At 32.5% G+C, this 72,089-nt stretch overlaps 3 protein-coding genes across 5 annotated transcripts; all 3 read right to left on the minus strand.

Moving 5' to 3' along the window:
• Positions 1-3,514: 3,514 nt before the first annotated feature.
• LOC109806059 (vacuolar protein sorting-associated protein 26A) lies at positions 3,515-9,139 on the minus strand. Of its 2 annotated transcripts, none has more exons than XM_020368405.2 (12): positions 8,913-9,139; positions 8,640-8,693; positions 8,440-8,514; positions 8,104-8,178; positions 7,903-7,975; positions 7,027-7,071; positions 6,797-6,908; positions 6,578-6,644; positions 6,275-6,319; positions 5,937-5,992; positions 4,816-4,991; positions 3,515-4,099 (listed from the first exon to the last, which is right to left on the minus strand). In XM_020368405.2, the coding sequence occupies exons 2-12, from the start codon at positions 8,640-8,642 to the stop codon at positions 3,918-3,920; spliced, it is 909 nt and encodes a 302-aa protein (XP_020223994.1). In that variant the 5' UTR covers positions 8,643-8,693; positions 8,913-9,139; the 3' UTR covers positions 3,515-3,917. The 2 variants fall into 2 exon arrangements, with proteins under 2 accessions (XP_020223994.1, XP_020223995.1); XM_020368406.3 differs by having other exon boundaries at positions 8,640-8,708.
• Positions 9,140-14,706: 5,567 nt separating this feature from the next.
• Positions 14,707-41,686, minus strand: LOC109806309 (proline-rich receptor-like protein kinase PERK8). Its single transcript, XM_029272974.2, has 5 exons — positions 41,184-41,686; positions 40,775-40,923; positions 40,225-40,440; positions 39,675-39,824; positions 14,707-15,104 (listed from the first exon to the last, which is right to left on the minus strand). Exons 1-5 carry the CDS (start codon positions 41,608-41,610, stop codon positions 14,964-14,966), a joined length of 1,083 nt encoding a protein of 360 aa, XP_029128807.2. The 5' UTR covers positions 41,611-41,686; the 3' UTR covers positions 14,707-14,963.
• A 10,525-nt stretch (positions 41,687-52,211) lies between these two features.
• On the minus strand, positions 52,212-61,139 carry LOC109806310 (uncharacterized). Of its 2 annotated transcripts, none has more exons than XM_029273017.2 (9): positions 60,177-61,139; positions 59,873-60,021; positions 59,383-59,477; positions 57,595-57,791; positions 56,284-56,889; positions 56,064-56,212; positions 55,515-55,730; positions 53,915-54,061; positions 52,212-52,963 (listed from the first exon to the last, which is right to left on the minus strand). In XM_029273017.2, exons 1-9 carry the CDS (start codon positions 60,358-60,360, stop codon positions 52,595-52,597), a joined length of 2,112 nt encoding a protein of 703 aa, XP_029128850.1. In that variant the 5' UTR covers positions 60,361-61,139; the 3' UTR covers positions 52,212-52,594. The 2 variants fall into 2 exon arrangements, with proteins under 2 accessions (XP_029128850.1, XP_029128851.1); XM_029273018.2 differs by having other exon boundaries at positions 52,213-52,963; positions 60,207-61,138.
• Positions 61,140-72,089: the final 10,950 nt, after the last annotated feature.

Genomic DNA, 72,089 nt, shown 5'->3' on the forward strand with positions numbered 1-72,089 from the left:
TAGGCTACATGTAGTACCCACACAACTTTGTGAGATTTCCCAATAAAACAACCATTGTTGTTCAAGTTACTACATTAGTAACCTACTGATACAAATTTTTCACTACAAAACCACCTACTATTAGTGATTTCCACTCATCAACTAACTAAGATTTCTCCCTCAACAACTTGTTGAGATTCCCAACCTCACAACCACCTACCTTCTGTGAGATATTACAATAACTTAGTTGATTTCTTTCCTTTTTTCTTACACCTTTTTGACTTAGATCTAGGTAGGAAAGACTTTTACGAAGAATGGGTTTATGTATCCTAGCACTCTGTTATGGTTAGAACATATTCTCCTAATCGGAGCTTCCACTAAGGAAGATTCACACATGATTTCTCTATTGCAAGATTGATACAAATGTAGAAGTCGAGTTCTCTGAAAAATAGAGTATGAAGCAAGGGTTACATCTTTGATAGCTTGTGTTTTGATTCCTCTCTTTGATCTTTCTTGCTTTTGAAATGTAGCCTTTGTCTTCTCTTTATAGCATTCAAAAATAAGTTTGTTATGGTTAGCTTAGTTTTTAAGTTGTGTTGACATAAATTGTACTTTCCTTTTCTAATGTTGTCAACTTTTCCTTCAAAAATTAATACCTTATGAGCAACCTTTTCTACAAACCTTTTGAGCAGAGCCTTCGGTACCAATCTTCTAAGAAGCTAATTTTTAACTAAAACTTTTTGATGAATGGTTCAAAGAACTAGACTTTGGAGCTAAGTCTTCAAGGCATTTTCCCTAAGAGAAAATGTTCATTCTAAACTCATTTGATCAGTAGTCATTGTGTGCTTATCAAAATGGCTAAGACCATGGTGCTACATAACAACTCAAATAATATCTGTTGAAGCTTTTGAGTCGTAACACTTGTTAAGCTTATGAGTACTGAACAAAATAAATCTAAAACACTTGAACAAATTTTTTTAGTATTTCACAGGAGAACTCTTTATTATTAAAACTATGAAACTAAGAGTTTATCATTATTAAAACATAAATTAAGGTAAGATTCAACAATCTTACAACTGCAAAACTTGTTGTACACCACTCTTGACAAAGAGCAAGCTAAGATGTATCTTGCCTTTGTGTTGAGCTACAAGATATTGTAGTCTTCTTGCATGTACTCATTTTCTGACTTGGTTATAAGAACATCACCACCTATGATGATCTTTTAGAGATGGTATTGGGTGAACTTGATGAACATCTCTATCATGTCTTTTTAATATAGGTAGTCTTCTCCATTAAAGGTTGGTGGTCTTGTAAGAAAAACTCCTTCAAACAGGTATTGACCTTCACTATTTCCCATCTTAGGATCTCTTCCTTTAGCACAATTAGATACTTAACTCCATCAAGGGTTGAGCTCTAATGCCAAACTATAGGGAAAAGAAAGGCATTAGAAAAAGGATTGAATAATGTCAATAAAAGACTAAACACTATTTCAAAATAATGAAGTAATATCAAAATCCTTAAAAGTGTAGACATAGAGTCAATAGTAAAGAATACACATTATTTTTATACGGGTTCATTTTAACCATTGAGACTACATTCAATTTTTTATCAACCTGATCAAGTTTCACTATCTTTCACCAAGATACAAGTATTATTTCACAAGTCACTTCTAGCTTAACTCAAGTATTTTTTGACCTGTCTCTTCAAGCTTCAACAAAAAAGTATTCTTTACAAAAAAAAAAAGTCTCTTTATGCTTTAAGCAATAACATAAAGCTAAAATCGGAAAATCACTAGTTGTTTCGTCTTACTTTCAAGACGTAATACAACCAAATTAGGTATAAAGCTTTTTACTAAAAAAATAAATATGCTTTTACAATGAGAGTTCTCTTCTTCTTTCTATATTTTCAAACTACTTTATATAGGTGTTTCATGAAAATGACTATTGTAAATCCTTGAGCATTTCTCACAAACTTGCTTCGTTTATCTTCGTCTTCCTTCCTTGTAAAGAGAAATGTTCGTTGATGCATTAAATATGAGCATAAATGCATTTCACTAAATTGTCACTTTTTATCTGATTAAGGAGACTACTTATCACTTTTAAGGTACCAAATAGAAAGAATTGTTGCATGTACCAAACAAAAATGACTTTTTTAGGCTTCGCATGCTTCAAGAGACTTACTTGTCCTTTTTTCTGACGAAAAGCATGTTTCTATTCCTTTTGGAAGTGCAAGTATTGAAAAAACTTTTTATTTCTTTTGATCTGTTAGAGAATAACATGACAAGTATGATTTTGTTATCAAATATCATAAATAATATATATTAAATGCATTCGTCTTATAGATGAAGTGGTTCGTTTGAGAGACTATATGCCATTATAACCAATCGTCTATTCTAATTTCTTATAGTATGGTTTGGAAAAGAAATATTCTCTAAAAAATGTCTAAGTTTGTTAACATTAAACCTAATATCTTAAAGGATCCAAGATTGTCTTTTGATTTAATATCAACAATATTTATTAAACTTTTTCCATTTAACTTGTTCAAAAATTAACATGTGGGAGTCAAATTTAACTAGAATGAAGATATATTTTCCACACAAAATAATACTTAGAAAAATTTAACTTATTTTATCTTTTTTATTTTTTTATTTTTCTCTTATAAGTGTCTTTAGAAGGAAAAAAAAATAGAGGACCTCAATCTTTTTTACATTAGGACATCATATCGTTTAGAAAATTATTCTCACGTTTATCTTTACATCATTATTTATGAATTATCATCCAATTAACTATATGCCGGAACTGAAATTAATAATTATAAAATATAACTTGTTTACTTTTAGATAATAATGATTCAATGATTCAGAATTATAAAGCTCTCATTATGGCCAGAGTTCAGGAAAAGGTTATACCCATTATAGGCCGTTGTACGTAGTCTAATCTGCATTTGCAAGTGACAAGCTCCACAACTTGAAGGTGTAACCTTGTCACACAATAATGGCGATTCTAGTCATTGTGCAAAGGTTTCACTTCTCAATTATTGCTCCTGTGCACATTTCATAAAGTTTTGGTCCACTACCGATTAACAAGAATGAGGGAGAATTTTGGTCCAGTTAGAACAGATTTTTCTATAAACACTTATTAGAAAAATAAATAAATAAATAAATTATTCTTATAAAGTATAAGAAACTTATATACTTACTTTCTTGTGTCTTAATCTAAACTTTTTTATTAAAAAAAAAAAAAACAATTTTATAAAGACTCTCATCTAACATATCCAACACTATAGACAAGGTAATTTTAGTTTATAAAAAGAAACTCAATGCATTATATCATATTAAACCTATATATGCTTAAGCCATCGTCCCTACTTTAGCCTTCATCTCCCGGCCGGATCATCAAAATTTCCAGTTACTTTGAAAAAATAAAAAATAAAAAGTTTACATGTGGCATTTAATGCAATGTTATGGTTACTAATATGACTGTAACATGAGATAGATGTCAATGCTTAGACAAACAAATGAAAGTACTGCATCAAATTTAGTCTGTTCAAAAGAATTGAAAAGGGATATCATTATGTTCATGGGGTAAAACAAAGCAAACGTTGATAACAAAAAGCCAAAGTACTACAGATATCACACTCAAGTATACATTCAGTTACCCACTTTCTCGTGGATATCAACAATCCAACACATTTCTCAAAATGTTTCCTTCAATGGTATGTCTAAAAGTTACAGAACTATGCCATGACATGAATGAGGGATTGGTCAATATACATGATTGAAAGTGATGAATTTCAAGCATGCTAGAATACCAAAAGCTATTTTAACCCTAAGAGAACAGGATTCACGTGACTATTTCCTGATTTACGAGGTCTTCACCGTCCATCACAATCTTTTATTTGTAACCAAACATGATACTCATTCTCCATACGATAGGTATTCATGAAGTTTCTTCTTGCAGCCTATACATTGTGATTTCCTGCTGCTTGAAATATCGCCTGTCCTCTTCATCAACCAATACAAGATTTAAAAAGTACTTCACACTGAACTTATTATTAATGTTTCGATGAGTTGGTGTCAGCTCATACGGACTGAGGAACAGTCTGATTGGAATGGATTCACCTGTAAAAACAATCACTCATAAGTCAAAGTATTTTAACGAGTACATTGTCTACAAACAATAGATGTTAAGTGTTGCTATCTTGATATTTATTCATTAATTAAATGAAAGACTATGTTTAGATAAATTTCTCCATAAACACTCTTGTAAAAGAAAAAAAAAAAAGTTTCTCCTATAAGTTAAAAATTAGTCTATGCACAAGATAATTTTAACTAAAGGAAGAAGGTTATTTTGTTTTTTTATTTTTTATTTTCTTCTCCTATAGTACTTATGAAGAAGTTTACCCAAATAAGACCAAAGTGTATTTCATGTATAGGTGAAAAAATCAACATCCTCTGTAGAAAGCTACTAGAAGTCTAGAATGTAGGCAAAACATAATATGCATTTTTTTTTACTGTCTTTATTGTTATTATGTTATCTCATATTTAGTTGAAGAGGAGTATTTGCAACACACTCTTAACACTCTTATTGGTTAAAATTCATTGAAAACAACAAAATCATGAGATATTCATTAAATAGTGTGAACTCACTAAATTTTGTAATTTTAATAAATTTCAATCAATTAGAGGGAGTGTGTTGAAGAAAATGTGTCAGAAAGGATGTCCCCCTGAAAGGATATCAAAACATAGATAATAAATCTAAACTATTTTTATGCTACCAAAATTAATATGTAAATAGAAACTACAAAAGGTATCATCCAATTTCAAAGTTAATTTACCTCTAACAGGAGCACCATCCATCAACTCAAATTTAGCCAATGTTTCTGTCTCAACATGGGTGTTAGTCCCTGATCCTGTGGATTCTCGACGCCTAATCTCAAGATCCATGTTTTTTATCTTGATTCTGACAAGTAAGAAGTATATCTTACCAATGATGACATCTTTAAGATGATACCTGAAAAGTTGTAAATCCTAGTAAGTATTTACAAGTTACAACTCTTTTGCCCCAAAAAAATATAAATTAGATGAGAAAAATATTCACTTCAAACAAATGCACAAAAGCTCTATACAATACACAGTACTAAGAAGCACAGATATTTCTGAATAGTAGCCATGTCATGTCATAGTAATGTCAAACATGTATCCATGTAGAATGCAGCACAAACATTTCAAATACTTTTAGTTTCATTTTAATAAATATTATATTATAGGTATGATGTGTCCTATATTTTGTATGTATCCTTGTCCATGTTGTATTCGTGCTTCCTAGCTATGAAGCACGACTTTGACACATAATTCTAATAAAATGAAACATGAGTAACATAACAAAAGATCTAAGTTGATCCTTTTTAAACCAACCTATGTTTTTCTAAGATAACAAGCCTAAAAAATACAAGAGAAATCATTTTTTAATATTTTATATTATATTTTAAGTTGACTTATCTAAGTTTACAAATGAATTTTTTTTAATAATATTAGTGTGTCCATCTATATGAAGGTGTTGGCTTAAGTGTCCAAGTCAACCAAAAATAATTTTCTAATTGGGCACCTAATTAGAAGTGTTGGACAAGTGCTGGAGAGTGTCGGTGTCGAAAACATGTCCAAAACCTTCTTAAAATATCTTCCTAGACATACTTCTATTTTTGGAAAGAAAAAATATCTTTGGTGCAAATAACTGCTTAATTAACTAAGAATTTTTTTTAAAATAAATAGGCGGTACATGAGATGAAAAAATAAATTCATGGGTTGATACGACTAAACAAGATAAAGCTATAAATATTTCACTCCAAGCTATAAACCGAAACTCCATGGGAGACAGTTTGGTACATAATTAAGATAAACAACTTGATAAAAGTAGAAATAATTCCTGTCAAATGGTCAATCAAAATATCCAGCTTACTTGCTTTTGTTGTATTCAAATTCAATGTGCAGACAATCTTCAATTCCAACTTCCATCTGTACAAGGTAAAATATTATGCAATATAATTAAGAAATAAAAGTAGCCAATAACAGTTGTGAGGTAAAGCACAAGGCAATAAGCCAATAACCATTTAAAAATGGGTAATTAAAAGGAAATGATTGAGGTTGATGAAATAACTTCAATTTATTATTGCTTGAGTCATTGTTACTTTCAATTAACAGAAAGTTGTGGACGTGAATTACTACCACAGTTTGTACAATGGCAATGAATATGTGCTAGACAGCATTAAAATTCAATTACCATGACACTCTGCTCACCTTGATGCTATTGTTAATTTGTGGAGGTGGAGAATAGTTGCGAACCTGATAGATAAAGATAAAAAGAAAAAAGAAAAAAACATACAAGTTAATGAAAAAGGATCACAAAAACTTCTATATATATTTTTTTGAGGTGGTGATTGGGGAAAAAGAGGGGGGGGGGGGTACTGATGTGTAAAGTATATACTTCACAACTGTATCCAAACAATATTATCCATAAAATGCAGTGATTCAATAAAATAACATTAAATTCGATATCTCAGACCAGAAATTACAAATTATATTTACTGATAGAGAACATACCACAAAATCCTGGTATTCTACTATGCTTCCTGCATAGCCACGGTTAATGGTCACTTTCAATACATACCTGGAAATTGAAAATGCATAAAAACAACGCAATGTATCACATTCAAGCACCCTGTCCACTTATTAGCAAAGCAAATACTCTAGAGAGATAATAAACAAAAAGCGTATGTATAAAAGTTTTAACAGACAAATCGATGGATCAAGATATCTTACCTAAGCCTCACATTCACCCCATTATATGTCTCATATGGCATTTCAACAGTAGAAAATTCAAATGCATATGTTTTCCTCTCATAGATTTCTCCAGGAACATCTAGTTCTCTTACTGCAAAAGACAATAAATTGAAAATATATTATTTTGCAATAGTATAACTTTTGCATGGATCACCACACAGGTAGAATATTTCAAATTTGAGAATGAAAGTAATAGAACACTCAATTACCAAGGGAAGTAAAGTCATAAAAATTTCCTCTGTCAAAATACATCTCTGCACAATGAAACAAAATTCAAAATGAACATTCTCAGTAATAAAGTAAAAAAAAGGATGTCAGTCATTAACAAATAATTATTCCCAAAGCAATAATGAAATAACAAATGCATATCTTTACAGCAAGTGATGAATGGAAAATTTATTTCATTACTGGTCATTACCAGAGAAAACTTTAAAAGTTACCATGTTACATCATTGTATAAAAAATATTGATGTGCCCAAATTCGGAATTTGAAATAAGATCATCAGTGGCAGGAAGATCATATCAGTTTCAGGAGCAGATGCTCAAGGGAAAATAAATAATCCACCTGACAATCATGGATATAACTAGATAAAAATTAAAATAGAGAATCAAGTTGGAATATTTAGCCTAAATGACAATTTAAAAGAAAATAATGAATAAAAATTCCAGAGTAGCATACATCCTCAATGCTGGATAAAATTTTTAAATGATTCCAGTCCCCTTAAAGGTATGAAGTTCCATTATAGTATTATACACACATCTATTTACAAGTAATGCAAATGTGACATGCCTACGAGTTCTAAACTTTATCTAACAAAAGTAATACATGTGATTCAAAAGACAAAAAATATTATAGATAATGAAATAATTGACAACGTAAATTCCTTTTAGCAAGTGCACGAAAATGCTACAAATTGCAGTGAATTTTTGCCAATATGATCAGCTTCATCACATAGTATACTGATAAACAAAAGGTTCTAAACAATAACTCATTTTTTTTCCATCCTTCTGTTTACCTCCATTAAGTATTTTGACTTTTGAGGCACAACACATTTAAGAGTTAGAAAAATTAGTCAAGTACAAACCTATCTGCCCAAGGAGCTCAACTTTTACACCATTGTGATCAATTTTCTTCCCTTGCATTGGTTCTATTGTAATCTAAAATGGCAGCAGATATTTAAAATTCAACTAGTAAGATTGACAATATATCAGAAGTCATTAAAAAACATCATGTGCTTAACTTAAACTCAACAGTACAATATTATGAACATTAAAAAATAAAATACCTTCCCAGCAATGTTTTCTTGACTTTGGAAAAGTGGGACTGTAACCATTTGACCATTTTCTTTTTTAAACGGAACCTAAAAATCCACAAAAAATAAAAGGATATCAACCAAACATCCACATATAACAATACAAGTTACTATGATGCAACGAAAATCTGATCTATTGAAAAATCACTAATTACAATTCCCCTTCTCCTACTCTCCTGACCTTTCACTATCATCAACATTTGCCTTTTGCAGCAATGTTACAGAATGCAATTGCCACAATGTGATGAATAACATTACTTCCCATAATAGAAATTACAAAAAAAAAAAAAAGTAAAAGTGGTTGCTTACCTGCTTACGGTTCTTCCCATCATTAAACGTGATCAAGACATTACACGCAGGCTTGAAAGCTCCAAGAAGGTAATTCTATTTTTTTTTTTAAAAAATTAGTTAGAGTCACAAAACCATCACCAAATCAAGTGAATGAAGGTTAGAACAATCAACAACAGGCAAAGCACCAAAACAATAACACCCAATAAAACAACACTCACCATGCTGTTCACAATTCAGTATTCTTATTTCCACCTCAGTGCACACACCAACACCTGTGCAACACAAATCTACCATTAAAATCCCTAAATTAGTAGCATTCACACACCTGATGCCACAGATCTTCATCGCAAAAACAAATCAAAATGAGTTACTGGCTAATTGGGTGTCCAAGACCACACTTAAAACCCTGTTTTCCAAAATTATCGAATCTCTCCGTTATCCCCCCCCCCCAAACCCTAAAAACCGAAATCAACACGAAATTCAAGTGGTACCGTGTGCGCGATTCCACAGATCAACAAAAGGAAATTGTGAAGCAATTGCGATGATCTGCAACCTCGTTTGATTTGATGAGAAAGCGATGAAAGAAACGCATAATTTGAAGTGAACCTGCAACTGAGTAAGCCCTAACAGTAACACGATAGAGGTAGAAGAGGAAGTAGCAGTCGCATCTTCTTATTTTTCTGTATTCCCAAAGTTTAAACGCATTGTCGTTTCGCCAACATGTGTGTGATTAGTTTTCTTAGTATTCTTCAGCTCTGTCCCGTGTGGGACCATGGGGGACAGGGCAAAATATTAATATTAACAAGAAATTACTAATTTATTTAAATAAGAAAACCCTTATTATTTTTTGACAGAAAAAAAATATAATTATTCAAAATATTGATATTTTAAATTTTAATTATATTTAATTATTAATATAAAAAATTTACACAATTTGTCCTTATAATATCATATTTAGAACTATCAAACGAATTGAATTAGTGTATCTTGATTCAATCCAATTCGTATATATGATGTTTCGAAATTTTGAGACTAATCTGACTTAATTTTAATTATATTTGAATTGAAATCTTTTTCAGCCTTATCGAGTCATCGGATTAAATATGTCTTAAATAAAATAGAAAAAGAATAATTAAAAATTTAGAATCAATTTTTAATAAAAATAAACATCATTTTTTAAAATTGAAAACAAAAAAATTATTTAGTGAATATACAATTTGCTTATATTAAACAAACAAGATTATGACCACTAGGGTTAGTCTAATAGTTGGGTAATGAGAGATTGAGGTAGTTAGAAGCATGAAGACCTAAGTTTAATTCTCATTACGACCTTCTTTGTAATTTTCTCCTATTTTTATCAAAAAAAAAAAAAAAACAAGGTTATATTTTTTTCTAAATATGTTTTGTTTTCTTAACCAGAAAATCAAAATTTGAAAGAAAAAGAATTGAAATTGACAAAAAATGGAGAGAAGTTTGAGTCAATAAAAAAATCATGTATTTATTTATATACAATAATAATAGATAAAAAAAATTAAGAGTTGAATTAATACAAATGTTATTCGATAAATTAAAAAAAAATATAAATGATCAAATTACTAAATTGATATAAATATCAACTTTTATCGTACAAAGTCAATAATTATAAATATCAACTCTCATTGTATAAAATCAATCAATAATAATTGATACAAACATTAATTGGTAAATTAATATTATTACTACCTATTAATTTTTTTCAAAAAATATTTACCACATCAATCTAGTCTAAAGCCATTTCATTTATTGAAGTAAATAAATTAGACTAAAATAGCCTTTCTATTTAGGCATTTTTTTAAGAATTGATGCATTCCAATTTTTTGACTGGCCTGGCCAGCCCACCAAAATTCACTGCTCTAATTGAATGTGCGGAAGAAATCATAATTTAACCTTATTGTTTTCTAGACATTTAAATCAAAATGATACTAAAATATTAATTTGGTAAAATGACAGACCTGTTATTCACTACTAGACATATGAACGAAGGAGGTTGCATGAAAAATATAATAAACACGTATATATATATATATATATATATATATATATATATATATATATATAATTTTAATATTGATTTTAAATGAGATTTAATAACATATTTTATATATTCTAATATTATTTAGCTATATTAATTTTAATGTAAATAAATAAATAAATAATCTAAAATTAAATTAAAAAAATAAAGGAATTCAATCTTTTGAAATCAAACTTGTAATTGTTATATGATACTTTTTGTAATTTCATTCATTTCTCGTATAGAAAAAATTATTCTTTAATTTGTACCACATATATTTTGTGTAATTGAATTTTCTGTCATAAAAAAAGTATTTTCATAACAATCTCAGTTACAAGTCAATTTAGGCTTTATGCATACCCAATTCTTCCACCGCCATCTTTAAGGTAACATTTATATCATTATTATATAAAGGATATTACTTGACGATTACTGCTCAATTGCTTGAAAAGAAAAAAGAAAATTAGAAAATTAGAAGCAAATCAACATTTCATGCTTGTGAATAGATATTTATTGGAATACAATCAAATTTTCACATTATATTTTGGAGAAAATATAAATATTAGTAGAGAGGTTGAGTAATATATATAAAAAAATCGTATATTTTTTTATAGTGAAATAATAACATTAATTAAATGGAGTGTAAACAGAGGTCAGACAAAACACTAGGTATTTTTATATTGATTTGTTTCAATATGTATAGTTCTCGATCCAATCAAATTAAATTTCACTATCTTCTAACAAAGATACAAATATTCTTTCAACAAGTCATTTCTGACTCAATCCTAAATATTCTTTAACTTGCCTCTTCAAGCAACTATCTAAGTATTCTTTTAATAACAAGTCTCTCCAAGCTTAACAATCAAATATTATTTTCAACCAAGTCTCTTTAGGCTCAAACAAGTATTGTTATATAGACAAATCTTTCCAAGTTCAAATAAGTATTATTTTAGCAACAAGACTCTTCAAATTCAACCTTATAATAATGGTTATGAAGGTTATAAAGATGTTGTGTTCATCTCACTTAAATGTTATACAACCAATATGGTGTAGTAAGCTTTTACAAGAAAGAGTGAGTATAATTAACCAAGTATATGTTTTTGTACAAGTGTGTCTCTAGTATTTCTTATCATTGTGTTCTCTATTCTTTTTTGAGCTTCGAATCTTCTTATATAGTAGCTTGAAGAAGATGATCATTGCAACACTTTGAGTCTAACTCACAAGTTTTCTTTGTTTATCTTCATTGTCTCTCTTTATGATGGCTTGTAACTATTAGCTCCTTTAATGCAAGCATTAAATACATTTCACCAAATGGTACCTCTTATTTGATCAAAAAAACTACTTACCAACTTTTTCATATCAAATGAAGTTTGTAGAAGCAATGTCAGTGCAATTTAGCTATAATAGTGACTTTTATATGTTTTTCTCTGCGATTTCAGGGATCGTCTTTGGTCCTGACAAAAAGCCTAATTTTTCTCTTTAATAGATTTGTGAGATTCAAGATGACTTTCTAGTTCAATTCGTTAAGGAATAAAATATTCAAAACAAACTTTGTCATTAGTCTCAATAAATAATGAACATTTAATGAACATGAGATAGACTGTATATTTTGTCTAATTCATATTGTCTTACAAATGATCTCCATCTTAAAGTTTATCTGATAATAATTTTCAAAGATATTTTCAAAGACGTTTTTTAAGACATTTTCTTGTATAAAAATGTTTCATTTGTTAATATCAAAACTCTAAAGTTTGAGGGATTCAAGATCATCTTTTGACTTAACACATTTGAATAAGAGGATGAATATGAGTTTATATACACACATACACACATTATTGTCTCTATTATGAAGAGGCATTTTAAGTGATGACCAAAAGTAAGACCATGAGGACCTAAGCGCAAAGTAGATAATATCTTACCAATATGGAAACATGTGTATGTGATAACCTTCAATGCAACAAGTGATATTAGAGTCGTTGATGATTAGGTGACCAACTCAACAAGTATGATAGTTTGCAAGTGGACCTGGTATAAGATTTCTAGTGTCGAAAGTTTTCATAATAGTGGACCCACTATCGTGAGTTAGCGTTGGAGTAACGATACGAATAATTAGAGTGTGATTGGACTTTATGGGTTACCATTGGATATACTCATGGATTAATATATAGTTTTTGTTTTAAATAGAATTAAACCATGATTCTTTTTTTAAGGGAAAGATTGTTAGGATACAATCAAAGTCCCACATCATTCGAATAAGAGTACGAACATGAGTTTTCACTCAATAAATTATAGGACTTGGATCCTAAATTTGAAGCTTAAATTAAATGTGGGCCTTTTTATTCTAGTTCAATAAAGCCCTTCTTATAAATGAGTTTAAGTCGAGCTAACCAAATTAGTCAACAAGGCCACTTTTTTTTAATATTTTATTTATTGCTAAAAAGTAAAAGAGAAATACCAAAAGTCTAAGAGTCAAAAGTATATTAAAAATGATGCTCATTCAAATGTAAGCCAGTCACAACAAATACAAGATTCATACTCATTTGGAGAAGAAAAAGAAAATAATCTGACATCATTTAATTTGTATGATGTAAATTAATTTTATAATTTTTTTATTATTATCACTATATATTTATGTTAAGTACCTTAGGCATTTATTTATTTTATAGAAATTTGAAGAATTTGAGAGGACAACAACTGTCAATCCTGTGAATTTTGAGCTTGATATTTATTTAAATGAGTCAAGGGTTCTATCATGATGTGATTTTAACATCTTAGCTTATTGGAAAGAAAAAAGTTGTTGTAAATGTGTTGACCTTTGTAAAGATGGCTTGTGTTGTACTAAGAATTTAAATAACCATTATGGTATTATAATCCACTTTTAACATTGACTTTCAAATTTTGAACAAATATTGAAGTTCTTTGTTAGATGAAACAATTCAAATTCTCTTGTGCATTTGTAATTGGTTAAATGATTTCATAAATTAGTAGATCAAATTAGTTTTATAATATATAATATTTTTCATAGTAAAAACATGTTAATAAAAATAATTATCACAATAGTTGATAATTTTGAATTTTAGAAAAAAAAAATAAAAATAAATTAAAAAGATTAAAAAAAAATGGATTAGCCCGAAAAGCTTGTAGGCCAAATAAGGTTGGGCTTATGCATCAATTTAGAAGGCTAAATTCACTCCATGTCATTTTGACTAGTCCACAATGAGTTGAGTAATCTATTTTACTAGCTTTAAGTCAACTCGACTTATTATCACTATATACTAATTTAATTACTATATATGTTAAATTGTATAATTAAATATATATATACTCACAATTAAGATATATCTTAAGATAAATGATATCAATTTATAAAATTAAGAAATTATATTATTAATATATAATTATTTTAAATAAATATATACTTTTTAAAAGAAGATATAACATCAAACTCAGGTGGGACAAGTCAAAGTATAATTTGAACTCGTTCTCAAAAAACTTCAAATCTAATACCCTAAATTTGAACTTGTTGAAAGACCCTTCAAGCCAGAACAAGTTGGTGGGATATGATGAATCATAAACGCTCCTACTTGGAACACAACATTAAGAATATATTTGACTAAATTTCTCCAAAAGCATTTTATAAGAGAAAACACTACAAGAAATGTTACATATAGTGACATACAAAAAGTGTCACTATAAGTACAATATATGTAGGTATATGTCTATTTGACATATAGTCATGCATAATTTTAATATTGATTTTGGATGAGATTTAACAACATATTTTGTGTGTCACTATAGATATACCCACACTTTTTAATAATTACTAACATATATTGTAGTTATTGTATGTGTAAAAGTAATTTTTAGTGACATGTATAGTATCACTATAGAGTGTGTGTCACTATATGTCAATTTTGTTGTAGTGAAAAAAAAATTAGTTTATGAAAAAAATTAATTTTAATTTATAAAAAATTAATTTCATTTTTTTATTTTATTTTCTTGTCTTATAAATATTCTCCTAAAAGAAATTTATCTAAACTCCTCACAGTAGATTCATACATTTGGACTTTGGTTTTCCTTCTGGGTTTGACTAGTGTTGGATCCAAGACGCTGGTTAATTAGTGGATTTTTTTTTAAAAAATAAAATTAATAATCATCATATATACAAAGAATAAAATATAAATATAAAAATAATTATTAATGAATTCAATATATAAAATAAAGGATATAAAATATAATATTTTAAACATATACTAATAATATAATTAAAAAAGTATATACATCTATTTATCTTCACTATAATGTAAATTTGTCACGAAATTGACAGGAGCTAAGTATGAACTAATAACATTAAACAATGTTGGTAATGATAATCAAAGGACATTAAACTCTTGCATTTTGCGGGTTTAGGGTAAGCATCCCATTTCTAAGACTAAGAGAATCCACAATCCACTTAATTTATTTTGCTTCTGCTTTCTAAAGCTGGATAATTCTATTGAATTCCACCTTCAAGGTCTGAAGAGCCCTGTTTATCATCTTCTAATTTAGAGTGGCTTGCAGATACGTTAAGGGGTTTGTTTTTCATCACATTGCAACAATAACCTTGGCCTATCTCACTCAAGGCTTTCACCACCTATAGTAATATACAAGAACAAAATATAGCATAAGATATTAAAAACATGCATGTGATTAATCATAGGGATATTATTCATCGTATTGGATTGATTAGTTTGATGATTTCAAATCAAATTAATTAAATTTAATTTGTTTGATTTATTTTATTTCACATATATTTGGACCAATCTAATTGTAATTGACGTAGTGTATATATATATATATATATATTAATTTAATCCAACCTGATAATTCCATTATTATTTTTTTGGTTATTTTAAAATTTAAAATTTATGTATTTTAAAATAATATCTGAAAATAAAAATAACAAAATAAAAAATAATAAATTATGTTTTTGTTTTTACTCAATGATCAGAACCAAATCATCACAACCTTAATTAAGTTAATTTGGTTTCAATTAACTACAATGTTTTAAATATAATATCAGTATAAACCAAACTAATTAAATTTAATTGGTTTTAATACCTTAAACAAAATTAGAAAACTATAAACCATGCTATATGTAGTAGATAGGTTTTTCTAATTCATTTTTGTTGACTAGTCATACATATTAATTAACTAACTTCCTGTTTTCTTTATATTTATGTTGTTGGTATAAAATATTTATTTATTTTGTCGGTATTTAATCTTCATTGAAGATTATAGCTATATATTATAGATTAGTTTTTCTCATCCACTTGAATTGACTACTAACTAACTAATATTTTTTTATATAATTATATTATTGATACAAAGTATATATATTGATTTCTTCAACAATTAACCTTTTTATCTTTAGTGCAACATCCTGTTTTTCACAAAATATAATGTAAGTATTTTATTAATAATTTTAATATTTTTATTTTTTTAATAAGAGTTGTTTAATATTTATTTAATTATTTGACATATTTTGGATTATAATATAAGATCTTTTGTTAAAGGATTCAATTAAATGTTTTATTTTAATTAATTAATAAGGAAGAGAATTAGTAACTAAGGTTAGGTGTTTTAATTAAAGGAGGGTTAATGCAAGGTTAAGTTTTTAAATGGGGAGTTTTGATCATAAAAATGCACTACATATTAACACTAAGAAAACTATTGTTACACTGCATAAGGTGTTTGTATAGATTTTTATGTCAAGACACACAAAGTTAAGAACTCTATTAATAAATCTATGTCTTCTATTATAAATATTTCTGTCATAGTTTGTCTTGACATAAAAATCTATACAATCACCTTATGCAATACTTTTCTTAGTGGTAATACTATGTAGTGCATTTTTTTCTTTTAATTTATCATCTTCATGAAACTTTAACTAGTAGTCTTGTTTATATTCTTATTGCTTGTTTATTATGTCCTTTGCAATTTCTTGTTGAAATTCTAGTTGACTTGATTTGCTTGCCTATTAGTCAATTAGACATCATTTTTGGAATGAAATGGTTATCTTCCAACCATGTTCTATTGAACTGGTTTGTAAAATTCATATCTTTTGGTGAGAGTAAGAGTATGGTGTTTTTAAGTGCTAACAAGATAAAAATTTGTTTAGAAGAAAATGATAAGGTATACATGATTCTTGATTGTTTAAAATTTAAGAAGGATAATGAGACTAGTAAGATAGCCTTAGTGAGTGAATTTCTTGAGGTTTTCCATAAGACATGTCTAGCTTACCACTTAAGAGAGAGACTGAGTTTTACATAAACTTAGTTCTTGGTACTACATTCATATCTATAACACCTTATAGGATGTCTCATAAGGAGTTAGCTAAGCTTAAGAAACAAATAGAAGAGCTTCAGGAGAAAAAATTTATTAGGCTTAATGTATCATTGTGGGGAGCGCCTATATTGTTATTGAAAAAAAAGATAGGAGTATGAGGTGCATGTAAACTACCACATCAACTTAACCAAGTTACCATTAATAATATATATCTTTTTGCCTAGGATAAAGGACTTTATGAACCAATTAGTTGAGACTTGTGTGTTCAGTAAAATAGATTTGCAATCAGGTTACCATGAGATTCGGGTGAAGATTGAGGATATTCCAAAGACTGCTTTTATAACCTACTACGAATATTATAAGTATTTGGTTATGTCTTTTGATGTGACTAATGCACCTGAAGTATTCATGAACTACATGAATAGGATCTTCCATCCATATATTGAAAAGTTTGTAGTAGTCTTCATAGACGATATCCTTGTATACTCTAAGATTAAGGAAGAGCATACCGAGCATCTTAGGATAGTGTAGCAAGTTATCTAAGTGTGAGTTTTGGATGAGTAGTGTTAGTTTCTTAAGTCATGTGATTTCTAAGGGAGGAATAACTGTGGATCCTCTAAGGTAGAAACTATTTTGGAATGGAAATCACCCAAGTCAGTTTTTGAGATTAATAGTTTCCTAGGATTAACTAGTTAATATATATAGGTGGTTTATAGAGAAATTTTCTAAGTTAGCCTTAACTTTAACCAAGTTGACTAGGAAGAACTAACCTTTTGTGTGGGACTCTAAGTGTGAAGAGAGTTTTTAGGAACTTAAAAGGAGATTAATTAGTGCACATGTTTTGGTTTTGCTTGACCCTAATGAAACCTTTGTGGTGTATTGTGACACCTTTGAGATGAGTTTATGAGAAATGCTTACTTAGAAAGGGAAGGTAGTAACTTATGCATCTAGGCAGTTGAAAACCATGAACAGAACTACCCTACTCATGATCTAAAGTTAGTTGCCATAGTTTTTGTATTAAAGTTGTGAAGACACTACCAATTTGGATCTAGATTTGAGGTATTTAGTGAAGCCTTAAGTACCTATTTGACTAAAAAGAGCTTAATATGAGACAAGGGGATGCTTAAAATTTTTTAAGGATTATGATTTTGATCATTTTAGCTATCACCCTATTAAGGCTAATGTAGTGGCCGACACCTTGAGAAGGAAATCCCTCCAAGTATTTGCTTTGATGGTAGGAGAGCTTAACCTATTAATTGGAAGAGTTTAGAGACCTTAGTTTGGTTTGTGAGTTGACTTTTAAGAGTATTTGATTAGAAACCTTGAGAGTGACCAATAGCCTAATAGAAGAGATTAGAGAAGGACAAAAGATAAATTTTTTTTTCTATTAAGTTAGGCAGATAAATTTAATCAAGGGAAAGAAAATGAGTTTAGAGTTGGTATAAACGGAGTGTTAAGGCTTATAGATAGATTGTGTGTTCCTTATGTACTTGAGCTTAGGGAGACAATCCTTGAGGAAGGTCATAAGAGTAGTCTTATTATCCACCTAGGATCCACTAAGATGTACCATGACCGTAAAAAGATGTTTTGGTGGTCTAGGATGAAGATGGAGGTAGAAGAATTTGTGTATGCTTGCTTAGTTTGTCAAAAGTCTAAGGTATAACACCAAAAACCTTCAAGAAAGCTGCAACCTTTAGATATACTTGTGTGGAAGTAGGATATTATTTCCATAGATTTTGTGGTTGGATTACCTAAAACCACAAAGAATCTAGATTTATTAGGTGAGATTATAAGGTTACAGGGGATTCTTGCTAGTATAGTTTCTGATAGAGACCCGAGGTTTACCTATAGATTTTGGGAGAGCTTGCATAAAGCTTTAGGTACCATACTTAACTTGAGTTTAACCTATCACCCTTAAATAGATGGCCAAATCAAAAAAACCATACAATCTTTAGAGGACTTGTTAATGGCATGTGTCTTAGAACGTGGAGGTAGTTGGAATAATTATCTACCTTTGATAAAGTTTACCTATAATAATAACCACCATTCTAGTTTTGGGATCGCACCCTATGAGGCATTATGTGGTAGGAGATGTAGAACACTCTTATGTTGGGTAGAACTTGAGAAGATTTCCATGTTAGGACCTAAGGTAGTTCAACAAACCACTGAGAATGAGAGATTAATCTAAGATAGAAAGAGAACATCTCAGAGTAAGGTAGTTCAACAAACCACTAAGAATGAGAGATTAATCTAGGATAGAAAGAGAACATCTCAAAGTAGGTAAAAAAGTTACCATGATAGAAAAAGGAAGGACCTTGAGTTTAAAGAAGGAGATCATGTATTCTTTAAGGTAACTCCTTGGACTATAGTTGGTATAGTACTTAAATCTCGCAAACTTACTCCATGATTCATTGGTCCCTACCAATCCTTAAGAGGATTGGTAATGTTGCTTACTAAATTTCTTTGCCCCAATCCCTTTCTAATTTGCATGATGTATTTCATATTTTCTAACTTTGAAAATACATTCATGACCCATCTCATATTGTTGAGTCTGACAATATTTAGTTGGACAACCTCACCTATGAAACTATTTCTTTGATGAGGATAGAGGATAAAAGGGTGAAACGATTGAGAGGTAAGAAAATTCCTTCAATCAAGGTTGTTTAGGGAGGAAATGTTGAAGAAAGTACTATGTGGGAGTTAGAAAGTCAAATGTGGGAAGCATATCCATTTTTGTTTTCTTCAAGTAATTTTGAGGACGAAATTTCAAAAAGCAATGGAGAGTTGTAACACCCTTTTTTTCATAAAATATAATACAAGTATTTTATTAATAATTTTAATATTTTATTTTATTATTAAGAGCTATTTAATATTTATTTAATTATTTGATATATTTTAGATTATAATATAATATGTTTTATTAAATGTTTTATTTTAATTAATTAATAGGGAAGAGAATTAGTAACTAAGGTTAGGTGTTTTAGCTACAAGAGGATTAAGGAAAGGTTAAATTTTTAAAAGGGGAGTTTTGATTAGTTTTTAAACATTTTCTATTTTACGTATGCACTCTTCTTTTTATGCTCAGAGCTTAGAGCAAGAAGGAAACTACCCCAGAGTCAATCATCTATCTTTTTGTGTTCAACAAGATAAGGGGGAAGATTGCTCTAAGTGTGGGATTGCATGATAGGTAATGAGATTGGTCCCCACTCCTGTGCATGTTGTATGCCTATGTATGAAGAATTTTCTCAAATGCGTCTGTTTTGTCTATTACACTTCTTACATGTTCCTAATGACATGATTTGTTTTGAATGTGTGATCAATTGTATGTTTTGGATTGTAAATATATGATACGAGATTCTTATGGGTTCCTATGGGAACCCTAGGGAACTTGTTGCAATAGTTGGTGAAGAAATTGATTGATATGTGTAAATTGAGTGATTTGAAATGTTAAATGCATGTTATAGAACAATTTTATCGATTGTATATGTGTTTATGTGCAAAATTGGATGTGGATAACTTGTAGTCATTAAGGAGACGTGATTTTCAAGGATGAAGATTGCGTTCTTGCCTAGTGAGATGTGTTAGGTTGCTTAGCAAGAAGCCCTAGGGAACTCGATTCACTTAGCAAGAAGTCTCGGGGGGCTCATCTCGCTTAACTAAATATTGGTCGCTCAGTGAGAAGCCCCAAAGGGCTTAGCTCGTTCAACTAGATGTTATTTGCTCAATAAGAGGCTTTAAGGAGCTCAACTCGCTTAGCAATTGTTAGATGGTTGTTTTATCCTTATGATCTTGATACTATCATTTTACTAGTGATTAGTTATGTACTTGAGAATGTACATGAGATATATAAGGTGAGATGAGGTGATATGTGAAGTAAGATCATGTGTATGTTATTGCATTGAGTCTGTTTGACATGCATCATGTGCATAAAAGATTATTTTTTAAAAGGTACGATATGGAATACACTGTCAGGGAATGTCTCTTGTGTAAAAGCTAGCTTGGGAATTAACCTTGAAGATAGTTCGATTTGGAAGTCTCGGTTTTACCCTCGTGTGCATGAGATGTATCTTATGTGACTTAACTATCCTGACCAAACCCTGATAGTATATTCTTCTAGTGAGAGTGCGTAGATGGTGCGACTTAGCATGTACTTTTAAACTATTTTACGTGTATTGTTGGCAATAATGCACAAGTGTGATATGTGATATGTTTTTACTAATGTCACTTGCATGATAACTGTTGGGTATTGGGCTCCCTTCCTATGTGGAGAAAAGGCCCAAAATTGAGAAGCCCACTTGATGTCTCACTTAATTAAGTGGCGAGAGAGTCTAAAGCGGGTAAGATAAAAAGAGGGAAAGTCAGAAGTCACTTAGAGCACCAACACTTTGAGAGTGAGGAAAAGAGAAAGTCATTCTCGTTTTTACACAGAGCTGGGACAGGAAAATCAGTACTGCAGATTCGTTCACCGTTGGATCGGGCTAAAAATTGGACAGCAGGTTCGTGACATCCGTTTCTTCATTATGACCGGTTGGATCGTTGAAACTAGGTCTGAGTAGGGAGATATTCAGTTCGCACTGTAGCTGTGTATTTGAAGTTTTTCATCTTCTTTATTCTCTATTTGTAAGCTTTATTGCTTTGTTGTTTGGCTGGGTGTTAGCACTATTTTATGCAGTAGACTGAGACTCTTTTGTACTTTTTTGTTGATCATAGTGGAGCTATTTCTTTGGTCTGGACGACTCGTGGTTTTTACTCTTACTTTGAGGGGTTTTCCACGTTAAAAATCTTGGTGTCTCTGTGTGTGATTTTTGGTGATTTATTATTTTTGTTCATTGGTTGTTGCTCCTCACAAATTCTTGCAAGTTTGGGGAATTTATTTCCGCTGTGATAACTGTTTGAGTTTGCTCTGTATTGTTATTGTGTTGTTGTTTCCCCATCAGAGTGGTATCAGAGCTCTTGTTGGCTTTGGTTTGGGGCTATTTGACTTGCTTGAATGATGGAGGCAAATACTAAAATGATTGCTTTGAATGGTACTAATTATCACTTGTGGAGGGGCAAGATGAAAGACTTGCTATTTGTGAAGAAAATGCATCTTCCTGTCTTTACTACTCAAATGTCGGATTCTATGTCTGAAGAAGATTGAGACTTTGAACACCAACAGGTTTGTGGTTTTATTCGGCAATTTGTAGAAGACAATGTTTATAATCACATTGCAAATGAGACACATGCTAGAACTTTATGGGAGAAGATTGAGTCCTTGTATGCTTCTAAATCAGGAAATAATAAATTGTATTTGTTGAATTGTCTGATGAATTTGAGGTACAGGGAAAGTTCTTCCATTTCAGATCACTTGAATGAATTTCAAGGGCTCCTAGATCAGTTATCCGGTATGGGTATCAAATTTGATGATGAAGTTTTGGGACTATGGCTACTAAATACTTTACCTGAGTCTTGAGAGACATTTCGGGTTTCTATTACCAACTCGGCCCCTAATGGTGTTGTTTCTTTGTAAGTGGCAAAGAATGGTGCTCTTAATGAAGAGATGAGAAGGAAGGCACAAGGTTCTTCATCTCAGTCTGAGGTGCTTGTCACTGAAAACAGGGGGAGAAGTCATAAGAAGGAACCGAAGGGTGGTAGAGAAAAGAGCAGGAGTAAGTCCAAGTCCAGATACAAGAATGTGGAGTGTCATTATTGTCACAAAATAGGGCATATACAGAGGAATTATTTTCTGTGGAAAAAGGAGAATAAAGGCAAGAAGGGTAAGTAGAAAGAAAAGGATCATGATGATGATGATCGTGTTGCTACTGCTACTTGTGGTGATCTTGTTATTCTCAGTGACCATGGGTCAGTTAATCTTGTATCAGATGAGAGCATGTGGATTGTTGATAGTGGTGTGATAAGTGTCTAATTAGCTTGATTTAACATTCATTTGAGACACTTATCTAATAGTTTTTGTGTTGTTATTAATGTTATTTTGATTTATATAGGCATGGAATCAAAGAGATACTCTTGATCAATGTTAGCACATAGAATAGGAAGCCTTTGATCTAATTTTGTGCTTATTTTGTAGGATTTGAAACCTGGAGAAGAATGGCTCAGCCATTCTGAGGCGCTCAGCGGAATAAGAACAGAGAGTTTCCACAATGAAGGCGCTCAGCGGATCATATCCGCTCAGCGAATTGGTCCCTGGAAGAAAAGGAATGCTCTCTGCCTCCAATCCGCTCAGCCATTTCCAATCCGCTCAGCGGATTTCATCCAGAAATGTGAAGGTGCTCTCTGCCTCCTATCCGCTCAGCGAATAAAAGGCGCTCAGCGCCTAGGTTCCTTCATGGTGAAGAATTCAGGTTTCTTCATGGTGAAGAACTCTCAATCCGCTCAGCCGTTTCGAGGCGCTGAGCGGATTCATATCTCTCTTGCTTACTCTGTTTTCATATATAAGGAAAGAAAGAGAGAGAAAGGGGAGACTGACACGAGAGGAAGAAAAAAACAGAGTACTCTGGAGCTCGTGGGAACGCGAATCTTCAAAGGATCTTCTTCTTCTACCTCTCAACTTGTAACTTGGTGATTTCTTGTAATATGGAGAGCTAATCTCTAAGTTTGGGATTGATGTAGTCATCAAACTCCTATGTATTTCTCTTTGATTCATATATATATATTATCTGTTACCCTTTGTTAGTGATTTGTATTCCATTCTTAATGCTTAGATAAACTGATCACTTATCTTTGATTTTGGATTTAGAATTTAGTTGGAAAACATTTTCTGGATCTAGACTTGAGTCAAATCACCTATTATTTTTAAGAGCCAGGGATGGTCTTGATCTTAATAGTTGTAACAAGTTCTGATTCGTAATGCGGAATATTGAACTAAATGAAGTGAGGAATCATTCATTGAGTTGAATATCCCAGAATTTCTTATGCCAAGGGATTGGGTTTGAATGAAAATAGAGAATGCAATAACAATGAGTAATGGAAATTTTAGAAAGAATCAATAGGAATACATAGGAGGGAGATTGATGAAATCAAATCCCAACTGTTTCTTATATCTGTTTTCTTTAAATCAAATTACTCTTTGGTTTCTTGAAGTTGGAAAATCATATATCTCAAATTTGAATATGTGTAACTATTCCAGTTTTAAATTTATAAGCATCAACTAATATAATAGAAATCTAAGTTATCTCACAAGTCCCTGAGGTTCGACAACCTTTTATTTTTACTACAGAGACTTGGGTGCGCTTGCCTATTTAAAATCTTAACAAGTTTCTTGGCGCCGTTGCCGGGGACTTGTGTCAAGATAGTTGTGATTTCTATTGTACTAGTTGGAGCTTATTGTATATATTGTTTAGTTTTCATTTTGTTGAATATATTCTTTACCTGTTGTTCTAACTTTTCTGTTTAAGTCAGTCTTTGTATGCGAGGAAAAATTCCTGCTGAGCAGCTGTTATTTGATCCAGAGATTGAGAAAACAGCTAGGAAAAATAATAGCAGAAGAAGGCGACAAAGGAAGCTTGAACAGGAGAGACGGGAACAGGAGGGTACTTCATCTTCAGTTTCAGCTCAACACTTTAATTCTGAATCAATGGCTAAAGAAGGACCAGGTGGTCATGGACCTCATCATCAGCCAAGGAGACTCCTTGGAGAATACAATCATCAATTGGGTCCTAGGCACTTTTCCAGTATAGCCAGACCAGCTAAGGGGGTGGAGATGAAACCAGCATTATTATCTCTCATCACTGCCAATCAATTTGCAGGGATGGACCATGAAGATCCCTACACACATCTGTCAACTTTCTATGAGCTTATTGGCACTATGGGCATTCCTGGAGAAGATGAAGAAGCGGTCTACTTGAGATTATTTCCCTTCTCTTTGACAGGAAAAGCGAAGACATGGTTGCAGGCTCATCCAAATCAGAGCCTAACTAGATGGGAGGACGTAGAAAGGAAGTTCTTAGCTAGATTCTTTCCTCCTTCTAGATATATAAGTTCCAAATCAGCAATTGCAACATTTTCTCAAGGCGCTGATGAACCTTTGTGTGAGGCCTGGGAGAGATATAAATCCTTGCTGAGGAAATGCCCAAATCATGGGTTTGATGATGTTGCACAACTCAACATGTTCTGTAATGGGTTAAGGCCTCAAACAAAGATGTTATTGGATGCTTCTGCAGGTGGTTCTATGATGATGAAAGATTCTGAGGAAGCAATCACTATTATTGATGCTTTGGCAGCCAGTGATTACCAAGCTCACCATGACAGGAGCCAGCCTTCCAAACGGGGAATTCTAGAATTGGATACTCAAAATGCAATTCTGGCTCAGAATAAGCTTCTTTCTCAGCAGATGGAAGAGATAAGGAAACAGATGTCCAAACTTCAAGTAGGATCATCTTCACGCTCTCAACAAGTAATGAGATGTGATTTTTGTGCAGGTGATCATCCAAATGGGCAATGTTCTATATCTGAATCAGAACAGGAGGAGGAAGTTAATTATATGAACAATCCAGGAAGGCAAGGGAATTTCTCTGGTAACTATAATCAGAATCAAGGCTGGAGAAATAATCAAAATCAGTACTCTGGGTGGAAACAAGAAGCAGGACCATCACAAAGGCAGCCTCCACAAAAGCCATATCAAAATCAGTCTTCTTATCAGCCAGATAGGTTGTCAAAAATGGAGGATGCTCTTACACAATTTATGCAGGTTTCCACAACTAACCAGAAAAACACTGAAGCGTCTATCAGAAACCTGGAGGTTCAAGTGGGGCAGCTAGCCAAGCAATTGGCAGATCAACAAAGCAAAAATTTTTCAGCTAATACACAAGTCAATCCTAAAGAGCATTGTCAGTCAATTACAACTAGGAGAGGCACTGTGATAGGAAAAGGGATTGGTGATAATTTGAGAGACAATAATGGTGGAGAAGAAGAAAAAAAGAGTGGAGTTGAGTTAGAAAGTGAGAAAGGAGTGGAGTTGAATAATGAGGCTAACAAAAATGAAAAAAATAAAATAGAAAGTCAAAAAAATGAGAGTAGAGATGGAGAGGTGAAGGAGGAGAGTAAGAAGAAAGGGAAAGAAGTTGTTAGGCCTCCTCCTGTGAAGAATTTACCTTACCCACATGCTCCGTCAAAGAAAGACAAGGAACGACAATTTGCAAGGTTCCTTGATATAATCAAGCGGTTACAGATCAACATACCTTTTGCAGAGGCCTTGGAACAGATGCCATCTTATGCAAGGTTTATGAAAGAGCTTCTGACAAAAAAGAGGAAGTTGAGTGAAGATGGAACAGTGGAGCTAGAGGCAGGTTGCAGTGCTATAATTCAGAAGTCACTTCCACAAAAGTCTAGAGACCCAGGGAGTTTTACTTTGCCAGTCACTATTGGCAATGTTTCTGTGGGGAAGGCATTGTTGGACTTAGGAGCCAGTATCAATCTGATGCCTTTGTCTATGTTACAGAGGATAGGCCAAGTAGAGGTGAGACCTACCAGGATGACCCTGCAGCTGGCTGATAGATCCATAAAGTATCCTCATGGTATTGTTGAAGACCTCTTGGTGAAAGTTGATAAGTTTTGGTTCCCAGTTGATTTTGTTATCATGGATATGGAGGAAGATTCTGAAGTTCCTCTTATTTTAGGACGACCATTCATGAAGACAGCCAAGGTCATTATTGATGTTGATGATGGCAAACTCAAGGTTAGAGTTCAGGATGATGAAGTGAATTTTAATGTATTTGAAGCCATGAAACATCCAAGTGATAAGTCAGGCTGCTTCAGAGTGGATGTGATTGATGAGCTGTGTATGGAAGCTCAAAAGTCATTCTCAGTAGCTACACCATTAGAGAAAGCACTGGTTAATGCAGTCAGTGAAATCAATAAGGAGGATGAAAAAGAAATACAGAAGTGTTTGGAAGAGCTGGACAAAGCAAAGGAAATTTCTCCTAGTTCAACAAGTGTTCAAGATTTAAACAAGGAGGAAAAGTTTCAACCTCAGAAATTAGAGTTGAAGCAATTGCCAAGCCATCTCAAGTATGTCTTTCTTGAAGCAAATGGTGGCAAACCAGTTATAATCAATAGTTCCCTATCTGTTGAGGAGGAAAAGAAGCTAATTGAAGTTCTGAAGGCTAATGAAGGAGCTATCGGTTGGACGCTGTCAGACTTGAAAGGTATTAGCCCTTCATATTGTATGCACCGGATCCTGATGGAACAGGATTATAGGCCTGTAGCACAACCTCAAAGGCGCCTCAATCCAACAATGAAGGAGGTGGTCAGAAAAGAGGTGATTAAGTTGCTTGAAGCTGGCATGATTTACCCTATCTCCGATAGTGCATGGGTTAGTCCTGTTCAGGTGGTTCCTAAGAAGGGAGGTATGACGGTCGTGGTGAATGATAAGAATGAATTGATCCCTACACGGACAGTCACTGGTTGGCGGATGTGTATTGATTACCGGAAACTAAACCAGGCCATAAGGAAGGATCATTTCCCATTACCCTTCATGGACCAGATGTTAGAAAGGTTGGCAGGTAAGGCATACTACTGTTTTTTGGATGGTTATTCTGGTTATAATCAGATAGCAGTGGATCCGGAGGACCAAGAAAAGACAGCATTTACATGTCCTTTTGGTGTGTTTGCATATAGGAAAATGCCATTTGGATTATGTAACGCACCAGCCACATTTCAAAGGTGCATGTTGGCCATCTTTTCTGATCTTGTTGAGAAGTGTATTGAGATTTTCATGGATGATTTTTCTGTGTTTGGAGCATCATTTGATACATGTTTAGAGAATCTCAACACTGTACTGAGGCGGTGTGTTGAAACTAATTTGGTGCTTAATTGGGAGAAATGTCATTTTATGGTGACTGAAGGAATAGTGCTTGGCCACAAGATCTCTGAGAAAGGTATCGAGGTGGATCCAGCTAAAGTGGAAGTCATCTCTAAGCTTCCTCCACCAACAAATGTAAAAGGGATTCGAAGCTTTCTTGGACATGCTGGATTCTATAGGCGTTTCATCCAAGATTTCTCAAAGATCGCCAAACCGCTTAGCAATCTCCTTGTTAAAGATGTTAAATTTAATTTTGATGATAATTGCTTGGCTGCTTTCTCACTTTTGAAACAAAAACTGTGTTCGGCACCCATAATCACTAGTCCGGATTGGAATTTTGGTTTTGAATTAATGTGTGATGCGAGTGATTATGCAGTAGGTGCTGTACTAGGACAAAGGAAAAACAAAATTTTTCATGCCATACATTATGCGAGTAAAGTTTTGAATGAAACTCAAATGAATTATGCAACCACAGAAAAAGAATTACTTGCAATAGTGTATGCACTTGAAAAATTTCGTTCTTATTTGATTGGCTCAAAAATTACTGTGTTTACTGACCATGCAGCAATCAAGTATTTGTTAACTAAATCTGATTCCAAGCCAAGGTTAATAAGATGGATTTTATTGTTACAGGAATTTGATTTAGAGATAAAGGACAAGAAAGGCTGTGAAAACCAAATTGCAGACCACCTTTCCAGATTGGAAAATGATGAGGTGACCATACTTGAAAGTGCAATCCATGAAGAATTTCCAGATGAAAAATTATTCTTGGTGCAGGAACGACCTTGGTTTGCCGATATGGCAAATTTTAAAGCAGCCGGGGTCATTCCAGAAGATTTTAATTGGCAGCAAAGAAAGAAATTCTTAAAGGATTCTACTTATTATGTGTGGGATGATCCTTATTTATTTAAGATTGGTGCTGATGGTTTGTTAAGAAGGTGTGTTTCAGGTACAGAGGTCAAGGATATCTTGTGGCACTGTCACAATTCACCCTATGGAGGTCACTACAATGGAGATCGCACAGCAGCAAAGATTCTCCAGTCTGGATTCTACTGGCCTACTATCTTTAAGGATTCTCATGAACATTGCAAGAATTGTGATAAATGTCAGAGAACTGGTGGAATTTCCAAAAGGCATGAGTTACCATTGCAAAATATTCTTGAAATCGAAGTGTTTGACTGCTGGGGAATTGACTTTGTAGGACCACTTCCTTCCTCTTATTCCAATGAGTACATTCTGGTTGCTGTGGACTATGTTTCTAAATGGGTGGAAGCTTTAGCAACTCAGAAGGCTGATGCACGAACGGTGATCAAGTTCTTGAAGAAGAACATCTTTACTCGATTTGGAACACCGAGAGTGCTCATTAGTGATGGTGGTTCTCATTTCTGTAACACACAGCTGAAGAATGTGTTGCAGCACTATGGTGTGAGACACAAGGTAGCTACACCTTACCATCCCCAGACGAATGGACAGGCAGAGGTTTCCAATAGGGAGTTGAAGAAAATTTTAGAAAAGACTGTAGCCAGTTCAAGAAAAGATTGGTCTTTGAAATTGGATGACACATTGTGGGCTTACAGGACAGCATACAAAACTCCAATTGGACTTTCTCCATTTCAGCTTGTCTATGGGAAAGCCTGTCATCTTCCAGTTGAGTTGGAGCATAAGGCCTATTGGGCATTGAAAGCATTGAATTTTGATTTGAAAGCTGCAGGTGAAAAGAGAAAGCTCCAGTTACATGAGCTTGAAGAGATGCGGTTACAAGCCTATGAATCATCACGGATTTATAAAAGCAAGGTCAAGTCTTATCATGATAGAAAAATTATCCAGAGAAACTTCCAACCAGGTCAACAGGTGTTATTGTTCAATTCCAGGTTGAGATTATTCCCTGGAAAACTCAAGTCCAAATGGTCAGGCCCTTTTGTCATCAAATCAGTTAAGCCATATGGGGCAGTAGAATTGGAAGAACCAAACTCTGGAAGATCTTGGATGGTGAATGGCCAAAGAATTAAGCCATACTTGGGTGGTGATATTGAGCAACTCACCAATGTCACTCATCTCATTGATCCATGACTTCAAGAAGTGTCAAGCTAATGACAATAAAGAAGCGCTTGCTGGGAGGCAACCCAGACGTTATGTTTTTAAAAGTGGTTTGATTATTTAGTATTGCATGTTTAATTTCATATGTGTGATGTTTTAGGGAGTGAGTTTAGAATTTAATGCTTAAAATAAATTCAAGAATATTGTGTTAGATTATGCATTTTCTTTGATGTTCAATGTGTGTTTGTTTTGATGGAGTAAAGGAAGAATATTAAGGAATTTGGGATCAAAACTGAGCTAGAATAAGAATTGTATAATTTCTGATCCAGGACTCAGTGGCTCAGCCCCTCTGAGTGGCTCAGCCCTTTATATCAGTCAATAATAAGATGAGTCCCTGGAGGTCAGGCGCTCAGCGCTTGAGAGGCGCTCAGCGCCTCATATGAGGAGGGGTTCTGGAGGCAAGGCGCTCAGCGCCTGGGATGCGCTCAGCGCCTGGAAGGAGAAAACCCCTAGAACTCTCTGGAGCCAATTGGCTCAGCGAAATTAAGGCGCTCAGCGCCTGGGGTTAGTGATCTCTCTAGAGCCAAAGCGCTCAGCGCTTCCCAAGCGCTGAGCGGATGAGTTACGGGTTTGAGCCTTCATTTGAATTAAAAGCCTCAACTGCTCAAGGGTCACACATAACCCACTCAGCCCTTTCCTATTCTAAACGTTGAAAGAGCCTTTCCCCCTCCCTCTTGCTATTTTTATTCTCACTTGCTCTCAAGTTCTTCTGATTCCTTAGTCTTTTGTGTGCTTCCAAAATCATCATCTCAAATCCCAGGTATGCTCATATACATTCTTCTTTTGCGCCAACCCTTGGTTGTTATTCATGAAATACATTCTGCTGCTTTGCCCTATTTATGTTAGTTAGGATTTGGTTATTATTCTGTTCTTGAAATTTTGTAATCCAATGGTTTGTTTTTAAAGACATATGTCTAGGGTTTGAAATTGCTGCATTCAGGTTCGTACCTTATATGTTAGGGGCATAACTCTCTGCATTCCAAAATCAGGGTTTGAATTTCACTGCCATACATTGTTAAGTTTTAAGTATATTTTGGCGTGGGTTCCATAGCCATGGGTTTTAAAAATGATAGTTCAGTTTCAACTTCTGGAGCAAGGCGCTTAGCGCTTCCAAAGCGCTGAGCGGATAGAGGTCAGAAACCCTTGATGGCTTAAAGCGCTCAGCGGATAAGAGGCGCTGAGCGGATGGAATGCAGAATCTCATGTTCTTTTATTGCATGAATTAACTGAAATTGTCTAACATTTATGGTTTGCTCTTGTTCTGAATGAATTGCAGATGGGAAAATCAAGACCCACTCATGAGATTCCAGCCAGTAAAAAGAGGAAGGGGGCTGCTTCTTCAAATCCTCCTCCACATGATTCTGACACTGAGGAGCCTACCCATTCACCTGTGGCTTCAATCCGTTTGGACAGGAACAGATTCATGACCAAAACTAAGCAGCAGCGATATACTGAGTTGGAGCCTCGCCAAATAGTTGCTGAAAGACGGGTGGAGTTGGAAGCTGGAGAATATATGGACTTCCAAAGGGAGCTGACTCGCAGGAAATGGAACAAATTGGCTACTCCTGAAAAGAAATATAATGAAGAGATCATCAAGGAGTTTTATGCCAATGCTTACCCGCTCCAGAGGACTGATCAAACTAGAAACAGCTGGGTCAGAGGCGCTGTGGTCAGTTATTCTAGGGATGCCATTCAACAGTATTTGGGTAGTCGTGATGTTATAGGAGGTGATGGTTTGGATGAATTTGGCCGATTGAAGAAAGCCCATGCTTTTAATGCGGACAAAATGGCTAAGCTGTTATGTTTGCCTGGATGTACATACACAGTGGGACTCACAGGTAACCCAGTTTCATTCCTTAGGAAGAACTTGACTACCACTGCACGTATCTGGCAGAATCTCCTATATTGTAATGTGTACTGCATCACCCACATATCTGATCTAAACATGCCCAGAGCAACACTTCTTTATTCTATTTTGCAAAAGACAGAGGTGGATATACCTACAATTATTTCAGATGAAATACACAAGATCGTGCTATCTTCTCCGTCTTCAACAGGTGTTTCTAGACCTTTGGGCTTTCCAGGTTTAATTACTGGCTATGTTTATTTAGTGGTTCTCGTTTGCCTGGCAATTTAAATAAAGCTCTCCGACCTCCCATCAATGCTGCATATATTAAAATACATTGCAAAAGTGAGCAGCATGGAGATGCTTCACAACCTCGACCCCAGAGGCATGGGCAAGGCTCTTCTTCTTCCCAAGTACCTGCTCAGGACTTCATGGCTGCACACTTTCATCACATAGAGCAGCAGAATCTGGCCAACCATCTGGCACTGATGTCACTCAACACTAGCATGTATCATGCCCATCAGCAACAGTTTCAGGGTGGCCCTCCTTTCCAATGGCCATCCCCAGAGGCATTTCAGCAACACTTTTATTGGCCTGGGGACAGTCCACATTTTGAAGGAGGAGAGGATGAGCAGGAGCAAGAAGGAGGAGATGGAGCTGAAGGAGATGACCATGATGATGAGGACATCTGAGGGTTTTTGTGCAGTTTATTTTGTTTCGTTTTATTTATTATCAGTATTGTGCATTTTATTTTGGATACATTAGTTGCTTGCTTTGGTTTAACTCAACTGACAAATTTTTCTAGAAAGTGCAAATTTATGATTCCAAGTTTTCAATGATCAATATTTTCTAATCTGGGAAGTTACATTGTTGCACAAGTGGTTACAATTTTGACTTTGATTGTGTGCTTCAAGTTTGTTCAAGTGAAGTTGAAATGATTCTAAAGTTGTTGATGTTAGGGCACTTAACCAAACCGTGTGAGTGAGTGAGCCAAACAGTTAAAATACAATCTTGGAGAGTCATCACTAATTCATGCGGTCAGTTTTGTTTGAGTCTCTCATTAGTTACAGTTATGCTATGCATGAAATTTCTAAGGCAGTTGTTTAATTTAACCAGTAGCCAAAAAAAAGCCAACCCATGAATCCTTGAACATAAAATCTGACCTTAAACAGAACCCCTAAGCTCAAAATGGAAAACCATGATTGTCCTTAGCGTTGTTGGTAAGAGACATTTTTATGAAACAAGTGGGTTTGAACCAAGTTGGGGGTAGTTTGCATGGAGAGATCATGTGGTTGAAGCTGGATTGTATATCTCTATTACAGTGTATTATTATGTATATCTCTTAAAAAAAAATATATAAAAAAAAATATAAAAAAAAAAAAAAAATTTGAGTTAATTTTGTAATCAAGGTTCCTTGTTATCATTCCATTAATTTGTGCAATATTTCGAAAGAGAAGGAACCAGTAAGTCATTCAAAGAGGGATGAGGTATAAAGAATCAAGAGAATTCAAGCTAGAGCAAGGATTTGATTAACCATATGAGTGAGAATGTCTCTTGTCAAACAGGCTTTCAGATCAGATTCCCAAAGAAAAACCAAATCTCTGATAGCCAGGCCATGTTACAACCCTCTTAAGTCCTTAGTAATTCATGCTTAGTCTTAACAATAGACTTGTGAGAGACAGGTAACAAATCAGACTTAGCTTGTTTGGTGCATGAAAGGAGAGAAACACTCATCTGCACAATATACTAAGAGAGTTATACACTAGTGAGGAAATTTGAGTGCTCTTGGCTGAAAACAATGGAAGATGATTGGATATTTTCCTTGAGTGTGCTTGAGGTTCACAATGTTTGTCATCAATTGGGTATCAATTGTTGTAGCAATCACTCACTGGATTTTGAAAAATAAGTTCATTGTATTCTGTGAAATCATGAAAAATGTATTGATATATTTGTTGGGTGAAACTTTTGTATTCACTGGAAAGATGAGTCAGTCATATTATTCTCAACGAAGATTGTTGTTTGAGGACAAACAAATTTCTAAGTTGGGGGTAGTTTGATAAGTGTCTAATTAGCTTGATTTAACATTCATTTGAGACACTTATCTAATAGTTTTTGTGTTGTTATTAATGTTATTTTGATTTATATAGGCATGGAATCAAAGAGATACTCTTGATCAATGTTAGCACATAGAATAGGAAGCCTTTGATCTAATTTTGTGCTTATTTTGTAGGATTTGAAACCTGGAGAAGAATGGCTCAGCCATTCTGAGGCGCTCAGCGGAATAAGAACAGAGAGTTTCCACAATGAAGGCGCTCAGCGGATCATATCCGCTCAGCGAATTGGTCCCTGGAAGAAAAGGAATGCTCTCTGCCTCCAATCCGCTCAGCCATTTCCAATCCGCTCAGCGGATTTCATCCAGAAATGTGAAGGTGCTCTCTGCCTCCTATCCGCTCAGCGAATAAAAGGCGCTCAGCGCCTAGGTTCCTTCATGGTGAAGAATTCAGGTTTCTTCATGGTGAAGAACTCTCAATCCGCTCAGCCGTTTCGAGGCGCTGAGCGGATTCATATCTCTCTTGCTTACTCTGTTTTCATATATAAGGAAAGAAAGAGAGAGAAAGGGGAGACTGACACGAGAGGAAGAAAAAAACAGAGTACTCTGGAGCTCGTGGGAACGCGAATCTTCAAAGGATCTTCTTCTTCTACCTCTCAACTTGTAACTTGGTGATTTCTTGTAATATGGAGAGCTATTCTCTAAGTTTGGGATTGATGTAGTCATCAAACTCCTATGTATTTCTCTTTGATTCATATATATATATTATCTGTTACCCTTTGTTAGTGATTTGTATTCCATTCTTAATGCTTAGATAAACTGATCACTTATCTTTGATTTTGGATTTAGAATTTAGTTGGAAAACATTTTCTAGATCTAGACTTGAGTCAAATCACCTATTATTTTTAAGAGCCAGGGATGGTCTTGATCTTAATAGTTGTAACAAGTTCTGATTCGTAATGCAGAATATTGAACTAAATGAAGTGAGGAATCATTCATTGAGTTGAATATCCCAGAATTTCTTATGCCAAGGGATTGGGTTTGAATGAAAATAGAGAATGCAATAACAATGAGTAATGGAAATTTTAGAAAGAATCAATAGGAATACATAGGAGGGAGATTGATGAAATCAAATCCCAACTGTTTCTTATATCTGTTTTCTTTAAATCAAATTACTCTTTGGTTTCTTGAAGTTGGAAAATCATATATCTCAAATTTGAATATGTGTAACTATTCCAGTTTTAAATTTATAAGCATCAACTAATATAATAGAAATCTAAGTTATCTCACAAGTCCCTGAGGTTCGACAACCTTTTATTTTTACTACAGAGACTTGGGTGCGCTTGCCTATTTAAAATCTTAACATGGTGCTACACTGCATGTTACACCAAGGAAAGAGGTCTTCACATCTTACACTTCTGGTGATTTTGAAGTGTTGAAGATGGGTAATGATGGTGTGTCTAAAGTGATTGGTGTTGGTGATGTTTGCCTGCAAACCAACATGGGAATGCAGTTGTTGCTTAGAGGAGTCAAACATGCTCTTGATGTCTGTTTTAATTTGATCTCTGTGCAGATACTTGATGATGGTGGTTATGATAACCACCTTGGTTCTGGAAAGTGGAAACTCACCAAAGGTAACTTGGTTGTGGCTAGAGGGGAGAAAAATTCTAAACTGTATTGGACAAAAACTTTGGTTGCTAAAGACAGTGTGAATGCAATGGATATGGAGGCATCTTTGTGGCACTGAAGGCTTAGTCATATCAATGAAAAGGGATTGAATTGCTTAGCTAAAAAGGATGTTCTTCAAGGGTTGAAGAGTGCAGAATTGGAGAAATGTTCTCATTGCATGGCTGGAAAGCAAACCAGAGTATCCTTCAAGAAGCATCCTCCCTCAAGGAAGTCAGAGTTGTTACAATTGGTACATTCTGATGTTTGTGGTCCATTGAAGGTGAAATCCTTTAGTGGTGCACTTTACTTTGTTACCTTTATTGATGATTGTTCCAGGAAACTATGGGTCTATGCTTTGCAGAGAAAAGATCAGGTGTTGGAGAGGTTCAAACAATTTCATGCCTTGGTTGAAAGACAGTCAGGGAAGAAGCTGAAACCCATTCGTACTGACAATGATGGTGAGTATTGTGGACCCTTTGATGTTTATTGCAAGCAACATGGTATTGCACATGAGAAGACTCCTCCTAAAACTCCTCAGTTGAATGGTTTAGCAGAGAGGATGAACAGGACATTGCTTGAGAGGGTGAGATGTATGCTCTCAGATGCTAAATTACACAAGCATTTTTGGGGTGAGACACTATACACGGCGGTGCATGTTATTAATCTCACTCCTACTGTTATTCTTAACAGTGAGGTGCCAGACAAAATTTGGTTTGGCAAGAATGAAAGCTATGATCATTTGCGTGTCTTTGGTTGCAAGGCATTTGTCCATATTCCAAGGGATGAAAGATCCAAGTTGGATGCAAAGACAAGGCAGTGCATCTTCATTGGTTATGGTGAGGATGAATTTGGCTACAGGTTTTATGATCCTGTTGAGAAGAAGCTTGTTAGAAGTCGTGATGTACAGTTCATGGAAGACCAAACCATTGAAGACATTGATAAGGTAGAAAAGACTACACCCGAGAAAGACAGGAATCTGACTAATGTTGATCCTATGCGATTACCTATTCACAATCTGGATAATGTTGATGGTAGTGTTCAACCTGGTGAACAACATGATGATGTTGATGATCAACAACTTGGAGGTGGATTAGATGTTCCTATTGATGATGACTAGGAGGAGCATGAAATGTCTCATGATGAGAATATTGATTATACATCTGAACCACGTCAAGTTCAACTCAGGAGGTCTAATAGACAGAGACAACCTTCAACAAGGTATTCTTCTGATGAGTATGTGACCTTGACTGATGGTGGAGAACCTGAATGTTTTGAAGAGGCTTTGGAAAGTGAAGAAAAGCAACAGTGGTTGGATGCAATGCAAGATGAGATGAAATCCTTGCATGATAATCACACTTATGACTTGGTGAAATTGTCTAAGGGCAAGAGGGCCTTAGAAAACAGGTGGATTTTCAGGGTGAAGCAAGAAAGTAATTCTACATCTCCAAGGTACAAAGCCAAATTAGTGGTGAAAGGCTTCAGACAGAGAAAGGGTGTTGATTTCAATGAGATTTTCTCACCTGTGGTGAAGATGTCATCCATTAGAGCAGTTTTGAGTTTGGCAGCTACTCTTAATTTAGAGGTAGAGCAAATGGATGTGAAAACTGCTTTACTTCATGGTGATTTGGAGGAAGAGATTTATATGAAACAACCTGATGGCTTTCAGGTTAAATTCAAGGAAGACTGTGTATGTAGGCTGAGAAAAAGTCTATACGGTCTGAAGCAGGCTCCAAGACAGTGGTATAAGAAGTTTGAGTCTTTTATGTGTGACCAAGGCTACAAGAAGACTACTTCTGATCATTGTGTCTTTGTTAAAAAGTTTTCTAATGATGACTTTATTATCCTGTTATTGTATGTTGATGACATGCTTATTGTTAGGAAAGATGTTTCCAGGATTGACAGGTTAAAGAAGAAATTGGGCGAGTCATTTGCCATGAAAGACATGGGAGCTGCTAAACAGATTCTTGGTATAAGAATCATTCGTGACAGAGAGAAATGGAAGCTTTGGCTATCACAGGAACAATATATTAAAAGGGTGTTGCAGAGATTCCAGATAGAAAATGCTAAGGCTGTGAGCACTCCTTTTGCTACTCATTTTAAATTGAGTGTTAAACAGAGTCCTTCTAATAAAGCTGAGAAATTAGACATGGAGAGAGTTCCTTATGCATCTGCAGTGGGTAGTTTGATGTATGCAATGGTGTGTACTAGACCATATATTGCACATGCTGTTGGTACAGTCAGTAGATTTTTGTCAAACCCAGGTAGAGAGCATTGGAATTCTGTGAAATGGATTCTGAGGTATCTTCATGGTACTGTTGATATGAAGCTTTGTTTTGGAGGGGATAAGCCTACTTTGGTGGGTTACTCAGACTCAGATATGGCTGGAGATGTTGATTCCAGAAAGTCCACTTCGGGCTATTTGATTAAGTTTGCAGGGGGAGCTGTGGCTTGGCAATCAAGGCTGCAGAGGTGTGTAACATTATCTACTACAGAGGCAGAGTTCATTGCTATTACTGAAGCATGCAAAGAGTTGCTATGGTTGAAGAAATTCTTGCAGGAGCTTGGTTTTGTGCAGGACAAATACCCTTTATTTGTTGATAGTCAGAGTGCTATCCATCTTGGCAAGAATCCAACTTTTCATTCTAGGTCCAAACATATTGATGTAAGGTATCATTGGATACGTGATGCTTTGGATGCTAAGCTGTTGGAGTTGGCTAAAATTCATACTGATGATAATGGGGCTAATATGATGACTAAAGCATTGCCAAGAGGAAAATTTGAAATTTGTTTTGAGATCGCCGGTTTGGCGGTTATCTCCACATACTTGTGAGAGGGAGATTTGTTGGGTATTGGGCTCCCTTCCTATGTGGAGAAAAGACCCAAAATTGAGAAGTCCACTTGATGTCTCACTTAATTAAGTGGAGAGAGAGTCTGAAGCGGGTAAGAGAAAAAGAGGGAAAGTCAGAAGTCATTTAGAGCACCAGCACTTTGAGAGAGAGGAAGAGAGAAAGTCATTCTCGTTTTTACACAGAGCTGCGATAGTAAAATTAGTACTGCAGACTCGTTCACTGTTGGATCGGGCTAAAAATTGGACAGCAGGTTTGTGACATCCGGTTCTTCATTCTGACCGGTTGGATCATTGAAACGAGATCGGAGTAGGGAGATATTCAGTTTGCACTGTAGCTGTGTATTTAGAGTTTTTCATCTTCTTTGTTCTCTATTTGTAAGCTTCATTGCTTTGTTGTTTGGCTGGGTGTTAGCACTATTTTATGCAGTAGACTAAGACTCTTTTGTACTCTTTGTTGATCATAGTGGAGCTATTTCTTTGGTCTGGACGACTCGTGGTTTTTACTCTTACTTTGAGGGGTTTTCCACGTTAAAAATCTTGGTGTCTCTGTGTGTGATTTTTGGTGATTTATTATTTTTGTTCATTGGTTGTTGCTCCTCACAGATTCTTGCAAGTTTGGGGAATTTATTTCCGCTGTGATAACTGTTTGAGTTTGCTCTGTATTGTTATTGCGTTGCTATTTCCCCATCAATAACATGTAGTCCGCATCCATTATAATGTAACTGTTATTGGTTATTATGCTATGATTGAATGACCGTGGTTATAATGTTAGTTTATGTATGTTATATCTTGTTGTGTGCTTGTTTGTGTTTGGTTGCCTAGTGTGCATTCTTGCACCGTGAGTCAGTGAAATGTTTCTTACTCTTTGTTGTGTTGTTTTTCTTGGTTGTTATGGAGATGATCATCAACATATGACTGAAGATGTTGATGATGAAACTTAGGCTTCAATGTTGGATTTTGCTCCAATAGGATATGTGACGTCGAGGTATAACTAAGATTAGATTAAGATGTTATATTTTTGAATTATTTTGAAAAACATTAATTTTATTTCCTTACAATTTCATTGGTTATATTATTTTAGTTAGGCTAAAAATGTTATACTTTCTACCTGAACATGTTTGTATTTAGTTATAATTCATTAAGTATGTATTATGATATGCGGGGTAAAGGAGGTCACATTAGTAGTCTTCTCTCTCAACCACATTATTTTTGGGTCCACAATACTCAAACCCTACTAATTATAACTAAGTAACTTCATCCGCTAACTGGCTTAAGTAAATTCAGACCTAATTTTACCCCACTGTATATCTGGCTTAAGTGTATTAAGGAATAGGCTAAACAAATATGACTAAAAGTGGTTCTTCTACTCATATATATCTTTATATAATATATCATTCTTTTCTACTGCATGTCATCCGAACTCCTAAAACAAACTCCCGAGTCTGCACTTTGATCATATGGAAGATAAAGATGTCATGAAGTGGGAATCATACGAGTCTAGCTACCAGGAAACATAGAATATGACAATTTTTTATGCCAATGTTATAGAACTTAATACTACAGACTTACTCTACTCATATGCAATCGCTTATGAGGGTCCCTCAGAAGACAATTTTCAGCTAGACGACTCATCCAATAGAGTTGATGGCAGTCATGAGAATTGATCATCCTTCCATCAATAAGAGATTGGCATTTCCCTTCTCTTAGTAGTGGTCTTGCCTACACAAAAATGACCAATTCAAAATCCTTGGAATTTGTAATATTACAGATTCTGATATTTGCAACTTTAATTTCCTTCAAAGTACATGTTGAATGAAAAAAAACCGTTTAAACCACCTTCAAAGTACTTTAATTTTCAATATCACACAACACGTTTCAGAATTTATATAATATATTATAAATTATAGATAAATAGATGTGAAAAAGAAAGAAGAAATTAATGACACTATGAGTGTATAATGTATTTGAATACATACTTAAAAATACTTATGAGAGTTTCTAACTTATATTTGTATACATATTTTATATTTTTAGTAAAAAAATTCTTAAAATTACTTATAACTTATATAAAAAATTCAATATGCATCAAAATTACTCTATTTACTATTCGGATTCTTACCCATCCCACTAGACCCTTTTCTCCAACTCGTTTGTCTGTGGTCCTCAATCCAGTAATTAGCTGTAGTAGAACCACCCCAAAAGAATACACATCTGTCTTCATTGAAACTTTTCCAAATTCCGCATATTCTGGTGCCATATAAGCCAGATTCCCAACACAGTCCGTGGAGTATGAGGAGTCTTCAATTAAAGTTCTAGCCAAACCAAAATCGCCTAGCTGATGATAAAACATAAAAAATAACTTGTTATTATTTGATGAGGTAAAGAATCTTGTGGTTGTCGAACCAAATTTCAATGAACTATAAGAGCTTGTTAAATAATCATCCATCATTAGCATGCAGTAGATAACTGAGTATGTATATGTAAGTCTAGTGTTTCTAATAATCCAGGATAGATGAAATCCTAGATGGTAGAGAATAGAGACTGGTTTTCTACAAAAGCAGCTGAAACATTGTTATAGTAAAGTAAATTAGTTCACCACTTCTTTAGATGACCATGATGTATAATATGTATGTATGTTGTTTATATTAATAGATTGTGCATATTATTACCAGTACTTTATTATCATGTGTAAGAAGAATGTTGTTTGGTGTCATATCTCTGTGTATGATGTTGTTCTCGTGCAGGTATAGCAACCCTTTGGCAGCACCATCAGCCACTTTCAGCCTGTCTTGCCAACTAAGAAGTTTACGAGAATGTTCTGCATAGTAGAAGCCAAAGTTATTACATGTAATACCAAGATACACACATTCATATTCTTACTAGTATTTGCTATTTAGAGGGTGGTTTCATACAAGCTTAAAAGAGTTTTTTATTTTTTATTTTTATTTTTAAATTCTTCCACCCAAATAGAGTTTTTTATAGTAGAAAAATTTTCAAAAACTCTTTTAAAATTTGTATTCAAACATACTCTTATTAGTATTTATTTTCTGTTTAAGTTTGGTTTTATTCTTGTAATACCTGATAAATGTTGGTTCAATGAACCATTGCACACATATTCATAAACAAGAAGTCTATTGTTTCCTTCGGTGCATGATCCTAACAGCATGACCACATTCTCATGTCTTGCTTTGCTGAGTGCATCAACTTCAGACTTGAATTCCTTCTCTCCTTTGTGGTTTTCACACTTGTGTTGCTTAACAGCAATCTTGTGACCGCAAAACTCCCCTTTGAAGACAGCACCAAACCCTCCTTCTGACAGATAGTTCGTGGGGGAAAAACCACGTGTGGCTGCATGCAGTTCAGCATATGTGAAGTCTCTCTTCCACTCAAATTTTGGTCTTCTATTATTACACACAGAACAAACCGATTGTTCAATCGTTTCATGTTTTTCATGGCTGTTGACGTGTTGCTTTCCTTGTTTAACTTGTGTGTGAAGATGAGACATTTTTGTTTGATCTGTACCTCTTGAGCACAGAGAAAGGGATGTACAATGCTTAGTGCTATGCTATGTAATGTTCTCTATTTGAAGGATTCTATCACCTTGAAATTAGAGCCAAAAAAGTTGGCCTTTTGTAGGATTATATGTATGTTCTTGGGGCATTGGCTTTTCAAGGTTTACTAAGTAGATGAGCACTTTGGGGATCTAGATCCAAGGACTTCAAAAAACTGTCTTTATTTACCATATGATAGTAGCTGTACTGAAATGAATGTTAAGATTCTTTTCCTCCCAATTTTGAATATACCTGGATTTTTTTATTCTCTTAATTTTATACGTTGTTGGATTGGATATTCTGATGAAAGTTTTAAAATTGTGGTTGTGATTTTGTTATATATATTTGATATTAAACCTTTATATTAAATACTAATTACAGCTATTTCGAGAATGTTTATAGGAAGTTTTTTTTTAATGAAATTTTTTATACATTTTTTCTAGACTGGATACAAAAGAATATTCAAAAGATCTAGTCTTAATTCTCAAAAGAAAAGAAAAAATTCTGGTGTAAGGTTCTAAAACAACTAGGTTGAATACAGAGACAACTCCAAGGTAAAAGGAGTCTTGTCTAGGTGATATTTTGGAACGAAATGCTTTGTCATTCTTAAATGGCTGAAAGAGGCAACAATGTTTAATATATTGATTGAGAATTCAAGATGAGTTTGGGATGTATATAAATACAATAACAATGTGAAAGAGGTTGATACTTTTGCAGAAATGAAGAATAATAGTAGCTTCCAAATCACAACTTGTAAATTTTTCATATTTTTTTAATAATATCCAACAATGTTGAAGCAATTTGGTCGTATTTTAGAATTAGTTTTGCTAACCATTCCATTGAGGGCAATAGTTAAAAAAATAAAAATAATTTTTTTATTAATGGTCATACTTCTCTATAGAAATTGCACATAGAAAATGTCGATAAAATTTGTGGTTAAAATATCAACTACAATTTTTCAGTAATCTAATTATATCCTTTATATTACTTTGGTTAAGAAGCTTCACCTGTAACTTTAACTTGAAGAGTTAGTTGAGAATGATGTTATTAGAAATTTAAAATGGGTTACCATGCTGATGGGTGACATGTAAATTTAAGATAACTCCTTGCTTCCAATTTCACAATCAGCTAATGTATAATTGTATACACACTTACCTATAGCAATTGCATATTTCATACACTCATCTATTCTTCCCAAAGTTACAATTATCGCTAGCAAATAAAGATGGGGAACACGTACATTTCTATTACACTAATAATACCTTACTCGTTCTACTATTTTGCTCAAATCCAGTTGAGGGAGATTTACTAAACGTAAAAAAAACGAGAATTAAAAGATTAGCTAATTTGGAGTTTAGGGTTTAGGATATATTTTTAAGTCTTTAAAATTTCTTACATTTTATTTTTTAAGTTTTTAAGGACTAAAATAATAAAAATAAGTTTACAAAAAAAAAAAATTAGGACTAATGGAAAAAATAATTTTATGAAAATTAAAAAAATAAAATATAAATTATAGAGACTAAAAATATATTTATGCCACATCTGTTCTTATATATATTAAACATGATCAACAAACACCTCTGTTAGTAGTAAAAATATGACGGTAATAACAATAACAAAAGAAATGCAAAATACTTTGGCTTCGTGGAGAGACACTTGGATTTGATGAAAGAGAAAATAGTGAAATACAATACAAGCGAAGGTAGGTCAAATGAGGGGAGGTGGTATAGAAGATTTTGTGATTAGTGAAAAATGTAGATCACATTACTAAAGAACTCACGATTGTGGGTTGTGATTTGGCTCAAATGAGTTTAGGTTTTAGGTTAGAATGTTTAATGTGGTGACTTTTGAGGTTGAGATGGTGGAAGAAGAAGACAAATCATGATAGGAAAAAAATGTAAACTTTGCATTGATGATGGTGAATTTCTTATTTTAATTTAGTTTAAATATAATTTTTGTTACCTATAATATAGTTTCTTTTTGTTTAATTTAGTTCTTATAAAATTATTTTGATCTTTTAGTCCCTGTAATTTGATATTTTTTTAGTATCCACAAACTTATTTTGTCATTTTAGCACTTTAGGGTTTAGGTTTCCAAACCTAAACATATGTCTATGTGAATGACACGTAGGTTGAATGATAATTGATCATGTAGGAAAGTTATAAGTTAGGGAACTTATCCAAAAAAATGTCTGAGCTTATAATAAGGGATATATATTATTTAACATGGCTTGCCATTTAAATTTGTTGAATATAAATGGATTAGAGAATTATTCTCATCTAAATCCAAATGTTAAACACGTTACTAGGAATACATTAGTGACTGATGTGTTGAAATTTCACAATGAATGAAATGAGAGATTAAAACATATAATGCAAAAATGTCAAAATTGGATTTGTTTGACATCATGATTTTTGGATTGTTTGTACTCAAGAATGATAGATTTGTTTAATAGAACATTCCATTGACAACAATTGAAAATTGAATATTAAGATTCATGCATTTTGTAAAATGGAGCCTCCACATACTAGTCACATTGGCAAATAAAGTGTTTAAATACTCAAATGAGTGGAGAATTTATAGAAAAATATTTATCATTATTTTAGATAATGCTAGTGCCAATAATCGTATGCAAGAAATTTTGGTTTAGCAATTAAGATTGCAAAATAGTTTGTTATGTGATGGTGATTTTTCATGTTAGGTGTTCTGCCCATTTATTTAATCTTTTAGTTTAAGAAGGATTAAAAGTGGTTGAAGGTGTTTTGCAAAAGATTAGAGAAAACATTAAATATATGTGAAAGGTTAATAGGCAAGGAAAATAATACTTAAAAAATGTGTTGTTTAAGTGAGAGGTATTGATATTACTAAGTTGAGCTTAGGCTGGATGTTCCTACTAGATGGGATTCCACTTTTTTCATGCTTGAAGGTGCTCTTAGGTATCGACAGGATTTTTGAAGCTTCAATATTCATGATAGAAATTACAATTATTATCCATCAATTGATGAGTGGAAAAGATTTGAAAGCGTGTGTGAATTTTTTAGGCCTTCTTTATAAGAAGACCAATTTAATTTCAAGTACATCTTATCCAACATCTAATGTACGATTCATTCAAGTATGGAAAATTGAAAATTTATTGTGAGAAATACTCAAATGTGGTGATCCTTTAATGAAAGACATGGTAGTAGGAATGTTTGAAAATTTTAGCAAGTATTGCAATGATTGTAATGTTATTCTCTCAATTGCTATGATTCTTGACCCATGGAAGAAACTTAAAGCAATTCAATTTTATTATTCAAAGCTTGACTATTTTACTTGTGATGAAAGTAATGACATAAAATGAAAGATGTACAAGTTTTTTTTGAGGAATATGTGAATGTAAAGACAACTTCACCACGTGTTTCTATTAGAGTTAGTACACTAAAATGGAAATTAAGAGTTAGTACATTAAAATACTAGAAAAAATTTGAAAGAAAAACAAGAAAATTCAAGCTAAGAATTTGAATGACTAAACTCAAATCGAAATTTAACCAAACATACTCAAAGAAGTCTAACAAAATGAAAAACCAAAATTAAAAGCAATTTAAAATGACTAGCACATAAAAGAAAGTCCTAGAATAGTTCTAGATTGGATTACAAAAACAAATAAAAAGACTCAAAGGATTGAAATATAGTTAATTGAAGCTTCAAATCATTTTCATGTGAAAAAATATTTGAATTTAATTGTAGATATTTTTTTTTAATATTTTTGAGCTCCACCACTCAATAATTTTTAAATCAATAATTGAAATATTTCCTTTTTGTATATTTTTTTTTTGTAACTCTTTTTATTTCTTTATATTTTGGAGCTACTTATGTTTTTTTTTTAAATCAAACTTTGTTACAAAATTAATTCCAAATAGATTTGAAATTCAAAATTACAATTTAATGTGAATTTTAAAATTTGAATTAAACCCTTTGGTGATATTTTTATTTATGCACATGGAAGAATAAATCAACTATATTCAATGTATCTTAATATGCATATGCTGCAATTTTAAATTTAAATTTCAAATCCAAACCATCAAATTCAATTCAAATTTTAGAGCCAAAAATGTTTAGTTCAAAATTTTAAGACAAATTTTCAAGATACAATAGCAACCTAACTCTAAGAATTTACCAATGATCTAATGGTAAATATAAGCTCAAAATTGGAAACACAAAAGCATATAAAAGATTCGATCAAATCAAGATCAAAAGTAATTTGCATCAATTTTTTTAAAATTTAAATACAATTAGGTATTATTAGAAGCGAATAACAAATTAAGGACTAAACATTACTCTAGACAACTTCTATGGATGCAAAAATTGAAAGCATATATGCAACGTTTTTAGGATTTTTGAATTTGAAATCATCAATAAATGAATCAAGACTCAATCAGTTCAAAAACAAGGGCATATATGGTGTAACATCCCTTCTTTTTTTAAAAAATAAATACAAATAAATTAGAATAAATAAAGTATAATATAAGGAAAGGTTTATTAATAAAACAAAAAGAGAAGAGGTAAATTAAAAGGTATTTGGCTAGACTTTGAGCCCAACTTGGAGGTGGATTAAAAAGAAGTAAAATAGAGGGAATTAGGTTATTTTGCATCTTCTAAAAACCTAGAGCACTTGTAGAAGGAAAGATAAAGGAGACCACTGAAGAAGGTGGGATTAAAGTGCATTGAACCGTGAGATCATCACTCCATGTATAAGGGACTGAGATTGTCACATCCTTAGATATATATGAGAGATAAGAGTAGAGTGACGATCTTTAAGCCTTTTAGGTTAATGAATTGATTTCTATGACAGATGATGTGCATGCTCTAAGATCAAATTAGTGTGTTGTCCTTGTAATTTTGTGTATGAATTCTGATTGAATGAATTTAATGATGAAATGTGATATTAGTGGGTTAGGGATATGAGAATTAGGGGTTTTGGGTTTGATTTGATGAATTTCTATGAATTGATGATGTAGTGATGATGTTGGAGTATTGAGGGATCATTTGACCAATTGGATTGTAAATTGAAGGACTTGATGTGTAAGTGTGAACTTTGGGGTAACGTACGTTTGCATAAAACATGCCTATGAATTACAAATTTTGTGATCGCCTTGGGCATGAAAATGGTCACATTGGGCATAAGGTTGTTAAAGAGGTTCCAAACCTCTCGACGTTGGACTTGTGGTGCTACACTTGGTAGTATTCGGCGTTGATTTTGAGAATGTGGGGATGCTGGGTGAGATTGAAATAGAAAGGTCTTAGACCTTGCCAGGTTGGGCGTGAGTAATCCCATGTGAGTTTGGCAAAGAGGTCTCTGACCACCTTGCACTAGGCGCGAGTCATACCTCATTGGGTGCCATGCCATTTTTCCTTATAATTTTATTTTCTCAAAATTAAGGAGTCAAGAGAAGTGATCAAGACTAGGAACTAAGAGAATAAATTAATGAGTAGTAATGTGTGAAGAGTTGACTGAAATAATGTACTATGGTATGCAAATACTGATGATGTTGTATGAGAAGTTATCTTAAGATATGATGTATTGAATTAATATAAATATTTTGATGAGATGAGATGGATAAGTCTAATGCTATGGACTAGCAAATGAGGAAGTGAATTATTGCATATCGAGTTGTTGTGATGTGAATGTTGAGTCCATACATTCATACTTTGTTTGCGGGATAGTGAGTCTATACAAGTGGGATATCATAGGTCATCTACTTATGTCTCAAGGGATGTTATGGTGGGGAACCTCTAACGTGAAACCATAACCAACTGTAACACTTTGATAGGATCCTAATAAACATCCCCTGATTGAGGGTGGTTTAGAGGGATCACTATAGATGGGTGGTCCTTATACTATAGATTGGCGGTCTCGTTCCATGGCTTTTAGGATATTCTATAGTAATAGTACCATATGTGTGTAGAGTTAGGAGCATCCATTGCATGAGTCTTATTTTATAATTAAAATAAATTATATGACTTGTTGATCATAAATGATGAATGATTTTATGGAAATTATATTGTAGAGGTGTGGATGGAGATTTATATGTATTATGAGGTGTACTTGTTGTATATGTGTGTGTCTATTCATATGCTCCACATATGTTGTGCATGGATGAGATATATTCTCACTCCCTATATTTGTGTTCTTGTGTTTGGGCTAATCACCATTTACAAGCTTAAACCAAATACAAGGGGATGTATTTGATAGATGAGAGACTTAAGAAAGGGTTTTGCTATAATTAGTATGCATCGGGGCGAAGATTTTAGTTTTAGTATTTAATTTGAAATTATTTAGATTTTATTTCGTCATGTTTCATTGTTGGAATTTTGTTCAATTACGCGATTTGTACCTTGTCTTAATTTCACGCATTATTTTGACTATTTTTTTTCATATAAAGTTGTTGAAAAAAGTAATGAACCCTTTTACTAAGTATTGACATTTAAGAAGTTGTTATTATAAGAAGTTGTTGATTTAAAATTATTAAATTATTTATTTAATTATTCAAGGTAGAACGTTTTCACATATGGTACAGATCCTAATGGTGAAACAAAAGATTGGTTCATGAACACTAGATCAACAATTTTTATGAACCCATATTTTCAAGATATTTTAGGTCTATCAAAATTCATGCAAGATTTAGATTTACACAACAAAACACATTCAAGACATGTTAAGAACACATTTTTCATAGAAAAGTTAAAGAAAATTAGAAGAATACAACTCTATGGATGAATTAAGGCTCTAGATGCCAAAATAATGGAATCTCCTTGTAGAATGGATTGGTGATTTCCTCGAAGGACCTTCCATGCTCTTCAAGATCCTTCCATGGATCTAAAACATAAAAGAAAATTAAAAAATGAAGAGAAATAGAGAGAGAGAAAGAGTGTGAGTGAGAGAGAATGTAGTTGGTGCACCACATATTAAGGAAGAGGATAAGCAAGAGATGATGCATTTGCCACAAGGAGAGCTAATTTCCTTGATAAAAGTGTTTAAGGAGAGAAATTTTCCTAAGAGATTCAAGAGAGAATGAAAAATATTTATGAAAATTCTACTCCAATAAATCTCAAAAGTGATGTCTACAATGAGAAAATTGCCATATATAGAACTAGAAAGCTTATGAAGCAAATTAAAATAAACTAGTTTCAATTTGAACCATGGTAGCCTAACTAGGGTGAGTTGGTCATCCACTTTTTGAATTCAAAACTTGGCTCCAACTTTCCATGTGCATCATGTGCTTCTAGATCTAAGATTCAAACTAATTGATGAAAGAAGACTATGTAGCAAGTAGGGAAAGTGTGACTTAATTTGGTTGCCATGTGATTAACATTTAAATCTGAATTTGGTGACACCATGTACACTTAAATCAATTTAGTCGGCCATATATGCTTCTAATTCAATTCAAATGTTAATGGTGGCCCACAAATAAGTTACACTTCCTAGTCCAAAAAATTACACTTTAAAGGAAATTAATTACAATAATTTCCTTATACTACTTGACCCAGAGTACAAAGCCCAAAACAAAGAAAACTATGTATATACAATGGTTCAAGAGGTATTGAACTAATGTAAACAGCAGCTTATAGTTCAAGATGAACTTAGGCCCACTAACCTCAACATGGGCCCAATCCTCTTTAGCCTAGTCCACTTCTTTAGGCTTCTTTTGGATAGTACCCCTGACTTGATTTCATCAATTCCTATAAAAGTAAAACAAGTTGAGTTAGTCCTTAAGAGATACTAATTCCATCTTATTTAGTTTGGACAATATATATAATTAGATCATTTTTATTTTACTCACTATTACAATGATCGTACATTTATGAGTTATCATCATGGTGGGAATCATCTACTGGAAGAATGTATTTTTGGTTATGTTTACCCGTGGGCATATTTTTAGTTATGTCTACTACCAGTGAAAATCTTATTTTTAGTAGAGCATTAAAATGATTTAATTATATCTACTACCCAATATTTAGGAATTTTTTTTAAACAAAATGGAATTATCATTTCTCAATGACTAAATTTTGCTTGTTTTACTTTTATAGGGACTAATTTAATAAAAACATAAAAAAATTAGAAAATCAAAAGTGAATTTGAAAATTTTAGAAGGAGTAAAAAAAAAACACTTTTCATACACCATATGTATTTCCATTTGTCATGTAGGACATCATCACTAACAAAGTTACAAAAAAAGGATTGACATTAGAATGTTATAATTTTAGAAGGACTAATTTAATAAAAAAAAATTGGAGGACTAAAAGAAAATTTGAAAATTTTAGACGGATTAAAAGAAACTTTTACCCATTGAAAAATAATATACATACTACATTATTAACAATATAATTAAATAAATAAAGTTTTAACACAAAAATAAAATTATTAATATTTTTTACATATTCACTACATTTAAAAAAAATTTATTCTCTATTCATACGAAATCAAGAAATAAAAAATAAATAATCTAGTTATTGCATCTTTGCTTTCTCTTTTCTTTCATCTTTATTGTTGGTTATTTAGTATATTCTAAATGGAATATAAAAAAAAATTTATAAAGTTTTTTTATAAGATTATCTTTGTTCATCACATATGTGTGTGAGTGCATATGAATTGTTTTTGTTATGTTAGTTTTTTTTTATTTTAAACACTGAATTATAATATAATAGAGAAAACTATTTTTTCACAAAAATTAAAAAAAAAAGGCTCACATGCATATTTAAAAATAGATTTGTTGACTTATTTAAAATTAGGTTTATTGTCTTATTTAACATTATTAATATAAAATAGACTTTTAAATAAGTTAATATAGGTAAATCTGACATTTAAAAAGGTCAAGCCAGACCTATATATTTAAAGTCTGACCTGAACTACTCTAATTCTAGTGTTAGTCAAGCATCTTTATACAAGTCAGTATCAGAACAACTATATAAAAGGTTATCTCTAGCATGGTCATTCAACAACGCTCGTCCTTCTTTTCTAATCTTGATTTGTTTTTATACCAAATATGATTATTACAGTCCAACACATGAAAAAGTAAGGTTAGGATTGTGAAAAAAATAACATCATAAAAGGAGTAGTAACTTCATGAACTCAAATAACAAGAAACAACTTTATAAACATCTCAACGTGTAACAATTTTCTTCCCAACTTAATTCATCTTAATCAATATAAATAATTTAGTAAATAAACTTTTACTACATAAAACAACTTAATTAATCAACTTGTACAACATATCAACTTAAGCAAATTTTGTATCATCATTCATTTTTAACTTTGGAAATCTCCTACAGCTGAATGAGTGGTTTGAATGACTTAACTCTACCAAAACACAACGTCTAACTAGTCATCTTTGGGTTAAGTATAGGCAACTTTAGGCATGGTGACCTGTTCAATAACTTATTTTGATTTCTAAATTTTCATTACTTACATTAGGAAAGTTTAATATTATTGTCAAGAACAAAACAACTTAGGTGTAAACTTATTACGACATTAATATATGCATTAACTAAGCCTTATATAAGATTAGCCCGCCTACCCTTTAAATATTGTGCACCCTTCTAACATTCAATTAGGGATTTTGACCGCTAACTTCATACCTTACTTGATGGTCACTTATGACAAATATGACTTGGCCTATCCACCATATTTTTTCAACTTAAAAATCTAGAGGGAACAACTTTCAAAACAATTTCTCACTTAGAAGGCAACTTTCACGTTGAAGGGTTTCAATGCTAGGCTCATAGAGTACTATAACTTATATTCATACAATGAGACATTTTAATTTCTAAAACATTTTTTCTCTCCACTAATCTTTATGCAATTTTCTACTTAAAATATGCAATATATGCATATAACATATAGCATCGTTCAAGATACAACTTTAAACTTAAAGAACATGTACATCATCATATAACTTTATATATCATCATATGGTAGAAAAGGATCAGCATCTATCACTTAAATTATGTAATAATCAACTTAAAGTACCCACCTCTCATCAAAATCCAACTTCAAGAGACACACCAACAAAACAAGAAAATCTCGTTGGACGAGCAAAATCTCGTTAGGCACTCAAACCCCTTTGGGACCTCTGGCTGAACGAGCTATTATCACTCAACAAAAAAAGCTTATTGTAGCTCATTTTGCTAGACGAGCTTGATCCACTATGAGACACTATGCTAACCAACCACAACTCGTTGGCCGATTGAATCTCTTGTAAGTCCTCTCAATATATTTTAACGAGTCAATTATTTTCGACTTTAAATTTGGAATACTCGTAGTACACATATATACACAATTGAAGGAGCATGTGCACTACAAATTAAATATCATTAAATGCTTCACTTGAAAATGCTTGAGATTTCAAAGGAAAATATTAATTAATTAGTAGGAATTTTAAATAAAATTAATTGTAACAAAAGTTGAGAAGCTGGTTATTGTTTATGAGAAATAAACCTTTAACACCTTGACACCATAGAGTTTATCGATAGGATAAAACATTTTATGTTGTAAGAATGAAATTGAATTCATTCATAATTTATTTCATCGTAGAAGATGAAATTCATCTCAATTGGATAACCGTATTATATTACAAAATAAACACTAACAAGCAAAAACTTTATTCCTTTAAAAGAACTACGCTGAACTATTCCCTTTTATTTGAATCATATACTAGCCTAGCATCTAAGAATTGAGTAGCCCCCATTGGATTTTGATATTTCTATTTCCCTTTCATTCTATGCTTCACCATCACTATTTGACTCATGCAATTTAAATGAGCTTGAGCTGATTGGAGTGATGCTCGACCATATTTCATTACAAAATAACCACTTTAACAAGTGGAAACTTTATTCATTTAAAGGAACTAAACTGAACTATTTTCCTTTATTCCAATTATATACCTACCAACTTAACATCTATTAATTGAGTAACATCTCATTGGATTTTGATATTTCTATTTCCCCTTCATTTGGTGCTTCACCATCACTCATTGACTCATCATGAAACTTAAATAAGCTTGAGCTGCTTGAAGAGATCCTTTGAATTGGAGGAGATGGTGGTTGTCTGACAATCATATGCATCATCTGACCTATGCTATTACTTTCTATGGATTCTGGACCGTGATTTAGTAACTCATTTTCGAACTTGAAGGATTCTTGCATTTCATCATCAGATTCATTAGAGTCTGATGCACTACTATAGGTTGAATCTGACCTTGCAGGGGAGTAATCCCTTAATGTAGTGTCACATGTTCTGCCTTCCACTATGTCAGTCAAAGCATCAACAATCTGTAGTGACAAAAGATGAAGCAAAATAAAATAAAATATCACCTTAGAGTCTTGTCATACATTTTATTTAGTGTGTTTGGGTGAGCATTCACACAATTGATTTTGGTTAAAATTGATTTTGATGTGATGTATTTATGATTGGGTGTTTTTATTAATTTTAAAAGGAAATTAATGGTATAAGTTAATATAATTTTTATTATTTGATGCAATATTTATCTAAAGTTGTTTTAATTCATAATCAATTCTTTCAACGTAAAATCACATTAAAAATTTTACCTAAAATCATGTTAGCTAGTATTTCAATGCGATTTTGAAAATTCTAATATGAAATCAAACACACACTTAGTTGACCAAGAATGTAAGAAAATAATTATACATGTCTATTTTATTTTATATAATATAATATTTTCTCAAACACACACTTTATTGTTGTACATGTCTCAAACTTAAATAGAAAAATAATTTTTCTAAAGTAAGTGTGGGTCACAATTGAAAAATAGAAAGTGTTGAAGAATGTGCTTGTAGCATTTTTCTAATGACAATATTTATTTAAAGATTCTCGATTGAGAAATGCTAGCAACATGTTTTATAAAATATTCTTTCAACACTCATTCATTGGGCGAAATCTCACGTTAGACCTACTAACTGAGAGTGTCTTAGTGTACTTAGGTTATTTAGTAGGTTCTACATGGAATTTTGCTATGTAATGTTAAAAAAGAGTACTATTTTTTTTTTATTGTTTGTTCCTGTGTCCCGATCTTAAAAAACATTGGATAACTTTATATGAAACTAATAAGAACCATGCATATGTTTGCTATATATATAATTATGAACATCTTTTTTGCTAACTATTAAGTATTAATTTCTCTCCATTATTTTAAATTCTTCTCCAATTAAATAGATGAAATGGAACTATACTCCAAAAGAAATGATCCAATTATGTATGCCGACCTGAATCATATTTAGTCTCATTTGAGGATTCCTACTTAGACATTTCTCTGCCATTCGAACCATCCAAAATAGTTGATGGATATTATGAGAGTTGATCTTTTCATCAATTAAATCTGGATAGTTCCTCACTTTTAAAAGCGGCCTTGCCTGCATGAAATTTTAATGGAAAAACCAATAAGGATACTTAATTATATATGTTTATTTATTAGATGTTGGAGTCAAAACTTATATTATTTGATAGTATAGTTCAACAATCCATTGACCATTATTTTGTTCACAACTTGAAAATGAATCATCGTTATGCCAAAAGCAAAAAAAAAAAATAATAATAATAATAACCATAACTATTATTTCTATAAAGTCAAAAGAAAAAGAACATAATTATAATGAACAAAACTCAACTACAATTTTATAGGTGTGATTAGTCACTACAACACAAATAAATTTTAGCAACATTTGAAAAATGTTACTTAATTATGTATAAATGTTACTAATTTGTTTTAGCAACATATTATCAAATGTTGTATATAGTTCATGTTGCTAAAAAATTTTAATAACATTTTTATATAATTAGGCAACATTTTTCAAATGTTAGCAAAGTAATATTTTTGTAACATTTTAATGATGTTGTTAATATTTTGTTAATATATAAAATAATAATTAATTTTAATTTAGATATATTGCTATCAATTATTATATTTTTATGTCTCTTAAACTCTTAGGAATTCTTAGTTATTTTTTAGGGGAAAACATTTTTAATTAGTTACCACTAATTATATATAAAATATCAAATTTCATTTATCTTAAGTATAATTATATTGTTATATATATTTTTTATGAGTCATTAATCTATTCGATGTAAGACTTTAATTATAGATAATAATTAGAGGTAAGAGAAATATATTTTTTTTACTCGATGTGAGACTTTTATTTTAGAAGCAATTATAGTAACATTTTTCAAAAAAAATATTACAAAATAACCTATGTGAAATTTTTTAACTCGATATGAGATTTTGATTTTGAAAATAATTAAAAAAAATAATATTAAAATAAAAATGTTACTCTATCTATAATGATATTTTTTAAAAAGTGTTGCAAAATAACCTATTTATTTAATATTTAGTAATATTTTAACAAATATAAACAAAAAAATGTTGCTAAAGAATTAAAATCTAATAATGAGTATTCTCCAATTAAAATGAGAGATTAACTTTGATAATATATATGTATTAATATATATTAATTAGATTAATTAAGTTTGTATTAAATGTGAGTGCATATTATTAGGGTGAATCTCCGATTCTAATTGGAGAACATCATCAATCTCATTTATGATGATTGATGTTACTCATATACTTAGACTAAAAAAATCCAAATTAGCATAAGTGAACTACCAACTTTACCTAAATGTCTTTAACGATTGAGTTTTTATTTTCAAAAGGGATTAAAAAATTAGCATATTCATTACTCTGGTCCTTGATGAGTTGAATCACAATTAGTATGAAAACTAGTTTGAATCACAATGATGCCTTGATGAGTTGAGGTTGTACTAAAGCATTTAGATACTTAAAGTGAAATTTCATGGTATTTAGATTGTTACCCATCCCACAAGACTTCTTCCTCCAAGTCGTTTATCTGTAGTTCTCATCCCTGTAATTAGTTGTAGTAGAACCACCCCAAAAGAATATACATCTGTTTTGGTAGATACTTTGCCATGTTCAGCATATTCTGGTGCCAAATACCCCAAAGTTCCAATAACTTCTGTAGAGTGTATTGAGTCTTGATTTTGATTTCTTGCTAACCCAAAGTCTCCAAGCTAATAAATTCAACGGGAAAGGAAAATGTTAGCTCAGTAAAGTTCAACTAATTTTTTTTTTTATGGAATTAAGAGCTTATGGATTAATCCCAATTATGTGATTTTGCAATCTCATTTAGCCAAGTACATGCAATAATGCTAATAATTAACGTATTAATCCTCAAAATGTTCCATCATTATTCAAAAAATGAACATCATAAATAGTATGAACTAATATCTTACAAAGAAATCTTGGATGCATCATTGCGATTTTCAAAATTTTAATCTATATGCCATGTGTTAATTAGCTTCATTGCATGCAAATACATGTCAATTTAAGACTTGATGTATTACCAATGGTTGACGATCATGTGTTATAAGGATGTTGTTTGGTCTCACATCTCTGTGTAGTATATTGTTCATGTGCAAGTACAGCAAGCCTTTGGCAGCTCCAATAGCTATATTGATCCTATCTTCCCAACTAAGAGGTGTTCGAGAGTGTTCTAAATCAATTAGAAAAAGTTAGTCTCTTATAGATAAAAACAAAAGACAAAATTAAAGCATGTTTTCTTACCTGAAAGGTGTTGGTCAAGTGAGCCATTGCATACATATTCATACACAAGAAGCCTATTATTTCCCTCCGAGCATGAACCTAGCAGCACAACCACATTCTCATGTCTAGCTTTACTAAGTACATTCACTTCAGCCTTGAATTCCTTCTCTCCTTGGAAGCCAGCACTATTATGTTGCTTAACAGCAATCTTCATTCCATTCAACAAACCTTTGTAGACAGATCCAAATCCACCTTCAGACAAAAAGTTCTTGGGAGAAAATCCATTTGTAGCTGTATAGAGCTCTGCATAATTGAAATCTCTCTTCCATCCAACTCTTGGTCGTCTATTATGGCACACAGAACAAACTGGATTTGTAAATTCTTCCTCCACATGAGATTTTTCATTATTTGTAATGTGCTTCTCTTGTTGATTTACTTCTATTTGTGTTGCTTCATTCTCTGAAATGTGAAATAGTGATTGGTTCCTTGTTTCTTGTTGTATATTTGAATAAAAATTTGCCTCTTTGTATTTTTGATAGCTATACTGTGAGCTTCCAAGACTAGAAGTGGAGACTTCTGTACTCCACTGACTTGAAACCAACAAATCACTTGATGAAGACATGGACACTGCATGATTTACCATTGGTCATTCTTGATTGTACTACATAATCATCAAAAGGAATAAATAGGTGTTTAAGTAGCATCATGTATCATTGCATTAAAAGATTTTACCGAGTTTTTTTTTTAATCTACTTTTGATTTTTATAGTTTTGCGATCGTGCAATTTTGTTTCTAATTTCTTTTTATAGAAAATTTTGTTTCTTTTAATTTTTAAATTAAACAATGTTAGTCCACTCACATTAAGTTGTCATCCAAAATTAAATTGAAAATGATCATGTTCCCATGAATGACATTATCTAAAAGTTATTTAATCATGTTGACTTTCATGTAAAGAACATCATTATTATATGTTTCTTTTTTATTTCATGTAGAATTTATAATTTATTAAAACACTTTTTAAAATCTTCAATATTATTATTTTCATAAGTGTCTAACTAATTGTATGACAATATTATTCACAAATACTTTAACATTTAATGTTTAATTATGGATGACAAGTTAACGAGTGAACCAACATTATTTTATTTTAAAACTTATAAGAACCAAATTTACAATAAAAAAATTAAAAGACTAAATTTACACATTTGCAAAACTATAAGGATAAAAATGGATTTAAGCTTAGTTTTTTATTTATATATTTAGCAGTAAATGTAGCCAAAGGTTTTGCATGTTATTATTACCCTTATTAAGTATGGGAAAAAAAAAACATACTCTGTTGAGAACGTTCTTCCTCTTCACTTCCCGGAAGCATTTCATTATAGCTTACATTTTCTTGCCTGTTAGCATGTTTTTTCATACTGTCTATTGATTTTGGATCTTTCAACCTCTCAATTGAATTGTCACTTGTTATCCTATACATACCACAAGGAAGATTACGCATGAATTGCTTCATATCTTTGTGAATCTGTCTGCATCCAATGAAAAAGGCTATAATTTTAGCACATATTGTACAAATATAACCTTGCATAAGTAATCTAGGGATAATTTGATATCATAACCTAGTATAATTCTTTTGGTAGAGAAACTAATTCTACTTATAGTGTGACCTTAAATGAGAAGTTAGTTATGCATGCTCCGGTACGGATTCTCTTTTTAGTATATTGCATTGAACAGTGATAAAAGCAACATAGATCATGAAGTTTTTCCTATCAAGAGAGAGGCTATAAATAGGATTTCTCCCTCCCCCACATTATTATTGTGCTCCGTACGCTCGAAACTAATCTCTTGGGGATAACTTTAGGACAAAATAGGAGCCCTCCCATATTGTATTTTTGCCATACACATGAATCCTAGAATTGAACCTAAGAACAAATGTTTAAGAGATTCAAATCCTTTTCACTCGAATCGACACATGTTGGTTACAATTGGGTGTTGGAAAATCAATGGTTAATAGCTAAATTAATGATGATCAAGAAACAAATGAATAACTATATCCTTCTTGGGTAGATTTTAGCCACATTTAATGTGTGGTCAAAGTTATTCTTAATGATAAGGTAAATGATCTACGAAGATGTTTTGTTCTTACAAACACGATATGACTATGGATAAAATTAAAAATTACATCTACCTACAAATATTTAATGTAAGTCAAACTCAAATATTTGTATTTATAGTTATTTGTTGTAGATAAAACTTCAAAAGTGGTTGTTATACAACTCATGTAATTAACAAATAAATTGTTTGTAAATAAATATAAAGTAGACATTCTTACAAATTTTCAACTTTTAATGGAAGTTTCTGTTTATCATTACAAGCTAATTTTCTTGTAGTGTAATTCTTATATAAGGAAGTGTTAACCGATGTTTTGCATCATCCAATTTTATTCATTCAATTCTCTCGTGTAGCTTTTCTGTATAGATTTTAGAGAGAAATTATGAGATGTTTTACACGTATTGAATGAGAGTGATAATTGTTCTCTTCTAACATGTTATGAGAGTAGTTGTAATTACAATATTCTTTCTAGTGTGATCCCTCGATCTCTTACTTGTGTGTGTAGCCTTTGCTGGGAAAACAGCATAATTCTCAACGTTCTTTTTATTTTCATTCTTTCTAATATGCATCTCTCTTTCATTCGCTAGTAGATGTAGCTTATATCGGGAGAACCACAAAATTCTAGTGTTCATTTTATCTTTATTCTTTCTCATTTCAACTTCTATTGTTAGTCAAATTATTATATAAAATTTCCCAACATCAGGATTGTCAGTTACATCATCATCACCAAGATTTTATTTAACCGGTGTATCTGCATAACTCTGAGTTCTGAAAAGATTTAAAAAGAAAAAAAAGAACTCGGAAGATCCTATATTCTGGTTCTATAAAACCCTTTTATGCTTAAAGTGGGCAGTTTGTCACTTTTTTGTGTATCTTTGTGTTTTGTTCTCTGAACATGTGCAATACCATCTTAAGTAGTTAATTAATTGTTGTTGGATTTCACTTGCATGTTGTAGAGTGTAGACCAAGGCAAAAAAAAAAAAAAAGATTTGGAAGTTAGAAACGGACCTAACTAGTATCAAACTTGTCGCCTGAAATTCCTTGGCAGCATTAGAAGCAACCTCTGCAAAAGGGCCTACAAGCACTTCTATTTGGAATGCAATCTGTGAAACATCATTTCCAAAGAATGATTTCATAAACCCTTTTATTTTATGACACTGTATAGGTAAGATTGTTATTCACAAGATTATATTTAATATAGAATTTAATGGTTAGACTACCAACTAATCAAATATTATTATTGTGGATGTAATTTCTTACTTCATTATTATAAAAGTCAATAATTTATTTATGATTAAATGATAATATAAAATTACTTTACACATTCGGTATAAGTCATTTTCTCTGAAAGATATTCATCATATTAATACATCACAAATCTGTATAGTTTTTCTGCCCTACACAGCTTGTCATCAAATCCTTTTTCTAACTGTGTTCAGTGTTGGCTACTCTTGTATAATATTTCAGAATTATATTTAAGTATAGGGATTGTGCTAACCTCATTCAATTTACAGTAGTCAGAGATCTCCTTGACTTTCTCATTCATGAGATATTCTTCCTTTTTTTTGGTACGCCTTTTCAGAATTATTTTCTTGTTTGTTGAGATAAATGAACTGTAATTGGAATCAACTCTGACCATGTAACCCACTAAAGAGAAAAGAAGAAAAAAAAGTTAGCAATGTCAGTTACAATCAATAAGTAAAAGGACTTATTCAAATGATGACTTTTCTTTATGCATCTTATTTCATATCTTTTTTTTATTGGATTAAAGGTGTTCAAAGAAAAAGTAACTGAATCCTTACAACTTTTTCTTGGAAGGAAAGAAAACATACTGGGACTGCTAATCCAATCAAGGATAGCAACAATTATAAGCTGATCTCCAGCTTTAAGAGAAAATTTTTCCAGGGCCCCAAGGATTGCCTTTGAACCAACATTTCTTGATGCATCCTGGATCACCACTACCCTCTGAGCTTCAGTTCTCATCATTGGTTCAAACAATTGTTCTTCAACTTTCCAACAAGTTATTATTATATACAAAAAAATGGGTTGAAACTTTATGTGGTTGCCTAGACCTCTTCAAACAATACTAATTGCATAGCATATATGTATTAGCATTGTTTTAGAATTTGCCTAGTAAATATTTTAAATTATTTATATAACTATGATGAAAATCAGAAGCTACTACTAGCAAAAGTCAAATGCCTATTAACTTCGGAGGTTATAAGGGCTTGACACAATTATAAAATAAGGGTTTGTTGCATTAAAACAAAAAACATAGACAAGAGAAGAAAGGGTCTAAGGAAAACTGTAAAGGAACATATTTGTATATTGTAATTCTATCAAAACATGAACAATGAGGGGACATTGAGATCAAACACAACGAATATCAAATTCTCCAAATTTATTCTCTCTTAGGCACAGGCTGATACTTATAGATAAAAGTGAGTTAAAAGAAAATTCCAAAGGATAAGGGTAGTGATGGATCCATTAGAGCATCAGAGAGGGTTAGCAATAGCATATTCGGATATCCTTGCAAGGGCCCTAAACCTTTCTCCAATTAATGAGAAGCAAGGAGAATTTATTAACATGATTTGGGAATATTATATTATTTTCCATTTACTTTATTTTCATTCATTGAAGAAGCTTTCGGCTATATTTGCTGGACTCACAAAAACAGGAAGAAAGAAAGAATCTAGGGAATGGTGGTGTATCCTATGGTTTTTGAGAGTGAAACATTGTTGGCAAATATTTGTTTAATTTTTCTGGTTCTGTCTCTGAGTGGAGATTGATTGAGACTTTGTATGTACAAGAGCTGGACATGACAATGTAATTCCTAAAAACTTGAATAAAATAAACATAATTATTATGCAACTGGTTAGGTTGTGATTAGGTCATCATCATGTCCTTCTAAATTTCTTTCTGCTAAGGATAAGACAAATACCGATCCGGCTTTATGGACAATTCATTTTAATTTTTTCAAATTTTTATACCAGTTTAAATGAAAATATCACTGTAATTAAATAAATGAGTATAATTTATAGAGTTAATTACCTATACACTTCAGTGTAAAGTTTTTTTACACTGACAACCAATCATATCTTTTAATAGTGTCATGTCAGTTGATTATTTAATAAAATAATAATAAAATAAGTAACTTTAAAAGATATGATTGGTTGTCAGTGTAAAAATTTTTACACTGACAATATATAAGTGATTAACTCTTTATATGTATCACTAAAAGTTTACACTGTATAAAAAATGAAATGTAAATTGTTAATTAATTAAAAATTATGCCAAATATAATTTTTAATGTGATTATTATGAAACTCAATCAACTTAATATATGTGTCAATTTGTGATTCAGTACTGATAATTTAAAAATTATTTACATTGTCACTGTAAAGACTATTTTTTCTAAATAAATAATAACATTTTATAATGTCTTTTCAATAACTTTTTACTCTTTTGTTTTAAAATCACTGTTTCTTTCTTTTGATTTAAGATTTGGTTTATGAAAATTTTATGTTAAGTTTGCTCCATATTATAAATATATATGGTGTAATATGATATAAACTTTAAATTTTATTTTCCCTGTGTGTCCAATAACATCTGCGTCGTACTTACATCTTAGGATACGATGCTGATGTCTTAATTTATCGATAAATTTACGAAAAATATTAAGAATATACTGTTTAATACATCTATTTATATTATAAAAGTTCAATTACAAACTGGTATACGTTGATATATTGTTATAAAACTAATTTTACACATTATCACACCGACATATTTGTTTGTCTTAATTCTTCTTATCCTTTCACATTTTTATGTAAAAATCAAAATTAATAAATATCTTATTTTTATTTCATAATCACCTTTATATATTTAACTTTTTTTTTACTCTTGTGCTTAATTTTATTTCTTTGTCTATTTATCTATTTCCTTCTATCATTTTATTTGCATATATAGGAGGAAGAGAATTCATCAAAGAAGTAAAAAAAAAATTGTCATGGAAGAAAAATACGATTTATTTAAAGAAGTCAAAGAAGCAAAATACAATCTAAGAGATCATCAACTTATATAAGAGAGAAAAACTTAAGGATCATTTGGTGTTATTGCTTTTCTCTAATTTTTCATTTTTCTCCATTTTTAACTCTAAATTATATTTATCATCTTAAACTGCAAGAGAGAAAAAAGAACAGATTGAAGGTGTTATTGTTTTCCTTTAATTTTTCATTTTCCTTCATTTTTAACTCTAAATTACAATTTTCATCTTATGTTGCAATATTCTTATAAGAAATTAAAAGTGATCTTTATTATTTCAAAAAATTATATTGTCAAAGATGATATTGGTTCTCCTTTTTCATGAATGTTTTGAACTACAATTATCATATATTGTCATGCTTTTAATCTTCCTTATACTTAGGTGGTATTAGTTTTCCCTCTCTCATAAATAATATAAATTGGAGTTCTCATCTTCACAATTCTTATAATTAAGAAATTAAAGGTAATTTTCATTTTTTATTATTTTAAAAAATTAAATCGTCAAATATGATATTATTTCCCTTTTCTCATTAGTTCTTTGATTTGCTATTCTTACTTGTTGCCGCAACTATCATAAAAATGTTAGCATGAAATGGTTTAAAAGTTCTAGGGGTGGAAGGAAACATTGTTTAGTACCCATATATCTCTATTGTATTACAAAAATAATTAATGATATGTTAATAAATTATTTATATTTTTTATGTGTGAATTATGTATTATTTTTGTTTTTCTTAAGTAGTATATTAAAATTTATCATTTGAAATTCATGGTGAAATTATAATATTTTTTATTGTTTTTTTTTAATTTTTTAATCTAACATATTTGTAACAGATTCAAACTAATTTTACATAATTAAATACAATCAATAATGCTTAATTGATATAATAAAAAATAAATTTAGAATTTAAATTAACCTTAAACCCTAAACTATATTGTATCTAGTATTAAATGATAATTAATTATAAATGTAAATTGTATAATTAGATTTCAATTAGTTAAATTATATCACTATACTATTTAACCTAAAATCCAATTATTTAATGTCTTTGAATTATATTTAATGTGCGAAAAATCATATGCATTAACAAATAATTGGCGATATATTAATAAATTATATATTTTATATATTTGAATTATGTTTTGGTCCTTTTTTTAAGTATTATATTGAAACATCATTTGAAATTCATGGTGGAATTATAATATTTTTATCACTTTAATTTTTTTTAATCTTATTATTCTTAACCAATCTAAACTAATTTTATATATTTAAGTACAATAAATAGGAAGCAAATTGAAAACAATGTGGTAATTTAAGTTGAAAGTGATAAGAATAAATGAAAATAGAAAACATTTTCTTTAAACAAATATTAAAATTTCTACCGATTGTTACTAACTATACTTTCCTGAAAAATTCCAAAGTTAATTTGTAATATATATTTTGGGCCTAATAACAACAAATAAAATGATTGTCCTTTAGGATTTAGGATTAATTAAAAAAATTGATTATAAAAATAACAGTAACTGTTATTGAATTCACATTTAATGATAATTAATCATAAATGCAAATTTTATAAATAGACATCTAAAAATAATTATTTAATCATAATTAATTATTTTTTATTAGATATAATATGTCGCACATTTATTTTTAATTAATTTTATCAACAATAGTTAATCGCACATAATTATATTATTCTATACAATTGTCCAAAGATATATATCAACTTAATTATATTTAATTAAAAATTTGATTTCAAATAGTTAAATTATACCATTATACTATTTAACCTAAAGTTACAGATAAGTAACTAAGGATGAATTAGAGGGAAGATGAGTTAGGTTTAAATTTAAAATGAAAGATGTGTTAGTTTTCTACTCTCGCTCTCACTTTTATTTTATGCTCTAAAGAATCAAAAGGAAAGAAGATAGGAGAATATCATCCCAGAGATCTACATTCTTTGCTGTTTGCTGACAGAGGTAAATGGAGTGAGAATTTTCGCTCAAGGGCATGAGATAATTGATGGGTAGTGAGGTTGACCCCTAATCTTTATATGTTGTATACATTGTATGAAGGGGAGAATTCCAATTGTTTTTTGTCCTTGTTGATTGTCTTCCACATGATTCTATTACTCCTAAATTTGTTATAATTAATTTCATGCATTAAGTCCTTTAAGTAATAAGAATTGAGTTGTCTATGAGTTCTTGTAAAGACCCTAAGGGCATGCATAGAATGGTAATTGTGTGAGTGATTAATAAAGTTGTGTGATTGTATGAGATTTGTGCCTTATGGATGTGTTGTATGAATAAATTTGGGTGTTTTACTGATTAAATCATTATATGTAAGTTATGGTTCACAAATCATATGTTTCGAAGATCTTCAAGTTTTGGATGTTCTAATATGGTGCCAAATGCCACTTGCATCTCGCTAGGCATTGTGGTGTTCGAGAATATGATTCATTCCCTATTCTATCTATGTCGGGTGTGGGACATGCCTCGTTAGGCATCGTTGAGGCCACAAATCTTTGTGATTTTTGTGCTAGGTGTGGGTCAAGGCTCGTCGAGGCATGAGGCTGGCAACTACTATCTCGTAGGACGTGACATAGGTCACATCGGGCGTGAGCCATCCTGAGAGCTATGAGTGCTTTTTGGATAAGCTACGTCAGATGTGGATGGATTTTCATCGGGCACTAACTGTATATGAGATTTGTTTAGATACATGAGCTGAAGAAGTTGTCGAGTAAATGAGATACTTGATTCTTATTGGTAAATGGTGTATATGGTAAAGTGTATGTATCATTAATAATAATTAAGAGCATGGCCAATCGTATGCGTGGAAAATCATTTGATTGGTAAATCATTGACATATGTGTATTATAATGATTTCATGTTATGAAAGAGTACGTGTGACATGCATCATATGCACATAAATCGGCAAATCAACAAATTGGAAAATTGTTTCATATGCACTATGCACATATTGAGATTGGTACCACATGCATGCAAATCGAGAGTTTGTGCCCATTGCATTCCATATTTGCATGAAACTAAATGACTTATGATTGTTATGTTGTTAATAAGTGATTGTGTTGGTAGTAATGATTGAATGATTGTGATAGTTAATTGTTATTATCATGCTATTGTATAAATAATGTATGGAGTGTGTTTGGCTATTTGTTTCTTATTCCATATCATGAGCTAAAGTTAGAAGTTTTCTCACTCCCTTTTGTTTCCATGTCTTAGTTATATGTGTGTTGTTGTAAGTAATGTTCATCAGGATCTTGATGATGCTGGTGACGCGGCATAATCCTTGTCTTGGGAGTACTCTGATAGCATATGTGACATTGGGGCTTAGATTAAAGATATTCTTATTTAATTTCTAAGTACAAGTGATGGAAAACTCTTGGAGAATCCGAATGGCTTTGGCTTCTCCTTCAAGTTCCTCCCTAGACCTTTGGCTTCTTGGCGCTTCTTAAGCTTCTTCAAGACCTCTAATGGAGGTAGAGACCTCTGGTTTCCCCTTAGAAGATGAGGAACTCTCTTCAAGTGGTGCCACTCCTAAAAGGAAGATAAATCACTTCAACTCTCACCACACTCTTTTAGGAACAAGGTAAAAGAATTGGAACTAAATCAAAAAGATTTCAAGACTTTAGGGAGAGAGAGTCCAGAGATACAACTCGGCAATTCTCATATATAACATCCAAAAGTGTTTAAAAAATGAAAAAATTACAATATATAGAGTGTAGTTGGCTTATGGTGCAAGTTAGGCTAACCATGGTCAAGTGTAGCCATGGTTAGCTATCTTGTACTTAAGCTAACCAAATCTAGTTACCTTTCTAGAAACTTATGGAGCAAGTTAAGCTAATCCTAGTTTAGAAATAACCTAGGATAGCTTAAATTAACTCCATCTACCTAATTTAATGATTACTTTTAACTAGTTTATTGAGATGTCACTTTCAAGACCATGTCTTATTTTAACAAACTTGGATGGCTTCCTCACCAAGCTTAGACGTCCAAACCACTTGCTTAGGCAAGTGGACGTCCAACCTTGGTGGATTTAAAATGTGTTTGGGTCATCAAAGCTCAAATAAGTCCATGGTCTAGTTTAGTTACACCTCTCCTAAACTACTGATTACACCATTCAAAGAAAATATAAGGAAAAAATTTTCTATACTACTTGACCCAAAATACAAGGTCAAATATCCTATACAATATGTACAATGTATTTACAATGGAGACCAAGAAACTACTAAGAGGAATCATACTCAATGCTTATGTAAAGCATAAGTCTAAGAAGCATCTCTTTTGTAGAAGCCTCCTTTAGCCTCTTGACCATGGATCTAGTTAAAGGCTCAATGGTTCTCATGTGTGAGCTCTCCTTGGATGGTCCTTCATCAACAAGAGTTATGTTATATTTCCGCATTAGTATGGAGTTTTTTTAAACTTGTTATGTGAGACTCTTTACCCTACATTGGAGGTTTCACTTAGTCTATTTATGCATGAGTTTGGAGTATCTTTATATATACATTAGGAAGTTTCAAATGTTTTAAATTATCTACGCATGTGGGCAGAGGGTGTCACACAATGTAAGTTGTTAATGGGAACCTTGAAAAAAGCAATTTTGGATCGATTTAGTGGCCTGTTGAGTTAGTCCATCACCAATTTCAATGTGTTCAATCATTTGTTTTTTGGCTTAATTTGTCGTAAACAAACAAAAAGCCCCTGTTACATCAGATTTATTTGATGTAAAATAGCGACAGGGAGAATCTTTGAAAGATTTTCTTCAAAGATTTAATGAATTTTTCTTGAGGATAGCATCCTTGGAAAAAAAAATGGCAAACATAGCATTCCAAAAAGGCCTGAGGTAATAAGGGGATTTTGATGTTTCCTTGGAAAATATAAATTACTAAACAATGGCCAAAGTAAGAGCTTTTGCTCTATGTTATATAAAGACAGACAAATGGCATATCAATAAGAGAACAATAGAGAACCAAGAATTGGCTATGAATAATAAAGAGGGAAACATGCATCTTCACCTAGTATCTAATTAGAATAAAAAAAAGATTGTTATGTACCAAGAAGAGAACAAAATTTTAAGCAATCGAAATATGGAGGACAGTACAAGGACAATTGGATGAAGAATAATGAACAAGAAAATTTTACTCCACCCAATGCACCATGAAGGAAAATATTTCATGACGTCAACAATGTGTCATTTTTTGAATTTCTTGTTGCGACTGATCAATAGTTAGGACTTTTCAAAATCGATTGGTGAATTTCATAGGACCCATGGCCATAATACTGAGAATTTTTTTCTTTTGGGAAGGTAGATTAAGTGTTTGATAAAGGAGAGGCGACTAGAAAAAAAATAAAGTAACCATACCAACTAGCTATTATGTTTCCGCATGCTGATTATGAAGGCATATCTACTCATGAAAATGATCTGATTTTCATATCAATAATTGTCATGGGATACAATGTGAAACATGTTTTGGTAGACCAGGGGATTTTGGCAAACATATTGTTTTGGGAGGCTTTTGTTGGAATAAAGATACCTGATGATTGATTGATGCCTTATGTAGGAACTTTGGTGGGATTTGCAGGCGACCAAGTTGTTGTTCAGGGATATGTCAATTTGGAGACTACATCCGACCAAGGAACCCACATGAAGACAGTAGCCATTTGATATTTGATGGTGAATGTCAAGTTATCCAATAACATATTAATAGGATGACCCACATTGAACAAATTGGGAGCAATAGTGTCGATTTTGCACTTAAAGGTAAAATACCTACTACTAATGGGGGAATTGGTGTTCTAAGGGTGAATCAGGAAGTTGCATGAAAATGTTATGAAGATAGTTTGAAGGCAAGAAGACATTTGTATATGACACATACAAAGTGAGGGGTTCAATCCATAGATTTGGATCTAAGAGTGAATTATTTTGATAACAGACCATCCCTAACTGAAGATGTTAAAGAAGTGAAAGTGGTCAAAGGAAATAATGTGAAAATTGAAGTGTCATTAATAGGGGAATATGAGGAGAGATTGGTTGGTATTTTAAAGAAAAATTTGTCAGCCTTTGCTTGGAGTGCAAATGACATGCTAGACATAGATTCTAATTTTTTTGGTATTTTAAAGAAAAATTTGTCAGCCTTTGCTTAGAGTGCAAATGACATGCTAGACATAGATTCTAATTTTTTATGTCATAAGTTTTCTTTAGACCCAAAAGAAAAAAGTAGTAATCCAAAAAGAAGAAAGTTTGGAGAAGAAAAGAGAAAAGTGATATCGAAAGAAACAAAAAAAATTAGTGGTGGCTAGTCATATTCGAAAAATTCAATATCTGACATGGCTGACAAACGTGATGATGGTAGTAGTGGAAAGTGGAGGATGTGCATTGACTTCACAAATTTGAACATGTCATGCCTAAAAGACTCGTATCCTTTACCCAACATAGATTTCTTAGTAGATTGTGCATCAGGGTACAAACTTCTGAGTTTCATGGATGCATACTTGGGTGTTAATCAAATCTGAATGCATCCAGTGGATGAAGACAAAATGGCATTCAGTACCGATCAGGCTAATTATTGTTATAAGGTCATGCCTTTCAATTTAAAGAATGTTGGAGCCACATATCAAAAGTTGGTGGGTAAAATATTAGTATATTAGCTCGAAAAAAATTTGGAAGCTTATGTGGATGACATGGTTGTCAAACTGGTTAGTGTGTCTTAGCATTTTTCCAACCTTCAGGAATTATTCGACACCATTGACAAGTATCAACTATTAAGTTGAATCTAGATAAGTTTATTTCACTATTCAAGCAAGGAAGTTTCTTGGATCTCTACTAACTCACCGAGGGATCGAGGCTAACTCGAATAAATGCTTGACAATAATCAACATGAGAAGCCCAATAATTATGAAAGAGGTTCAATAGCTCACCAAAAGAATGATTTCGTTCTCACATATCCTTTCTAAGTTAGTTGACAAAGCATTAACTCTTTTTTCAATGTTTGAGAAAGAATGATCGTTTCACTTGGATGGATGATTATGAGAGGGCATTTGAATAACTCAAGAAGTCTCTTGCATCACCGTCCATTTTAAGAAAACCTTGTATAGGTTTACCTTTGTTGATTTATTTGTCGATATTGGACAATGCAATCAGTGCAGTTCTAGTTTAAGAATAAGATAATTCTTAAACCCTGATCTACTTTATCAACAAAGTGTTACAAGGAGCCGAAACCCACTATTAGAAAATTGAGAAGTTAGCATTAGAGATGTTAATCGCTACCCGAAAGCTTAGACACTACTTCTAGAGTTAAGAGGTGGTGGTCCAAACCAATTATTTGACCCAACAGGTTTTACAAAAAGCTGACCTAGTTAGAAGAATGGTGAAGTGGTTGATAAATTTATCTTAGTTTGCAATTAAGTACAAACCGAAGGGGGCGGTCAAAGCTCAAGCACTAGTAGACTTCATAGTGGAACTAACTCAACCAATTGAGGAAACTAATGGCAAAAAGGATACTTTGATCTTATGAATGGATGAAGCCTCGAATCTTGGAGGGAATGGGGCTAGTATTGTGTTGGAAGGTTTAGGAGGTGTGTTGTTAGAAAAATCAGTAATGTTCAATTTTAAAACTAGTAAACACTAGGTAGAATATAAGGCATTATTAGCAAAAATGACATTGGCACAGGAAATAGGAGCAAAAAGTTTGGTTGCTCAGAGTGATTCATAGTTGGTAACTGGATAAGTTACAAGAACATTTTAAGCAAAAGATTCTCAATTGGAAAAACAATTAGAAAAAGTAAAAGCTTGCTTAGGCTTAGTTGGTTTCTATAAATTTTCACTCAATCATGTGACTTGAGAACAAAACCCAAGAACTGATCTATTCTCCAAGCTGGCAACCACTAAAAAACTAGGGGTTACTTAGTTGATGATTCAGGAAACTATACTTTAATTGAGTACTAACGAGTTTCAAGCAAATGTTCTTTTCATCCAATAAAAAGTGGATTCATGGACGAGGTCTCTTATCACGTACTTGACAAAAGAAGAACTACTAAAATATAAAAGGGAGGCATCATTATTGGTCAGAGATGTAGCAGGATTCATTATAGTTTTTGATAGGTTATAGTAGAAAGGTTTTAGTACTCCTTTTCTAAGGTGTTTGACAAAATATCAGGTAAAGCGAGTTATGGAAGAGATATTCATAATGGTATTTGTAGGAGTCACATTGGTGGCCGATCGTTGGTTTACAAAGTTACATGTGCTGGATATTTGTAGTAGACTTTAAAAGTTGATTACATTAATTGGGTGAGACAATGTGATAGGTGCTAAAAGCATTTGGCTTTGGGCCACTCTCCTGCTAAACAATGAAACTCAATTCGCTACCAGAAAGGTTCAGGACTTTTGTAATGAGATTGAAATTCTGATGATATTCACGTTAGTCAAGCATCCTTAATAATCAAACGGCCGGAATCGACAAACAAGGTTGTATTATTAGGGTTAAAAATGAGGGTTGAGGACTTGAGATTGACATGTGTTCCGGCCAAGGGGTGCACTAGGGTTTTCTCCTAGGTCGAGCCTCAAAGCCAAAGCATTCAAAGGTGTAATCAGCCCCCTCAACTCTAGGGTTTTGGGTTTTATAGTTTTTCGTTTACGGGCTTTATGGGCCCTGAGAATATAGGGATCTCTTTGGCCGTTCCAATCTGGAAATACTTGATGAGTGAGGGTGGGACCTTACCATTGCTGAGTATCCAATCGGATAATGACCGAGTAGGCCTTTATGGGTAAATGAGATCGACATCTGGTTGTCGTGTTACGAATCGGCTATACGCTGACTGACTCTGAGAGGGCGAGTCGGTATATGTCGATTGACTTTGAGAGGGTGAGTCGGCCAAGGTTACAGTTGAGTGATTACGTGAGGAGAGATCAGGTTGTGATTCGGCCTAGGTAGTACACGGGTCTATAGTCGGCCTCACACGCATTGTAGCTCTTATCTTTCGAGACACCACTCAGCCTATGGCCGAGACGGTCCACTTGCCTTCTAGCCTTGAGCCTATAAGGCGAAAAGGCTTAAGGTGTAGCCGTTATAGTCCGAGATACCAAACGGTCTACGACCGAGACGGTCCACTTGCCTTCCAGCCTTGAGCCTATAAGGCGAAAAGGCTTAAGGTGTAGTCGTTATAGTCCGAGATACCAATCGGCCTACGACCGAGACGGTCCACTTGCCTTCCAACCTTGAGCCTATAAGGCGAAAAGGCTTAAGGTGTAGTCTTTGGGGCGTCTGTCACTTCGATTATCGGTCCTCGAGACTTGACAAGAAATGTCCTTTCGTTTTAGCAACGAAAAGACACACATTTATTGGAAAGCCGGCATTGCAGGGTACAATTAATGGTAGTGCCACGTGGAGACGTCTGCCATTAAAGTTAAGAGTGTGGGGCCCCCTAGGGTCAGGGGTTGCAACATCTCATGCGCGTTGTGACTCTGGGGTGTCACCCCTCACGCGCGCGTCGCGCCTCTTGAGTCTAACCCCTCACGCGCGGCTTTTAAACCCTATAAATACAAGGTCACTTTGAAAATTTTAACTTCATTTTGCCTCCTATTTCACGCGTCGTCTTCTCCGGTGACTATTCTTGCCTCCTCTTGGTCTACGGTGGTGCGCGGCGGTTCTGTTCTT

This window comes from Cajanus cajan, chromosome 10, assembly GCF_000230855.2.
Source record: "Cajanus cajan strain Asha chromosome 10, NIPB_CcT2T_4, whole genome shotgun sequence".
NCBI lineage: Eukaryota > Viridiplantae > Streptophyta > Magnoliopsida > Fabales > Fabaceae > Cajanus > Cajanus cajan.

What these genes read in the sequence shown, in the direction of transcription:
- LOC109806059 (XM_020368405.2), bottom strand. An exon ending in ATGGGAAGAACCGTAAGCAG is followed by an intron (nt 8,179 to 8,439) that starts GTAAGCAACCAC and finishes GTGGATTTTTAG; the next exon opens with GTTCCGTTTAAAAAAGAAAA. An exon ending in TGAGCTCCTTGGGCAGATAG is followed by an intron (nt 7,072 to 7,902) that starts GTTTGTACTTGA and finishes TTCATTGTGCAG; the next exon opens with AGATGTATTTTGACAGAGGA.
- LOC109806309 (XM_029272974.2), bottom strand. Translation starts at nt 41,610, where the DNA reads ATGTCTCATCTTCACACACAAGTTAAACAAGGAAAGCAACACGTCAAC. An exon ending in ATTGAACCAACATTTATCAG is followed by an intron (nt 40,924 to 41,183) that starts GTATTACAAGAA and finishes TCTACTATGCAG; the next exon opens with AACATTCTCGTAAACTTCTT. An exon ending in CACATGATAATAAAGTACTG is followed by an intron (nt 40,441 to 40,774) that starts GTAATAATATGC and finishes TTTTATCATCAG; the next exon opens with CTAGGCGATTTTGGTTTGGC.
- LOC109806310 (XM_029273017.2), bottom strand. Translation starts at nt 60,360, where the DNA reads ATGATGAGAACTGAAGCTCAGAGGGTAGTGGTGATCCAGGATGCATCA. An exon ending in ACTTGACCAACACCTTTCAG is followed by an intron (nt 56,213 to 56,283) that starts GTAAGAAAACAT and finishes TAATTGATTTAG; the next exon opens with AACACTCTCGAACACCTCTT. An exon ending in CACATGATCGTCAACCATTG is followed by an intron (nt 55,731 to 56,063) that starts GTAATACATCAA and finishes TGAATTTATTAG; the next exon opens with CTTGGAGACTTTGGGTTAGC.